General features: G+C 42.5%; 2 protein-coding genes across 3 annotated transcripts; one reads left to right on the top strand and one right to left on the bottom strand.

Annotated features, from left to right (window-relative positions):
- The first annotated feature begins 6,045 nt into the window (after nt 1–6,045).
- On the top strand, nt 6,046–40,308 carry LOC122428361 (placenta-specific gene 8 protein-like). Of its 2 annotated transcripts, none has more exons than XM_043448338.1 (5): nt 6,046–6,158; nt 26,552–26,680; nt 29,164–29,288; nt 37,841–37,955; nt 40,097–40,308. In XM_043448338.1, exons 2-4 carry the CDS (start codon nt 26,581–26,583, stop codon nt 37,943–37,945), a joined length of 330 nt encoding a protein of 109 aa, XP_043304273.1. In that variant the 5' UTR covers nt 6,046–6,158; nt 26,552–26,580; the 3' UTR covers nt 37,946–37,955; nt 40,097–40,308. The 2 variants fall into 2 exon arrangements, with proteins under 2 accessions (XP_043304273.1, XP_043304272.1); XM_043448337.1 differs by lacking the exon at nt 6,046–6,158 and adding an exon at nt 9,420–9,560.
- On the bottom strand, nt 34,838–37,298 carry LOC122428360 (pyridine nucleotide-disulfide oxidoreductase domain-containing protein 1-like). The gene is given in 3 exon segments (XM_043448336.1): nt 34,838–36,602; nt 36,604–36,851; nt 36,959–37,298. Coding segments are annotated over 3 exon segments (1,434 nt in total). The 5' UTR covers nt 37,124–37,298; the 3' UTR covers nt 34,838–35,581.
- Nucleotides 40,309–65,065: the final 24,757 nt, after the last annotated feature.

Below are 65,065 nucleotides of genomic sequence, written 5' to 3'. Positions count from 1 at the left end.
TTTAAGGTAATTATTGATAGGTATGGTCCCATTGCCATTTACTTTGTTGTTTTGGGTTTGCATTTATACAACCTTTCTGTGTGTTCTGTCTAGAGAAGATCCTTTAGCATTTGTTAAAGAGCTGGTTTGGTGGTGCTGAATTCTCTCAGCTTTTGCTTGTCTGTAAAGCTTTTGAATTCTCCTTCATATCTGAATGAGATCCTTGCTGGGTACAGTAATCTGGGTTGTAGGTTATTCTCTTTCATTACTTTAAGTATGTCCTGCCATTCCCTTCTGGCCTGAAGAGTTTCTATTGATAGATCAGCTGTTATCCTTATGGGAATCCCTTTGTGTGTTATTTGTTGTTTCTCCCTTGCTGCTTTTAATATTTGTTCTTTGTGTTTGATCTTTGTTAATTTGATTAATATGTGTCTTGGGGTGTTTCACCTTGGGTATCCTGTTTGGGACTCTCTGGGTTTCTTGGACCTGTGTAACTATTTCCTTCCCCATTTAAGGGAAGTTTTCAGCTATTATCTCCTCAAGTATTTTCTCATGGTCTTTCTTTTTGTCTTCTTCTGGGACTCCTATGATTCAGAAGTTGGGGTGTTTCACATTGTCCCAGAGGTCCCTGAGGTTTTCCTCATTTCTTTTGATTATTTTTTCTTTTTTCCTCTCTGCTTCATTTATTTCCACCATTTTATCTTCTACCTCACTTATCCTATCTTCTGCCTCTGTTATTCTACTGTTGGTTCCCTCCAGAGTGTTTTTTATCTCATTTATTGCATTATTCATTTTTAATTGACTCTTTTTTATTTCTTCTAGGTCCTTGTTAAACATTTCTTGCATCTTCTCAGTCCTTGTCTCCAGGCTATTTATCTGTAACTCCATTTTGTTTTCAAGATTTTGGATCATTTTTATTATCATTATTCTAAATTCTTTTTCAGGTAGATTCCCTATCTCCTCCTCTTTTGTTTGACTTGGTGGGCATTTTTCATGTTCCTTTACCTGTTGGGTATTTCTTTGCCTTTTCATCTTGTTTAGATTGCTGTGTCTGGAGTGGGCTTTCTGTATTCTGGAGGTCTGTGGTTCCTTTTTGTTGTGGAGGTTTCACCCAGTGGGTGGGGTTGGACGATTGGCTTGTCAGGGTTTCCTGGTTAGGGAAGCTTGCGTCAGTGTTCTGGTGCGTGGAATTTGATTTCTTCTCTTTGGAGAGCAATGGAGTGCCCAGTAATGAGTTTTGAGATGGGTCTATGTGTTAGGTGTGACCTTGGGCAGCCTGTATGTTGATGTTCAGGGCTATGTTCCTGCGTTGCTGGAGAATTTGCGTGGTATGTCTTGCTCTAAAACTTATTGGCTCTTGGGTGGTGGTTGGTTTCAGTGTAGGTATGGAGGCTTTTGGACGGTCTCTTATTACTTAATGTTCCATGTAGTCAGGAGTTTTCTGGTGTTCTCAGGTTTTGGGCTTAAGTCTCCTGCCTCTGGATTTCAGTTTTATTCTTCCAGTAGTCTCAAGACTTATCCAACTATACAGCACTGATAATAAAACTTCTAGGTTAATGGTGAAAAGATTCTCCCCCGTTAGGGACACCCAGAGAGGTTCACAGAGTTACATGAAAAAGAGGAGAGGGAGGAGGGAGATAGAGATGAGCAGGAGGAGAAAAAACGGGGACTCAAGAGGAGAGAGACAGATCTATGCAGCTGTCTGTTCCCAGAGTGTTCTCCGTAGCCCAGACACCCACAGAGATTCACAGAACTGGATTGGGAAGAGAAGGGGAAAGGAGGAAATAGAGGTGTTCTGAGGTAGAAAACAGAGAGTCAAAAGTGGGAGAGAGTAATCAACACACTCCTGAGTGAAAATGGGAACTGAATATTGGATTCTTAAATGTCCAAAATTTATATCACATACTGAAAAACAAAGATTAAAAATCTAGAGTAGAGGTTAGACTCTTAAAAATACAATATTAAAAACAAAAACACAAAAAATTTTAGAAATATATATGAAGTTCGGTTTAAAAATAGGGCTTCTCTCTTTTTTTTTTTTTGCAAGGTTATAGTGAAATGAAAATGAAAATTAAGGAGTAGTAGAGGAGTAATAGAGGACTTTAAAAGGGAATAAGAGAAAAAGAAAAAAAAGAAAAAAAAAAGAGAAAAAAATTTTTTCCTAATTAAAAAAATTGTAAAAATCTATGAAAATGAAAGTTAAGGAGTAATGGGGGAGTAATAGGGAATTTTAAAAGAAAATAAAAGAGAAAGAATAAAAAAATAAAAGAAAAGGAAAAAAATTTTTTAATTAAAAAAAAAGTAAAAATATATCTAGGAATTTCTCTGGAGCTGCTGTGGTCAGTGTGGGTTCGGTTCAGTTTCAGATAGCTCCTCGTTCCAGCTTACACTTCTCGATATCTACAGCCTCCTTCCAGTGTAGTCGGTGTTACCTACAGGGATTTTAATCTGTTGCACCAGTCACTTCTGAAGCGGTTCCCTTTGTTTATTTGGCTTCTGTTTGCCAGTCTCTTCAGTGCCTAATTTCTGCCCTGACACAGGCGGGCAGAGGTGGTCTCTTATTCAGGTTGCTAGTTCTGTTGCGCTGCGGGGAGGGGCTGGCACTGCTTTCCCCGTCTACGCTGCTCAGGCTCCCGGCTGCTCTATATGGAGCGTGCCCTGCGCTGCGCGCGGTTCCAGCCCTCGGGTGTTCCACAAAAGCGCGGAACAAAAAGCTGTGCCTCAGTTTTGTGCCTTCCCCGTCCGGGCAGCTCAGGCAGCCAGGAGCTTGACGGGCGCACTCTCCCCGGCTGTGGCAGGCCCACTCCCTTCCGCGGTCCCAGCCTCAGTTTCCGCCCGCTCCAGTCAGGTGCGTGCGCCTTCTCCCCTCCGCGTCCCCAGCCTCAGTCCCCGCCCACGCCGGTCGGGTGCCTGCGCCCTGTGTCTCGCGGCGACCCTCCCGGCGGATGTCGACCATCCAGAATCTCAGGAGGTCTTTGGTTAGAAACTGGAGGCCTGTTTGCAGTGCGGTAGGGGATGCGGTCCTTGGGGCCGAGCCTGCCCCTTTCGCCTCCCCCCTGCCTCCAGCCTCCGGTGGGGCTGGGTCGGTCCACAGCCTGCGAGCTCTTCTCTGGACTTGCTCGGTCCCTTTGTTCTGCGAGCGGCCGGCAGTGTGTTCGGGCCAGTTAATTTTCTCTCTCTCTCTCTCTTGCTATCCCACAGTTTAAGTTGGTAACTCACAAAAGCTCCCTCCGATTGTCCTCAGGGCACTCAGGCCCGGTCCTTACCCTAAGCAATGCCGCCCGCTCCTCTCCGTTCCACCCCCACTTGCTGGTGGCGGATGCGGGCGTCTGGGATACTTTTCTGCTGGGAGTTGCTTTTAGGCACGTAATCTGTGGGTTTTATTTGTATTTCCCCTCCCAGTTAGGTTGCCCTCCGAGATTTAAAAACTTCCCCCAGACCCAACAGTGCGAGGGTTTCCTGGTGTTTGGAAACTTCCTCTATTAAGACTCCTTTCCCGGGACGGGTCTCCGTCCCTAGCTCTTTTGTCTCTCTTTTTATCTTTTATATTTTGTCCTACCTCCTTTCGAAGACAATGGGCTGCTTTTCTGGGTGCCTGATGACCTCAGCTAGCGATCAGAAGTTGTTTTGTGAAGTTTGCTCAGCGTAAAGTTGTTCTTCCGATGAATTTGTAGGGGAGAAAGTGGCCTCCCCGTCCTATTCCTCCGCCATCTTGGCTCCTCCCCCAAAAGTGAATTCTTTTTCACTGGCTTCTAGAGAGTTTTTCCTACCTACATCATTCTTGTGAAAATTACAATTGTCAATATATGTAAAAAGAGTAGTTGCCCTACTCTTTTTCGTATAAGCAAATGTGGGTGTTAACTACTGTTATTATTTACCTATTTATTATAGACGATGTGAGAGGACAAGCCTGGAGCTATTGATGGCTCCTGTACCTTCATGTGAAGTTTGAGAAGGAATGAAGTTGGCCTGAAGCAGAGCAGAACTAAGACCGCTGGGCCCCAATCACAGGGTTGGACCTGGAGCAAGCTGGTCCCAAAACCAGTTGCACCGAAGATTTTTCAGATATGAGGCAATAAATTTCCTTTTTTGCTTAATGTGGTCTTCTCTGGTAGCTCGGGCAGTAAAGAATCCACCTGCAATTCAGGAGACCCCAGTTTAATCCCTGGGTCATGAAGATCCCCTGGAGAAGGGACAGGCTACCCACTCCAGGATTCCTGGGCTCCCTGTGGCTCAGACACTAAAGAATCCGCCTCATGTTCGACTTTTGCAACTCCATGAACTATAGTCTGCCAGGCTCCTCTGTCCATGGAATTCTCCAGGCAAGAATACTGGAGTGGGTAGCCATTTCCTTCTCCAGGGGATCTTCCTGACCCAGAAATAGAACCCAGGTCTCCTGCATTGCAAGCAGATTCTTTACCAACTGAGCTATGAGAGAAGGCCATGACTAACACTTAATATTTACTGTTAATATTCTGTGACTGGAGTCAGAAAGAGTCTTAAACAATACAACTGCCAAGCGGTGCCCCAGGATAGAAACTTGAGATCCATTTCAATTTTGCTGTCTCACTGTCCACATTCCATATAGCAAGTCTGCGGATTCTACTTCTTAAATTTCTTTTCATTATTCCTTTTCCCCAGTTCCTTAATTCAAGGGAGAGGGGGCAAAAAAGCAGTATTTGCTGAATACTTATAGACTGCTAGGTAGTGGTGTTATGACCACATGACTTTAGTCACGAAGTCAAGTCTGACCCTTGTGACCCTTCAGACTGTAGCCCACCAGGCTCCTCTGTCCATAGGATTTCCCAGCAAGAATACTGGAGTGGGTTGCCATTTCCTTCTTCAGGGATCTGACTCAGGGATCGAACCCAAGTCTCCTGCATTGGCAGGCGGATTCTTTACCACTGAGCCACCAGGGAAGCTCAGACGGTTAGGACATGTTCACTATTTAATCCCAACAGTGACCCTATGAAGAATTTGAAGCACAGAGATGGCGACTAACTAGACCAAGGTCACACAGTGAGCCAGCAGCGATTCTCACTCCAGAGGCCATACTGGGCACCCCTGTGCCAGACTGTCTTGATAAACATTTACTCAGTGGCTAACCTCAGAAGCAATAGTTATAGAACTCCACCCCAGGCAGTGCCCATATGACACAGGCCAGTGGCTCCTTAGTCCTTTTGGAAAATGGCAATGACTCTCCAAAGCAGTCTAGTCAATACCCAACCTGATCACTTTTCGCAGAGAATTTGTCATCAACCACTAAGTCTCCACGTTCTCAGCCCCAAAGCTTGTGGAACCTGTTTGCAAAGAGAAGAGCAACACCAGCCAGGTTGGAGCCATGCTACATCTTTTGTTTAAAGAAAAGACAAAAAAAAAAAAAAATGGCCTGGTGATTTTCTCAGCAGGAGTTCACACACACACACACACACACACACACACACACACACACACCTGTTCACATGTCTGTCTCCTTGAAAATATAGTTCCTGGACTTCCCTGGTGGTCTAGTTCTTAAGAAGCTTTCTGCCAATGCAGGGGACAGGGGTTCAAGTCCTGGTCCGGGAAGATTCCACATGCTGCAGGTCAACTAGGCCTGTACACTGCAAATGCTGAAGCCCAAGCACCCTAGGTCCCGTGCTGTGCAACAAGAAAAGCCACTGCAATGAGAAGCCCATGCACCACAGCTAGGGAGTAGCCCCTGCTTGCTGTAGCTAGAGAAAGGCTACACAGTAATGAAGACCCAGCACAGTCATAAATAAATAAACAAATTTTAATATATATATAGTTCTTCACGGAGTCTTTCCTGTTGTTTTTGTTTTTAATTTTTTAAATGTTTGGCCACACAGCACATAGGATCCCTGACCAGGGATCGAATCCACACCCCCTGCAGTGGGAACTCGGCATCTTAACCACTGGACCATCACAGAAGTCCCTGTGGAGTCTTTCCTGAATAGTCCTATAAACCTCTGTCTGCCGCCATTCCAGGACTCCTCACATAGACCATCTGAACACTTCCTACTTCTTCAGATGCTCCTTTCACTTCCTCAAATCCACTGAGCTCACGCCGGGACTTTGGCCCTCTCTTGGGATGCTCCTCCCACCCATCCACACAGCCACCTCCTCATCCTCCTCGGGTGTCTGCTCCAGGGAGGCCTCCCCTGCCCATCCTGTCTGAGGTAGGTCTTGCCTTCCCCGACTCCCTCTTTCAGAACCACAGCCCCTTGATGACTGTCTTTGCAACCCTTAGAACAATACACAGCAGTTTTATTCACTTGGATGCTGACTTGGGGTTTATTTGTGTTTGCGTGTGTTTTTCTTTCCTCTTTCTTGTTTACTAGGATAAAACTAAATGGGCATCTTGAGAGCAGGAAACCTGTTTGTTGCTCTTATATCGCTGGTACCTCACACAGCCCTGTTGTATAGCAAGGACTCAGTATATATGTATATGTTTGTTGAGTGAACGAATAAAAGGATCAGAGACTAGAATATAGAACCTGGGGGGCCTGATTTAACCCCAATCACAGATGACCTGGTGGGTCCCTTTTAAAAATGCTCAGTTGGTATAAATGGGCAGAATGCGTGAAGTTCCCAAATCCTGGCTCCTTCCCTACTTGATGGAATTCAATTAATCTCTGGGTGATTCTTTTCCTATTTCTGTGTGACTGGCTCAGTGAGTGAGTGAGTGAGTGCTCAGTCATGTCCAACTCTGTGATCCCATGGACTATAGCCCACCAGGATCCTCTGTCCCTGGGATTTTCCAGGCAAGAATGATAGAGTGGGTTGCCATCTCCTCCACCAGGGGATCTTCCTGACCCAGGGATTGAACCCACGTTCTCCTGAATTGGCAGGTGGATTCTTTACTACTGTGACTCCTGTGGCTGGCTCAGACCATAACTCTAAAGATATTTTAATGTGATCCCACAGGTCCCTGAGTTTCACTCATGCCAGTGACAGAGGCCTCCCCCTGTCCTTCAAAGGGCTCAGCGTCCAGCTGGGGAATGGGGCAGGTGAGATATCCTACAGTGGAGGAGAGGGGTACACAGAGGGCTTTGAAAGAACCTTAAAAAAGGGGCTTCATCCTGAGAAAGAGAAGGGGTGACAGGGGAGGGGAACGCGACTCTATTGCATATCGTCCATGTATCTAGGCTCTCCCATATTATCTTATTTAATCCTCCCCAGGGCCCTGTGATGTGGATGTTTTCACCACTGTTTTACAGTTGAGAGTCATAGTGGAAAAATACAGACTTTTATGTCAGATAAGCCTGAATTCACGTTCCACCCTTTCAGAGTAGCTGCTGTAGGGCCCTTGGAAACTACTTGACTTCTCTGGACTCAGTTTCCTTATTTTTATTATTGTAGTAACAATGACAGTTGCTATGAATGTCAAATGATGAAGATATATGACACATTAGTTGAAATGATTTTGTGCTTTAAGCACATGCTGATTTAATACATTACAGCCCTTTTTTATTAAGAGATTTGCCCAAGATCCACAGAATAAGTGGCCTAGAACTTGATGACCTGTTGCTTTGACTCTTGGGAGTCCCTTGGACAGCATGGAGATCAAATCAGTCAATTCTAAAGGAAATCAACTCTGAATATTCATTGGAAGGAGTGATGCTGAAGCTGAAATTCTACTACTTAGGCCACCTGATGTGAAGAGTCAACTCATTGGGAAAGACCCTGATGCTGGGAAAGATTGAAGGTAGGAGGAGAAGGGGGTGATGGAGGACAAGATGGTTGGATGGCATCACCAACTCAATGGACATGAGTTTGAGCAAACTCTGGGAGATAGTGAAGAACAGGGAAGCCTGGCGTGTTGCAGTCCATGGGGTCCCAAAGAGTTGGACACAACTGATCGTCTGAACTGAACTGAACTAAAGAAACAACAAAAGGATATTTTCTTTCTTTTTTCTTTTTTCTTTCTTTTTTTTTTTTGATACTGGAGTGGGTTGCCATTTCCTTCTCCATGGGATCTTCCTGACCCAGGGTCGGACCTGCGTCTCCTGCACAGGCAGGCAGATTCTTTACCACTGAGCCACCAGGGAAGGATATTTTCTATATGGGCCATACGGTGTGTCTCACTTCCCAGATCATAAACTCTCCTAGGACAGGAATGATGTCACCGCCCGTTTTGGCTGAGTGCCATGGTTTTGGCTCACACTCTAGTCTTCTACAATAAGATCATATCGATTGTGCTGATACCTGGGTTTTCTATTCAGTGGTATGTATGAATATCAGTAGACTTGCTGAAGGTCTCCCTAAAATCAGTGAGCGCCCAGATACTCCTTTCCCCTTATCTTCCACCTCCAAGAACAACTTCTTCTGTACACACAACTAACCAAGGAGAACGTAAAGTAGTTTCAGTGATATGACTCATTCAAGTTTTATATTCAAACACCACGGGAAAAACTCTACAAGTTAAGAGTTACATCGAAAAGGATTATGTTTTAACCTCCGCTAAATGAACACACTTTAAATCAGCAACCAGGAAACAATTGAAGTTTTCGTATTCAGTATTGCGTATCTGTGTACCTATCTACTGATTCACGAAGTGATTCAGCTCCTCTCTCATCGCTGTTCCCGTTCTCTAAGAACTGCCCATTCCTGTTGTGATTAAACAATAGGAATGGTGGTTTCCGTTAAAGCTACACTTCTGTTTTCCATCCTTGCTTTGGTCCTCTGCATCCTTCATTGTTGTTGTTGTTTAGTCACTAAGTCGTGTCCAACTCTTTGTGACCCCGTGGATTATAGCCCACCAGGGTCCTCTGTCCATGACATTTTGCAGGCAAGAATACTCGAGTGGGTAGCCATGCTGTTCTCCAGGGGATCTTCCTGACCCATGGATGGAACCTGAGTCTCCTGCTTTGCAGGCAGAGTCTTTACTGCTGAGCCACCAGGGCAACCCTGCACCTTCTCTTTGTATGAAATTGTCCCTGCAGTGATCTCCATGATGACAGTCTTGCCTTCTAGACTCCAGGCTCCACACCAGCACCAGACGGGTGGCTCCAAAATTGCCCCTGTCCCTCTCTGCACCCCTAACCTTCAATATCTTCTCTAGTCTCTCATTGGCCATACAGCACTTTAGCTTAGAAAACAACCTGACAAGAAGGAAATCTAATATGTCTTTAGCATTTTTGAATCATAAGGCCAGCTGCTCAATTCTCACTTTTAAACATGTGTCAAGACACTTAAATGCCTTGGGAAATAGATGAATTCTAGAAATTCTGAATAAATAAAACTTGGACCTTCATAAGATGTGCTGTTGCCCAATCATAGATAAATCTTGCTGTCTAAGGAAGCAGTATTATCAGGCAAATGTCACATAAAATAAATGGAATCAGATGAAACGGAGTGTCCGCTTTCTTAAGCGGAGAAACACTGACCACCCTACCCCACCCCAAGCAGTAAAGACAGGCTTGCTTTCTTTCCTCCAGTCCCACCTCCTAACTTTCCACACCCCCCCTCCAACCCCGCCTTAACTGATGACAGCCCTGGGCTGCACAACAAAACGGTCGTGTTCCAGAGGTTTTTCCTGCTTATCTGAGCTGCTGTCCTCTGTAGTCAGCCTGTGTGTGGTGAGTATTTTTGCAATAACTTTAATGTTGCCAATTTCTTGTCTTTCTCTTTCATCCTCTTTCAAAAGAAAATTATTTTAAAAATAATCAATTATTGAGCCAGTAAATTCTCATCATATAACTAATATACGATAAGGCAGAATTGAATAATAGGTGAATTTTTGTTAAAACCTACATGTCTGCAACATGTAATTGTCTTTTAAATTAAATTTGACAGGGGCAATTCATAAGATCCTGTGTATAGACTGTTTCTTAAAAATGAAAAGACATTTTTTAAGTGAAAAACTACTCTTAGTTATAAAGAAGAAATTAAGACTCTTGTGTTTAAGCAGATTATTCTAAATTCCTTCTAGAAACTTTGTTATTTTATAATTAGTTTCAAGATTTGCTGTGGAAATTACCATTGCTAGATTTTGCGGTTTATTACTACTTTGCGATCTGAAGTTAATTCTCTCTGTTTTTATATAACAAAAACAAATTTTTGAGATCATCACAGTCTGGCCATTTGTCACCTTCCCTGATTTGCATTGTTGTTATTATGGGCAATATTACCAAGGCAGATCTTAGTGTTTTCACTGTTGAGGGAATGATTAACTCTTCTCACGTGTATGATTTAAAGAAAGGGGTCAGGGAGAAAAGTTTTGTTTTCTTTTTTATTTCTTAAAGATGGTTGATAAAAGGCATGACATCTAGATGGATGTCTGGTCTAGAGACTTTGGAATTGTGTGTATGAGACTTACTGTTTCTGTATTTGTACATTTGTTCATTGAGCCTATACTCTGTTCCAGGCATCATGTTAGGAGAAAAAGATGAGGGGCCAGAATTCATAGAGCTCAGACTCCAGTAGAGGCGAGGGACCTGAAAACAGCTGATCTTAAAGTATCAGGTCAGATGCTCATACTCAGCCACACAGTCATGTCTGAATCTTTGTGACCCCATGGACTGTAGCCCACCAGACCCCTCTGTCCATGGAATTCTACAGGCAAGAATACTGGAGCAGGTTACCATTTCCTTTTTCTGGGCATCTTCCCAGCCCAGGAATCAAAACTGCATCTCCTGCTTCTCTTGCATTGGCAGGCAGATTCTTTACCATTTGAGTCACCTGGGAAGCCTTGAGAGGCCTTGTGTGTGTGTGTCTTAGTCACACAGTCGTGTCTGACTGTTTGTGACCTCATGGACTATAGCCCGCCAGGCTCCTCTGTCGATAGAATTCTCCAGGCAAGAATACTGGAGTGGGTTGCCATTCCCTTCTCCAGGGGATCTTCCCAAACCAGGGATTGAGCCCAGGTCTCCTGCATTGCAGGCAGATTCTTTACTGTCTGAGCCACCAGGCCCTCAGAGAGGCCTTTTGTTGTTCAGCCACTCAGTCATGTCTGACTCTGCAACCCCCTGGACTGCAGCCCACCTAAACCGAAGGCTTCTCTGTCCTTCACCATCTCCCAGGGTTTACTCAGACTCATGCCCATTGAGTCAATGATGAGGTCTTAAACACGCTGAAAAAAGTGTGATATGCTGTTCATCTACATTCCTCCATATGTAAAGAAGTCCAGCATAATTGTGATTATTTCCCTCAAAGATTACCTTTATTTGAGGAAGGAGAATAAATATTTCTCCTGTATTTTATTTCACTTTATCACCCCAACTTTATTGCTGCCCTGAGGATATGCTTGCTTTAGCTCTTTCGAAGCCATCCAAAGCAATCCATCGGAAGAACCGCCCCAGTGCACTTCCATGTATTAGCAAAATGCAGAGGAAGCCAAGAAGAGTACTGAGCAAGCATCATTGTTTAGCCATCAGCTTTATTGAGAAATTAGCACTTAAAATTACTCTTAAACTCTTAAACTTCTCTAGGGGATCTTCCCAACCCAGGGATCGAACCTGTGTCTCCTGCATTGGCAGGTAGATTCTTTACCACTGAGCCACCAGGGAAGCCCTTGGATTAATGGACACCACCCAAATTCACCATTCTGTAATTTTGACCTTTGATTTTATGGCTAATGACCAGCACTATCTTAACCCTCTTTTCTTCCATCACCAATGCAATTTGTGGGCACTGAGTGGGGTGAAGGGCTCTTCCCACCGCTGCCCCCCCCCACAACCCCATCCCTTGCTAATAGCACAAAATCTAAAATTATTTAGCAAAGGTGACTGTTGACCAAAAAAGACTTTTTAAAAAATCAGCTAGGTCGCTTCAAGATGTTTGTGCTGAAGTGAATGGAGCTATTAGCTATAAGTGATCTTCAACCCACGTGACTCAAAGGACAGATGATTCCGGTTCTAATTTAAGTTGCAACAAGTTTTAAATTACAGTCCTGTACTTCTTAGGTCTTCTGGTTCTTTTAGCCAAGTTACAGGTTTGCTATGCTGATAAGACCAGATAATAGATATTCCAAACATGGGTGGAGACAAGCCCTCTGCAAGTCCAGGAGCTGGTGACCCCCTCTTCTCTTTCTGGGATTCTCTCCTGCTGAGTTCCTACTGGAGACAAAGATTTCCAAGAAAGAGGTGAAGAGACAACAGATAGAATAAAAGCAAGACATGAGTCTGGGAAAATAATTGCCTAAGGGAGGAATCTGAGTTTAGTTGAGTTTTCATAGCTGCATATGACTTAAAACTTCTAACTCAAGGATTCATTCACTGAACCAATAATATTTCAGCCTTTAATTCTGCAGACAGAAATAAATTGGGGGATGAGCTGGAAGAACTCAAACTCTTTCTTGGAAAGACTCTTTCTGTTCCTTTATATCAACTCAAGAGTCACGTAGAAGTTTTAACTAATTAGATAATAATTCTGAGCTAAAGCCCAATGATTGGATCCCAATTTTAAAAGAGATAAATGCTCACTCCCCAGTTATAACAAAAAAGAAAACAGCCTTCTTTTCCCTGTAGGAAAAATGTTTTACTGCCACATTTGGGAGTAAACTCATTCAAATGTGTTCCTACACACACAAAACAAATTTTTATTGGATTAAATGGAAGGACAGACATCACAGATGTCAACAGTAGTTAATCTTTGGACTTCCCTGGCAGTCCAGTGGTTAAGACTCCCTGCTTTCACTGCCAGGGTACAGGTTTGATCCTGGTCAGGGAACTAAATATCCCTCATGCTGTGTGCCCCCCTAAAAAAAATAGTGGTTAGCCTTGTATGCTGGATTTAAAAGAAATATTTTCTTTTGACATTTTTGTCAAAAATTTAGATTTTTGACATTCAGATTTATCTTCATTGATTGTACTATTTGAACTAAGTTTTTAAAATTATACATATTTTGGGTGAAAAATTAAGTGGGAGGGGACATTTGAAATTAGAGGGGAAATGTGTGTTTTATCTTTGTGTAAAAAGACTTACGTTCCATTCCTTCAGTACTCAAATCATCGTTTTGGATAGACATCCTTTAATAATCATGATAATTCAATTCTCAGCCCACCCTGTATGCTGGAATCACCTAGGAAGCTTTAAAAATATCAACTCCAAAGCCTCCTTCACTTAGACCAATGGGACCAGAATCAGAATGAAGCCAAGTGGTCAACTTATTATATAATCTAAGGGTCCATATTGTAATTTCTGTCTTCGTAGCATTGACCAGGAAGTTTGCTGTTGTTGTTTAGTCGCTAAATCATGTTGACTCTTCTGAGACCCCATAGACTGTAGCCTGCCAGGCTCCTCTGTCTGTGGGATTTCTCAAGCAAGTATACTGGAGTGGGTTGTCATTTCCTTCTCCAGGCGATCTTCCCAAATCAGGGATCGAATCTGTGTCTCCGGCATTGGCCGTTGGATTCTTTACCACTGAGCCACCAGGGAAGCCCAACCAGGAAGTCACATTACCTAAAATGAGACTCCATGAGCACTTTACTGCTTTCTTCTATCATCACAATGGGTGGGTTTTGGTAACACCCGGTGTAAAAGTTTTCCAGTTCTCTGCTGTAGAACTTGGACTTTGATCAGTTGTACAGCCAGATGTGATTCATTGGTGTGTGCTCAAGATGTACTGCTCAATAAAACACCAGCTTGTTTTAAATGGATATTTAAATACCAGTCGTAGCCCGTGTTGGCCAAGTCTCCTTTCTAAGCTTCCCCACTGGTCACTTGCTAAAGTAGTTTTATCAATAGAATGGATTTCTAAGGGAAACACAGACTTTCCTGCAGGTATGCCTTTAGCTTATCTCCATGTTGAATTAGGATGGCCATCAACTCACCTCCACACTTCTATTCAGGTGCATGTCCTGTTTGCATTTTTTAGTTTTTATAACACTACATTTGCTTTATATGCCTTTTCCTCACACCTGTTGCTGTGTAATAGGCAGCCCTCACTGGGTATCTGAACTCAGATTCATGCCAAAGACTTCTAATTCAGCCTCAGTGCAGCACAAGTCTTATCGAACCCCAGGTGGTGAAAATACTGTCCATGGAGGAATATTCAAGAATATCCATCCATGTTTTTCACTGAACAATCTAAAAAAATCTGATTTTTAATCTTGAATCATCCCAGATTATCAGAGAGGTAGATACTCAGATGAGATCATTTTAGCGTCTTGCTTTTACTGATTCTACCCCAGAATTGTGCTATGACCTTGTATGAGGGAATAGGTTCAGGAAAGTCACTGCTCTTTCTATTGTAGAGCTATTGAGATAGGCTTTGGCCACCGCATTTTATGTATCATCTCCTTTTTGAGGAAATTGAGAAATCTGTCTAGGTCTCAATGTCTTTTTATTTTATGGACGTGATCAATCTCCTAAATGTTTGTATTCCCTCTTTGCTTTGCCTAGTGGGAAGCTCAGAGACTAATTTTCAGCCCATACCAAGCACTGGACAGGAACCTTAGAACTGGTGCCAAATTTACTCCAGGCTTTATTTTCCCTGATCTCTTTATTTTTGAGTCTTGTTTTGTATGTAATTTAGTAGATGGTTCAAATCTTTTTAAAAACAGGGCAAGACTATGAATCAAAATTTCTCAGCCTTGACGCTAGTGAGCCAAATTTCTTGTTTGTGGGAATGGGTACGAAGTGGAAGAGAAGGGAAGGGACAGAGACAGAAGAGCCTTCCTGGCCTCTACCTACCAGGTGCCAATAAGCCGTTGTCCCCCTACCCTGAGCTGTGACAACCAAAATGACATTGCCAAATGTCCCCTGATTGAAACTCACTGGTATAAATGAATCAATAAACTTAATACTGAATATGTAGGGGAAGAAAAGCTCTCCTCAACCCTCTTAGGGTCCCTGGCTGGGTCTGAAAATTAAACTAAGTTTGATAGGGGAAATGCAGGCAAATGTTATTAAATGTACATGGGAACTTCTGCAAGAAAATTAAAGACTCAAGGAAGTGACCATAGCAGGAAACGTTTATACTTTTAGACAAAGAAACCATAAATTTGTGGAGTCAACAAGATAAGGGGGTTTGCCTGAGGGGTACTAAATGGTGAAAAAGTCACAAGGTTTGCTTATTCTAAGCCCTAAATTCCATCTCTGGTGCTAAGGATGTCTGCCTTCCTTCCGGCTCAGGGAGGGTACCTTTCTCCTGAGAGACTTACCTCTTGCTTTCTGGGAAGACAGGTGAAGGGAGAGACCTTCCTGCTTTTGCTATTTTCTCAAACCCCTTCAGGGGCGTCCCCGAAGGTGGTGCTAGTGGTAAAGAACCCGCCTGCCAATGCAGGAGACTCAGGAGACCCAGGTTCAATCCCTGGGTTGGGAAGATGCCCTGGAGAAGGAAATGGCTACCCACTCTAGTATTCTTGCCTGGAGAATCCCATGGACTGAGGAGCCTGGCGAGCTATGGTCCATGAGGTCTCAAAGAGTCGGACACAACTGAAGCGACTTAACACGCCTGCAAACTCCTTCAGCTTCAGTATGCCAAGGTGTCATATTTTAGGGTATTGGGTCCTGAACCCCACCAAAAACTTAGTAATTTCTAAGCTACGTGGAGGCCACTGTCTTTGAGGGACACAAAGATCATTGAAACCCACTGACCACGCTCAGAAAAGCCAAAAATTAGCCAAAAAAGAAAAAGAAAGTTTTCAGAATATGCATAATTAGATATAGCTCATATCTGAAGTTATTATAGCCACTGTAGTTCTCCTAATGACTCTGGGGAGAAGGAAGTGAAGGTACTATCATCGTCATTTAGAGAAAAGGCGCAGAGGTAGCCAAGTATCGGTGGTTAGAGCTATGGTTAGAGCCCAGCATCCTGACCCCCAAGTCCAGGGGGCTCTTCAACACACCACCAAAGTGTTGTTGAGCAAGTTCAAAGGAGGGAGCGAGGCAAACCCAACTTGGAGGATTTGGAGTGGCTTCCTGGAGGAGGTAGTGTTTGAGATGAGATGTTGACTGGTCAATAGAGAAAGTGGAGGCATGAACTCACAGCAGAAATGGAACAGATGGAAAGCTTGCAGAGTGGTGAGGAAGCTGACCAGATACGGGAAGGAAAGGGTCAGGGAAGGACTAGGAAAACAGGGTGTGTTGTGCTGTAAAGAGCTTCTGAGGGCAGGCTTACGGGGTTTGGCTGTGAAAAGGCAATCATTCCCTAGAACCATGTATGCCTGACAGCCTTTCATAACTTATAAGATAAAAGTAGAGAAGAAGCTTAATGAATTAGGTCACCAAAGAGATTAATAGTGGTAAGATGACAGCAGGGGGCATGGATCACTTTATCAAGTGATCATTATTCTCTACCCTGTCCCCAAATTAAAGGCTTCAGTGAGCCAAGTCCCCTTCACCATCTGGATGAAAGGAGGGTAACTGAACTTTCCTGGTGTCCAAAAATTTCCCAGTCTTGCACTATCAAGAACACAAGAGGTGGGTGGGACAGAGAGGGGAGTTGAGGGAAGCTCAAGAGGAAGGGGACATATTTGTACTTAAGGCTGATCCACGTTGTTGTAAGGCAGAAACCAACACATTGTAAAGCAATTATCCTCCAATTAAAAAAAAAATACAAGAGGGCTCCTCATTTAAGCATTAGCAGGCATGAGCACCACTTTAACCATGAGGAGAAATGTTTTTGAGTGACCTTTTAAAAATAAAAAGATTTAGCTTCCATTAGAAAATGCCATACCATCAACTACGCATAATCATTTTAAAATTTCCTTATGACTAAGAGTTCTCATTGTTCTGGCTAAGATTTCAGAAATTACATAATAGGTGGGACATTAGGCAGCATCCTACTAGGATACAACAACAGGGAATTATGAGATCCAGATAATTGGCTCCAGATGCAGACTCAGGCCTGCCGTGGAGGGCTGGGTGCTGGAAAAGATCAAGAAAGGAGATGTCTTCCTAGGTGCAGGGGTTGATGGTTTCTGGAGCCAGCTACAGGGAGTTGGAGGTCAGAAAGTGATGTGAGACTAATCATCTCTCTTCACTCCCAGTCTATAAACCAAAAGGGACCATTTCCTCCTCTGTCTCCTAACTCTTAACACAGTCCAGTGGTTAAGACTCTGCTTCTGATGCAGGGGGCATAGGTTCAATCCTTGGTCAGGGAACTAGAATTCCACATGCCATGCAGCACAGCCAAAAAATTTTTTAAAGAAAAGAAATGACACTGTAGGGGGAGAAGAATAATTTTCCCTCTAACCATCTATCTCCTCAGCTGGGGCCCTGTAACAAAAGATAAAGAGAAAAGGCAGAAGTTGATTAACACCTATATCTCACATACATGGGAGAAAAGAAGGAAAACTGTAACTGTCAGCAGTGGCTTAGACTTCAGGCTTAAATATAATCTTCTGCTAAAAGCAAAAGAGAAGCTGGGAATGGACCAGTTATGGGGAGGAGGCCAAGTCAACAAAAATAAGATTTGTTGTGCAGAAAAGGGCCTGGTCCATCCAAGAGTTTCTTATGATTTCTTTCTTATTAGAGTCATTCTTCTTTTCTTGGTAGGACAGGGAGACCACCTTACAAATGGTGATCTTCTTTCTAAATATACATTTCCCTTAAAGCATGACTTCTACTGGGTTTCCTATCTTCTCCCGAGTCTGCTGTTTCTCAAAATAATCAGCTCAAAATAACTTCCCTGGTGGCTCAGGCAGTAAAGAATCTGCCTGCAATGTGGGAGACCCAGGCTCAAGCCCTGGGTCAGGGAAGATCCCCTGGAGAAAGAACTGGCAACCCACTCCAGTATTCTTGCCTGGAGAATCCCATGGACAGAGGAGCCTGGTGGGATACAGTCCATAGGGTCACAAAGAGTCGGACACGACTGAGCAACTAATACACACACACAACTGTAATCCTAATAAGGCCAAACTGGCATTTGGGGATGCCATTTTCTGGTTAACAGTATAACTGGTCCAGTGTGACGTGGAGGCTGCAGAATTCTGCTTAAGACGCATTGGAGCTGGGGGGATGGAGTGGGACGTAGACTTAGACCAGGGACTAGAAGACAGGCGTGCTGTGGGTTGCTAAATGCTGCAAAATCTCAAAGTGATCAAAAGCAAGGCGTTCTCAACTGCCTTTATATAACTTCCTTGTTCCAGAAATGGGCGGCATAGAACCCATGGAATGATCTGGTAGGAAGTTGAAAGCCAGAAGGAGGTAGACAGAGGAGAAAAGAGGGGAAATCAAGGGACTGACAAGCCCTGGGAAGCCCTAGTGAATGAATGATAAGCAACAATCTCACCTGACCCCATCAAGATAGATCAGACTGGCTGAGAGAAATAGAGCCCATGTGAGACTCAGGCAAGTCAATGAAACTCCTTCCATGAGACAGAGGGCTTGGTGGAATAGAAGAACTCTGACTTTGGCTTTAGCTTGCCTGGCATTGAACCAGGCTGAGCCGCTTAACTTCTCCAAGTATCAGATTTCAACACAGGAAGCAAGATTGCTGCAAGGCTAGAATCCAATATCACACATCAGATTGCCAAACATGGAAACTGGCAATAGAAACAGCTCAAGAAATTTCAGTTTTCCTTCCTCTATCCATGAATAAACAATTATACATTCCCAGAGGAAATGCTCTTAAATAATCAAGCTAGAAATCAAATAAACCACTGTCCTTTGGGACACTATGGCAGGGGTGGTGGGGGTAGGGGAGGATGCTAGTGGAGAAAAGGGCCTACTACACAACCTAGAAAAGCCCACTATTTTCACCTCCCCTCCATCACTTCCCATTCCTGTAAGTGTGGGGAGCAGTAACTGCCCCTACACTGGTATTACCTCATACCAAAATCCTTCTCCAACCCTCCAACCCTGTAAAATATAGGATGCCCAGTTAAATTTGAATTTCAAATAAATATTTTTTTTTTTAGTATAGCTCAAATATTGCTTGGGACATAATTTTCAAATTTAACTGAATAATCTGTATTTTTTTCATAAATGTGATGACTCTATTTAATCATTTAACCATAGTTTCTGTTTTTCTCAATTTTAAACCTAGGTGCCTGCTTCCCAGATTCTTTAGAAGTCTATGAGTAAAAAGAAAGATAGCAGCATTTCCCGATATGGGCTAGGATGTGGAGCAACTGGAACTCTCATACATTACTGATAGAGGTGTACATTAGTGCCACTACTTTGGAATACTGTTTGGCACTATTTACAAACCTTGGGACCCAACAATTCCACTCCTAGATATAGATATAACAGAGATGCATACACAGTTCACCTAAAGATATGTACAAGAATGTTCATAGTAGTATCATATTATTGGTAACAGTCCAGACTGCAAACAATACAATGGAAGCATGGATCAAGAAATTGTGGTATATCTATAAAATGGAATATTATACAGCAATGAGCAAAAGAAGCAAGAACTAGAAGAATAAATAATGTTTATAATTCAATGAATATAAGGCTCAGACACAGGTAAAATGAGTTTCTGATGTTAGAAGAAAGGATAGAGGTTGCCTCTGGGTGGAGGGTTAGAGCCCCTATGAGAGTAAGGAGGGCTTCTGGGGTTCTATGATGTCCTAGTTCTCGATTCAGGTTGTGGTTTCAAGAATTCACTTGATGAAAATTCATCAATCATGTTTACAATTTCTATCCTTTACTGTATACACCCTAGAGAAGGGAACGGCTACCTACTCCAGTATTCTGGCCTGGAGAATTTCATGGACAGAGGAGCCTGGCAGGCTACAGTCCATGTGGTCGCAAAGATTAGGACACAACTGAGCAACTTTAAATTGCATTTCAATTAAAGGGATATTTAAAGAAAAAAAAAAAACAGTAGAACTGGAGAGGTTAAACTGTCAACTAGGAACAATAAGGAGAAGGAAGAGACAAGAGGCAGGTTTGGAGGCAAGTCCCAATAGGACTTGCCACACAGAAGAAGCATTACAGAATAGGATGTGAACAAACCTGTGAGGGGACTGGGATCCTGGCCTGATCCTGAGCATTTTGAACATTTTTAAAAAATATTTATTTATTTGGCTGCACAGGGTCTTAGTTGCGGCTTATGGGATCTAGCTCCCAGACCAGGGATGGAACCCAGGGGAGTCCCCACTTTGAACATTTTTGAACTCAGAAGCAATGAGTAAGGTTTCATTCCTCACAAGGACTGCTCATCCATGTCTGCTAGGAGACTGCATTCAACAGGCTTCAGGCTCATGTTTCTGCCCCAGGCTCATGTTTCATGATGCTGATGATATTTTCTAAACCACTTTCTCACCTCAGCCCAATTCACATTTGGTGATGGAAAGTTCTTTTCTTTAAAAAAATAAATGTGCTTTCAGGATGTTTAGAAATATCCTTGGCCTCTACACACTTGTCCCCAAGTTGGGACAACCCCAAATGTCTCCAGACGTTGCCCAATGTCCTCCAGCAGTTGAAATCATCTCTGGTTGAGAACCAGTTCTCTACACATGTACTGCGTACTCTAGGTCAAGTTTTCAGTGACTGGTTTCAAGATATTAAAAATACATACATATGTACATGTGTACATTAGGAAAAAAAAGTAGTCACAAACTGTCTAGCTTCTTGAGGTCCCAAAATTCACCTGAGAAGGGACCCTCTAGGAAAAAACTGAACAGGGTTTGTTCATTTCAACTGGTCCCTGACTGATAGAGGTCAGTGGGAAGAAGAATGAAGTTTCTGGAATCCCTTAGAACTGAATTCAAATCCCAGCCCTGCCAGTCTGTCACTTTGGACATGTGGCTTCTTTCCCTTTTTAAGACCAATTTTTAAAAATATTTATTTATTCATTTGGCTGTGCCGGGTCTTAGTTGAGGGTCATGAGATCTTTTTAGTTGCAGCATGTGGGATCTAGTTCCCTGACCGGGGATCAAACCTGGGCCCCTTACTTAGGGAGCATGTGCTTTTAGCCACTGGACCACCAGGGCTTATTTTCTGTTTCCTCTATCAGTGCTCTTTCTTCTGTAGCCTTGTGGGAGAACTACACACACTTTACAATTCCTACAAGTATAAAAGAAGTATGGGACGGGGGAAGTATTGTTTCCTCCAGGGCCAAGTACCACTGTTTTTATTTAACTAACATTCATGGAGTATTTACTCTGCCAATATTCCTTCAAAGGACTTTTCAAACATCAACTCATTTAATCTTCATGACAACTTTGTAACTGGGGTACTATTGATATCCCCATTTCACAGATGAGGAAACTGAGGCACAGAGAGGTGAAGTAATTCACCCAAGGTCATGTAGCTAGTCACTGGGAGAGATGGAGCCTAGGGCCAGAGTCCACGACCTGGTTAAGGTCATGCTTCTTCATGCTTCTCGGTCCATTTTCTCATCTTTTGGTTCCTATAACATTTCCCATAAGATGCTCCCCATATCTTTTCCCTGAAGAGACTAAGAAGAGGAGGTAGAGCCAACATGCAATCTTTGAGACAAGCTACATTTTCTCATCTATAAATTAAAGAAATTCAACTAGCGATCATGATTTTTCCTTGGCCTTGGCGCTTACACTCTTCGCTTCAGTATTCTTGTCTGCAGTGAAAAGAGTCTTAACAGCCTAATCCCCTGAGTGCTCTGACCTGCTGTGAATATTAAATAGAGACAAGTGTTAAGTAGGAACCAAACATGGGAAGCATAGCACTGTCTATAAGCATAAGCTATGGTCGTACTGGCAACATATCACATTCAGATTTTTTCCATCAATGTTCGCTGGCACTTAGACGCTCTCCCATCATATGGTGATTTGCAGGTTTCAAAATGTCTTCACGTATGTATTCTTATTTGAGCTTCCCTAACACTAGCAATGACTAAAATCCAAGCTTTCTGACTTCGAACCCATTGATCCCAGGTGCTTTTCTGTATCAATAAGTCATGCATAGACACTGCTACTTGGCCGCATTTAGTGTAAAACAGACAATGTCAGGTCACTGACACACATGGAACACGGGGCTTAATAGACATAGTCTCATCACATTAACACCACAAAGAAGAAAGTCAGATTATACTCATTTTAAAGGTGCTAAAACTGAAGCTCAGAGAATTTAGTTTAATTGTCTGAGAACACAGAGAGGGTGGAAAATAGATTTGAATCCAGGTTCATTTGTCTCCACTGGTTCCTAACCATGATCTAGGCCTGGGCTAGTCAAAGTGTGGGCCAGATGCCAATAGCATTGACACCAGCCATGAGCTTGTTAAAAAGGCAAATGTTGGGTCTTACTCTGGATCTACTGAATAAGGATCTGCTTTCTAAAAGGACACCTTGGTGAGTCCTGAGCACATCATAATTTAAGAATCACTGATCTCTATTGCCCCTCAGTGAAGGTCTATCTCTGATATTCAGAAGTGCAAAATCTGTAAATAAGCACATATATGCACACATACACATCCATACACACATATATTGTAGGGTGTTTTTAAAATATACCTCTTCCCTGGTAGCTCATACTGTAAAGAATCTGCCTGCAATACAGGAGACCCAGGTTCGATTCCTGGGTTGGGAAAATCCCCTGGAAAAGGGTATGGCAACCCACTCCAGTATTCTTGCCTAGAGAATTCTATGGACAGAGGAGCCTGGTGGGCTACAGTCCATGGGGTCGCAAAGAGTTGGACATGACTGAGAAGCTAATACTTTCACTTTTTCTAAAAATTTTACTTTAAGAAAGGGAATTTAGGGATTTTAAAGCAAGTGGCATGAGTCCCTGTGTTAGACTGGGAATTGAATTAATAGATACACAATACATGAAGGAGTCTTTTGGGCCTAGAAAAGAGAACAACAGTCTCAAAGGCCCCTTGCTGAATCATCTGACTTCGGAGAAAACAAAGCATAATTTTAGTTCCATCCTGATGCTCCAGGCCAGTTGCATCTATCTGGGACTTATCACCCCCTGTCTGGAAACCTACCACCCCCTACACCCGCCCAGAAGACTTATCACCCCCTGCCCAACTACGAGTGTCATCTCAACAAAAGAATATTCAAAATATCCCGCCTGATTGACGTTTCCCTTATCGCTTACACAAACCTCCCTCTAAGTATGAAGCCTCCCTGATCCCTTTGGGCGCTCAGCCTGGTCGTTAGGCCGACTGTTGCCCCTCCTTGCCTGAATAAAGGTAACCTACTTCTGTTGAGGTCGTCTTTCCTTTTCTGCCTCACCGGAACTGTACCTTACAATACATACCAGGACAGATGTTTTCATATATAGCAATGGTAGCATTTGCCCATTCCAGGTTTGTTTGTTTTTTTTTTTATCAATATTTCTAATTTAGGAAATTATTCGCTCCTTTTTTTAAAAAATCAAACACAGCTGTAAAGTAATTAGCCTCCAACTAATGAAAATAAATGGGGAAAAAAATCAAACACAGCAAATTTTATCCTTACTCTAAACGACTCAACACAACAAATATATGAAGCACTAGAAGAATATTTTAGATACAGTTTTTGCCCTGGAGTAATTTTTAGCTTTGGGGTCTCTAGAGAAGTACTTAAGGACAGTTTTCCTTTTTGATATATTGGCTAGACTGATTTTGGTTACCTATACTGATAACCAAAACATTGTTTTTTATTATAAAGCAGTTTCTGTCAAGAACATAGTCTTACTGGTACATTGCTCTTTCTTTAATGGTATACACACACCCAATAGCAGAAGCAGCTTTCTGTATATGTTAACTATACTGATTTTCCCAGTAAATAATTTTTAAAGTAATGGATAATTCTTTCTTGAGGTCAGGGGTATATCTGTAACATTCAGAGCTGAACCACACATTACCTATACAACTTACTCTTACTTGTAACTATTTCTTAAGTATCATGTGCCATCTCTGATCAAACAGTAGGAGCCTCTGATACCCTGTCTTGTGAAGATACGTCCAACAGGAACATTCCAGGATTGATTAGCAGTGTCTGCTTCGAGTATAAGAAAGACCCTGAAGTACACCTGTTGTGCACTCTGACCCTGTTTCCTGCTCCAAAAAGCAAATGTCTTCACTGTTCCTCATGCCTTCCACACTCTTTTTGCCTCCTAGGCGTTTCCTCACATTATTTTCACTGTCTAGAATGTCTACTATCTTGCCTACACAAGAGTCACACGCTCTCCAGTCAGCCTTCCTAAGTTTTTCCGGAACAAATGATTAAAAAAAAACAAAAACAAGAAACCTGTTCCCAGATCATATGTTTGGACTTCAGCTCAGGTCCCTGGGTCAGATGTTTATCTTACACCCCTCGTGGGGTCAAAGAGATCCCCAGAACAGACTTGGTTTTTTGCTTTATTTTTTGGTACACTTTTGTTATGATAGTTTCAGGTGAAGGGAGAAGGGACTCAGCCATACATACACATGTATCCATTCTCCCCCAAACTCCCCTCCGGCCAGGTTGCCATGTAACATTGAGCAGAGTTCCCTGTGCTATACAGGAGGACCTTATTTGTTACCCATTTTAAATATCACTGTGTGTACGTGTCCATCCCCAGCTCCCTAACTGTCCTTTCACCCACCTTTCCTCCTCCCCCCACCCCACCCCCTGGGCAACCATAAGTTCCTTCTCTAATTCTGTGAGCCTCTTTCTAGAACAGACTTGTTTTGATAGAAAATAAATGCCACCACTTCCTCTGTGAATTATTATACCTGTCCTTCCGGGGCTGTGCAAGTGTCTCTGCAGTTTTAGGTCTTCTGTTTCACTACCGGAGAGTCCTACCTGATGAGTTCTCTTCTCCATTTCTCCTCCTTATTCAAAGTTCTGATATCTCCCCTCTGGCTTTGTACCTACACCCAATATCAAAATAAGGCCGGACTTGCTGGATAAAAAGATTTTGAAAGAATTATTCCTTTCTCTTCTTATCCTCTGTTTGATTTGGTTCTCAGAAGAATCAGTGGTTGGGAAAGCAGTCAAACAAATATGATGTAGATTTAAAAGCAGTCAGATTAGGCACCAAAACAGCTGGTCCCCTTCACCACTCTTACATCTTTTTATCAGCCTTTCTCCCTTAAGAAGCACTTTGGTACTTATTGAATACATAGATTCCTCAATCCCTTTCTAGACTTTTTAAATTAAATCCAAATTTCTAGGGATTATAATTTTAAAACCCCCTCAACTGGTTCTTACCCATAGTAAATTTTTTAAAAAATAAAAGAAAACGTTGCCGGTTATAAGTAAGTTTTCTATTGTATTTAAATAAGTTATATCACAAATGTTAGCTAACAAGGTGACAGCGATTTTCTAAGCCTGGTTTGTAAACAAACCCGTGGAAAATAACTTCTGTGTAGAAGATTTTAATTAATAAGACTCCTTTATAATGAGAAATACAAAACACTTCTACATAAAAACTGAAAAGTTTGTGTCTTACCCTTCACGAATTTAAATTCACTCGGTTAGACAAGGGAATACTATCCATCCTCATGACTTTTCACCATCACCTCTCTGCTCATTAGCTCAGCAATATCCTATTGCATATCTACTGCATCTATCTGTATTTTTAACCGAGCACGAGCATGAACGTGGGTGCACAGTCAGGACTGGGAACCACAGCAGTAGAATCTTGGACTGGAGGCTTCCTTAGCAACATAGCGGAGGAAGACTGAAGGGAGTAAAGCGATGGGAAATGTGGGTAGAGGCTGCCCTCCAACTAGTCAAGGGAAGTATTGAAAGTGACCCGGGACCAAACCACAGAGCACGCGGACTTCCCTGGTGATCCTGTGGCTAAAACTCCTCCCTCCCAAGGCAGGGGTCCCAGCTTCGATCGCTGGCCAGGGAACTAGATCCCACATGCTGCAGCTAAAAATTCTGTATGCTGCGACGAAGATCAAAGATCCTGTGGGGCTCAACCCAGCACAGCCAAAGAAATAAATAAATACTAAAAAATAAAATTAAGAAGTACAGAGCACAGCATAGTTAGATTCAATACAAGAAAAGAGAAAGTTTTCGCATTAATCATGAATGAAATCAAAGACATTCTCTCTCTTGAGAGTTCTTACTGGGTAACAGCTCACAAGACTTAACTTGATCACTGGATGAAATGTGAGAAGTATGGGAGGGACACCATTTCCTAGTGGTTTTGCAACCACTGGGTTTTTCTGTGGGACTTAAAGCCTCTTTTTTCGGAGAAACCTTCACAAAGAGAAATTAATCTTTTTCCAGGTAAACTTTGGCTATCAGGATACCACTAGTAATCAGTTTGCTAATGCTGACATTAGCCAGAAACACCTGCTTTCATAACACCAATTTTATGGAGAAGTAAACAACTTTTACTTTTACAGAAGAGCAACTGAGAGAATGCCTGTGAACTTGCTTTGTAAAAACTGATTATAATGACCATTAAATAAAAATACTTCAAATGCAAAATAGTTGTCTTGAAAACAGCACACACAAAAAAATCATCTTGCTGATAAGAGGACTTGGTGAATGGGGAAAACACACAAACACACACACACATACACAACCAGACAACCTGAGAATGGAATCCTCATCCCTTCTCCTTTATGTTGCTTTTCTATCTTTTATATTTTTAATTCTCAAATATCAGCAATAGTCTGGAAACTATTGCTGATGCTAAGTTGGTTGAATGTGACTGACTCCAACCAAAGGAGGTGCAGTGAAATGCTTTCTGAATTGATATCTATGTTATATCCAACCAATACAGTTAGGTGTTAAATAATTTCTTGGTTTTGTTTTCACAGGCAGTACCCTTTTGAACTCAGTCTTGAAAATGAACCCAGTTGTCTCGCAGCCAGGTTATGGCTCGGTGGTCTCGGCGTCTAGTGACTGGCAAACCGGCACCTTTGACTGCTTTGATGACATAGGGATCTGTAAGTAAACGTAGCTGTTGCTTTCTCCTGGGCTACAACCATGCCGTCGCTGCCATAACAAAAACCGCTCACTTATCCTCTCACTGAGATCCATGTGTGATTGTAGAGATCAGAGGTCACAAGGTGGAACGCCTGGGCAGACTTCACTACTGGATGCGTTTCGTTTGTCCTGTACATAATGACCCCTCTTGCTGTATTAACTTTAAAACCATAGAAACCATATAAAAGTCAGATGCCATGGACTTCCTTGGCAGTCCAGTGGTTAGGACTCCTCGCTTCCAGGACAGGGAGCCCGGGTCAGGGAACTAAGATCCTGCATGCCACAAGACCAGGTGCCCACCCCTCTCAGATCAGATTCCACATAAAAAATGTAGCTTTCCAATCTAGATTTCCAGCTTCTCTTGAAAATTTGGAAAATCTGGAAAGAGGAGTCCTCATTCTCAACTGGCAGAAGTCAGCTGCTGCCAAGCTGACTTTTTGTTGTTGTTTAGTCGCCAAGTCATGTCCAACTCTTTGGGACTCCATGGACTGTAGCACACCAGGCTTCCCTGTCCTTCACTATCTCCCGGAGTTTGCTCAAACTCATGTCCATTGAGTTTGTGATGCTATGCAACCATCTCAGCCTCTGCCACCCGCTTCTCCTCCCGCCTTCAATCTTTCCCAGCCTTAGGGTCTTTTCCAATGAGTCAGCTCTTCGCATCAGGTGGCCACAGTTCTGGAGCTTCAGCTTCAGCGTTAGTCCTTCCAATGAATATTCAGGACTGATTTCCTTTAGGATTGAATGGTTTGATCTTGCAGTCCAGGGGACTCTTAAGAGTCTTCTAACCTCATTAGTTAACCCTATTCAAAGGGACCTTCACTCTACAGTTTGCCATATTCATGTCCATCATCCACTGTTGGCTAGTGTTTTTTTCAACCTGTTTTATTCATTCATTTTGTCTGCCTGCCTTGAATTTATTATCCTTATCCAGATGGATCATCTGGCTTTATATTTCCCACCTCATTAGCATCCCTGTGTTCTTGATGTGTTTCTCCAATCTTCTCCTTTCCCTACAGGGCTGAGTCTGTGTTCCCAGTTTTCACTATTCTTATGAATCTTGTGGTCGATCCATTTCAGGAAGCTTTCGGTTTTTAGCTTTCCTAACCTTAAACTCTTTCACAGTACCAAACACGCTTTGGTGTAAGACAATTTCCTTGTTTCCTAGTCTATTGCCCAAAGGGATGTAGACATTCTCTGTGGGGCTAGTCTTTCCACTGTCTTGAGAAAGAGCCTCTTTTATGTGTGTGTATATGATGGAAGTTCCAAGTTCTGTGGAGACAGCCTTTTGCTGAAAACCATCAATCAAAAAATAAGAGTTTTCTTATCTCATCCAGGGTACAGCCATGACAAACCTCCACCCTAAAATAAGTTTTTCAAAATAAGCTTGAACTCAGCACGTTTGAGAACAGTTTCCTGTTTGTCTCTATTTTCTCAGGTCCTTTTTTGTCTCACACAGACTCTTAAAAGTGAAAGTTCAATATGCTTTTTAAGTTTTTATGTCAATATCCCTTAACTTTTACTTGCTTCGATCCTCATAACAATAATAGAACTTTACTCTTAGCCAGAATGACCGTCTAGAATCTGTTTCCTACTGCTTATCTCAGTTTTCCAATGATCTCTTTACTCAATGTTTTCTGATCCTAAGCACCCTCCCACAGTTTTCAGAGGGTTTCTCAGACATTCAGACGCCACAAACTTCCTATGCCAGTGCTCCAAATATAAACAAGGATAAGGAAGAAAGATAATTTGGACATGCTCATATCAACAAGGCAGGAACTTTTTTGGGAGGGGGGTGACTATTTTGATGATTTAATGAGTTAAGATTGTCAGGGGAGAAGTTAGCAATTTTTTTTAAAGCAATGTTTTTTCTAAACTTTTTATTTTGTATTGGGGTATGGCCGATTAACAAACAATGTTGTGATAGTTTCCAGGTGAACAGCGAAGGGACTCAGCCATATGTATACATGCATCCATTCTCCCCCAAACTCCCCTCCCATCCTGGCAAGGCAGGTGTTTTGCAGTTAAATCTGACCTGGCATATGACGAGCAAATTTCCCCAGTGTGTGAGGGATCTAGAAGCAAGACATAAAGAGCCAGGTGACCCCATTGTTTTCACCAAATGTCCATTAAGGCCATTTCCTGAGTATGTATTTTCTTGAAAGTGGTATGCTCAGTTGTGTTGACTCTGCAACTCCATGGACTGTAGCCCGCCAGGCTCCTCCATCCATGGGATTCTCCAGGCAAGAATACTGGAGTGGGTTGCCTTGCCCTCCTCCAGGGGATCTTCCCAACCCAGTGATCGGACCCATATCTCTTATGTCTCCTGCACTGGCAGGCGGGTTCTTTACCACGGAGCCACACGGGAAGCCCTTGGAAGAGGTGTGATTAAGTCAACCTCCTTACAGTCTTGACTGATTCCTCTGTGGTTTCACCCTGCATTCAGGTCTCTGTGGGGCCTTCTGTCCCCTGTGCCTTTCGTGTCAGATCGCCTCTGACATGAACGAATTCTGCCTGTGCGGATCAAGTGTCGCCATGAGGACAATGTATCGGACCCGATACGGCATCCCGGTGAGTCGCCCACGTCCACCATGAAATAGTCACCCAGACAGCCCAACAGCCTTCCTTCAGTCTGACCACATCTCCATGACTGCCCTCCTCATCATCATGACTTGACCCTAGTCTTTTCTCCACTGCCGTCCTAAACATTTTTCCTTTAAACTTTTTATTTTGTATTGGGGTATAGGTGATAAACAATATTGTGACAATTTCAGGTGTCCAGCGAATGGACTCAGCCATACACATAAACGTATCCATTACATCCAGGCTGCCACATAACATTGAGCAGAGTTCCGTGTGCTGTACAGTGGGTCCTTGTTGGTTTTCCATTTTGGATATAGCAGTGTGTACATGACCTTCTCGAACTCCATAACTATCCCTTACCCCCACATCTTACACTTTTCAAATGATTTACAGAGACTATCTATCTATCCCTTGGGATAATTCACAATAAAACTTTTTATTGATGCAATAGATGTGTCTCTGATAAAGCTGCTGGAGATGAGCAGGTGAGGGATGAAGGTCAGCACAGAGTCTCTCCTGGATTTACTCAGAGCCAGACAGTGGACTCTGCAGGGTGGGTGGCTGTTGCTTAGAAAGCCTTAGGTGAAAAATGGGTGTATACAGATCCCCACGGAGCTGGCACATTTTTGAGCCAGTTACTTCACTGATAACTCGTAAAACAGTGTTCATTCACTCAAAAGATATTATTGCGGACCTAGAACCTTGTTAAGTCCTAAGCTATTATTCATTCATTCAACGGGGATTTATTGAATATGCAGAACATACCAAGGACAGATGCTAAAGACACACCAATGAACAAAGGAAATAAAAATTCCTGTCTTCATGGAGCTCACTTCAATTTTTTTGTGATTTTTATTTTAACATAATTTCAGACTTAAAAGTCACAGAAGTGGTACAAAGACTTCCTAAACAATCTTCACCCAGATTCCCCCAATATTTAAAAAGTACCAGATTTGATTGATTTTCTCTCTTTCTTGTCTCTATTTATCTATTCTATTTTTTTTCTGAATCATTTGAGAGTAAATTAAAAACTTGATACCCTATTATCTCTATTTCAGTGTGTATTTCTTAAAAACAAGAACATTCTCTTATTTTATCACAATACTATTATCAAAAGGAATTTAACATTGATACAGTACTATTAACTAATCCATGGGTATTATTTAAACTTTACTAATTATCCCGATAACTTTCTTTAGATGAAAAAAAAAAAATGAGTTGTCTGGACCAGCTTCTGCCAACCCCTGGCCTTTACTTTCTTTCTGGACTATCCAGGGCAACAAAAATGTGAAATTCTGCCCTCAGCTGAGCTGAGTAAGGGCCCCTGGGGGTTGATTGGAGATGTCTGTGGCATCTGTCTGTCCCTAGAACTGCCTCAAGGGAGCGGTGGCAAAGCTGCAGTGATGAGATAGAGATGCTGAGGAGTTAAGCCAACTGTTTGCCCTCTCTTGAAGAAGAAGATAGGGTAACATGGGTGTGTGTGCCCGTATCACTTGAGACACAGAGCACCTGTGGACAGTATTAGAGGGTGTGGGTTGGGAATAATCTGAAGAGAGATCTAACGATGAAAGCAGGCAGAGCCGGGCAAGTGATTCTGTCAATGGAAAATTGCAATCATGCAGGGGCTGGGAGGGTTAAGATGAACTGGGGCCACTGGAACTGAAAGAAGTCATTCAGTTGTCTTCTATAATATGGAAGATTTTCTCAGTCTTTTTTTTTTTTTTTAAATGAAGACAGATCAGTTATTTCATAGACTATCCCTCAATTTGGCTTGTCAAATGTTTCCTTATGATAAGATTTTGGTTGTACACTTTGGGCATCAACTCTATAAAAGTGAGGCTATGTTCGCCTTGCATCACATGACATCAAGTTATCTCATTGTGTGTAATGTTCACTTTGATTCCTTAGTTAAGATAGTGTCTGTCAAGATTCTCCACCACAAAGTTGCTATTTTCCCCTTTATAATGGATACGGATCTTGTAGAGAGATGTAAATCAAACTTTTACCCACTAGTTGTAACATCCGTGATAGATTCTTGCCTCCATCAGTTATTACTGTGATGGTTGTCAATGGGAGAGCTTAGACACTAATGGAAGAAAACTGTTACAATATAACTAAGAATAAGTAAGAATATAATGTATAGGTTGGTGATATGTACAATAGAGGAAAATGAAACAAGGAAGAGGAATTTAGTGTTGAAAGGTTCTAATTTTAAATCGCGTTATCAGGAAAGACTCAGTAAGAAGGTAAAGACCTAGTCTATGCCTGTACCACACTAAATATGCTCAGTCTCTTCTGACCTTGGTAGCTAAGCAGTGTCGGGCCTGGTTAGTACTTGGATGGGGGAGAAAATAAAGACCTAAAAGGATGAGAGGATGGCTCATCTGGGAAAGGTCCAGGCAGAGGAATGAGCTAGAGCCAAGGTCCTGAAGTAGAGCTTACCTGGAATGTCCTAGACATAGCAAGCAGCCAGAGAGGTGGAAAGACTGGAGGTGGGGTGGGAGATGGGGAGTGGTAATAGAAGAAGATGATATCAGAGCATTAGCAAGAGTGAGACCTTCCAGGGCCTTGCAGACCGTATTAGGAAATCTGGCTTTCATTTTAAGTGAGCTGGAAAGCGATTAAAATCCTTTTAAACACAGAAGTGACATGAGGTACTTGTATTCCTGAAAACTTAGCCTCTCACTCATGGTGACTAATAACAATTCACCTCCCTAAGCCTTGGCTCTCTGATAAAATGGTAAGGATGATACCTCCCCTAAGGTGGTGTAGTTAAGAGCCACAGGAGAAAATGCAGGGAAAGGCCTTGGCACAGGGTCTGGCAAGTAATACGTGCTCAGTGAGTAACTATTGTAACTTTCTGTTCTTAGCTCAGCTGTCTCTGGGCAGCCTGCATCCCTCCCGTGGGCTTGCTCAGCTGCCTGACTCTCTCAGCAGTCCCTGTGTTCTCATTTACATCCCTCAGAAGGCAGCAGAACTTAATTCCAGGGTTCTTAACTTCGGGACTGTTCCATAAACTTCCCCAAACCACACGCTGAGTGCTGGGTGTATGTAGTTGTGAACGTAGTTGTGTACCTGGGTGTATGTAGTTGTGTATATGGGAGTGAGATTCTCCAAGTGGTCCCTAAGGGGGCAGAGGAGGGAGTGCTTAGCTGAATTCCGGAGATAAGTTTCTGGAAACGCTCAGGAACTAGCTCACTTTGGGGCTCTCTGACAAGTCATTTGTTAGCATCAGTTTTCTTATCTTTCATGAAAAAGTTGTGCAAGATGATTTCCAAGATCTTCCTAGGGTCTAGGATTCTATAATAAGTTTTCTTGGTGTCTATTATATAAGTGTATTTATAGACAGTGTTATCTCTAGTCTTCTTTCTTAGAACAGACCTCTAAAATGGCTGGTAAACCCTAGGACTGATTTGTGTAGTTCAGGTTCTCTGCTTGTTTCCCCTTTACATCTATGCAAACATTTATAAAGCTGCCCCAACACAGCCTCTCTGACCTGCCCCTCCCTTCATGGACACAGGCAAGAGAGCATCCCCTTGGCTGGGGCCACAACCCGCACAGCAGAGGAGAAACAGAAGAATCAACCACAGGTTGAACTCCTATGTGCTGGAATACTGCTCAGACATATATTTGCTCATATACTACTTACAAATGCTTTGTGGTGCAGGCAGTGATATCTCCACTTCGTGGACATGAAAAGCAGGAATAAGAAAGCCTTAAGGTCATAGAACATGGAAATGCTGAAATCTGGGCTCAAGTTTTTTGGTTTGTTTTTTTTTTTAATTATTACTTTATTTTTTTAAATTGAAATGTAAACAAAATTTACAATGTGGTATTCATTTCTGTACAGCAACGTGAATCAGTTCTATGTATATATATATATAAAATCCCTCCCTCTTGGACCTCCCACCCACCCTGCTTCATCCCACGTCTCTAGGTCATCACAGAGCACTGAGCTGAGCTCCCAGTGTATACAGCAGGTTCCCACTAGCTATTTTATACATGGCAGTGTATATACATCTATGCCACTCTCTCAATTCACCCCACCCCATGGGCTCAAATTTATTCTGACTTACAGTCAGGCCTAGTTTTTTCCCACTTGACCATCTTGTCTTCCCAAGTCCATGTGTATTGAGTCATGTACCACAACCCATTCATTTGCTTAGTGATTCTGTAACCAGTGCTCATGACCAGATTTCTTTTTTTTTTTTTTTAACAGCTTCCAAACAAGTGAAGCGCCAGTCCCCTTTTCCAAACAGAGTGATGAATGCAAAAATCTTTGTTTCTGGTACCATTTCCCAAAAAGCTGTTCTGGTCAAGGCATTTATGTCCCTTGCTAACTTCAGCATGGTGTAAACCTGTAGTTCATGTCCTCTCATTTGAAAAAGGAATGTTTTTTTTCTTCTCAATAGTCTCTATATCTGTATATGAAACAGACTTAGAATTAGGGTGTGTTTTCTAAAGGTTTCCCTAGGTTTCTCAGCAAATAATAGTGGGACTTTTTTCTCCTACAGACTTCCTGAGATAAAGACAAGTATAGACACGCTGGAACAGAAAACTAGTTACATCCTTGTTGAATATTTTCTTTTTTATATTAATAACATATTATGTATATTAAATAAATGTTGGTTTAATGAAGGCTTAAAAGATGAATAAAAATAATGAACTGAAGCATGGGAAAAAAACAAGCACTTTGAGGAAGGGTTAAAGGGTTTGGATGATTTTTCAGGGAAAAAGAAATGGCCAAGGGACCAAATTGTCTTCAAACTGAGTATCTGTTCCTCTATTTGATGAGGGTCACAACACTAGATTTCTAACATGGTTATCTTGTTGTCCAGTCTTTATTCCACACACTTTCTCTGTTAGATGAAAATCAAAATCACTATAGCAATGAAAAAAGTTTATGAAAATTAAATCACTTTTCTCACCACTTAGGAACTCCCAAACTTTATAGGCCAAATCTACTCTCTTTCTCTTTCCTGCTCTCTCTCTCTCTCTCCGTCTCTCTGTTCACACTGGAAATTGGGAATTGTACTAAATTCAACATTTTAAAAAATAAGTGCTATCCAAAAGTGGAGTGCAAAATATTTCAGTCAGTCAAGACACACAGTCACATAACCTGCTCATCAGATTAGACCCCTCGGGTCACCCAGTGCTGACCGTACAGAGCAGGAGTCCCTTGTAAGGCATCTCTACCCACGGGTCATCGAAGACCCAACTGCACCTCCCATGGAGAGGGCCTTCAAAACTCTGCAAAGCAGTTCTTTCTACAGTTTTTCTAGACACTCTTCATTCTCTAATTTCTTCTTTTGCCCATAATGTATATATCCTCTCTTACTGTGGACTGCCTCCCTTGCAGAACATGAGAGATGTCAATGAAAATGATTCGAGGGGTACAGGGTGAGGTGTGATCTAGCACTATACTCACAATCAATTGGAAAAATTGGTGCATTACACAGCTGGCTTTAAAGGGAATCATTCCACATCAGTAAAATTAGTAAGTAAATCAAAAGGTTTTTATTTTTTTTTTTTGTAGTTAACCAGAAGTTTAATTTTAAGACAATTTTATCAATATTTTATACATATGGAGCTACATGTTCAAAATTTATCTCTGAAGTATTGAAAACTTGAGAATTTGAGACATTCTGAGGTCTTGAGATCATGAATTGCATAAATTTACAGTATGAAACAGGAAAAATAAATTAACTATTGTAAAACCCTTTAAATGTGAAATACGTAAGAGATTAAGTTCATGTAACTTTGTTAAGTTCTTTATGTCTTGCCACAACTAGCTGTATTTTTCTTTTCACACAACTGGCTTACAAAGGCTGATCATAGAAAGTGAGTGATTTCATGTAACAACAGTTGTAGAACGCAAATAAGGAAGGAATAAGGTATCGATACAAATAATATAGCAAGTAAGATACTGCTACACATCTGCTTAAGTAGATTACAAGAGTAAGCTTCTTGAAACCACAGCCTGCCTTTGACCTCTCATGGTCAAAGAATGGATCTGGTATGTTAACCAGATACCACACTGTTGGTTAAGTAGATAACAAGCTAATTCGTTTCAAAGCTAAATCACAAATGAATGTCTCTAAGTTTAAAACACAGAAATGGATACTTCAGACTTATCTTTACATAATTAGTGGTCAATTTTTTGTTAGGAAAAAAAAAATCTATAAATTATTTTAACTTCAGCTGGTCATCATTAAATCTGTGTAATCCTCTGACTTTTTAAATCTTATTTGCAATGTGATGTAGCTCTTGAAATGCCATTTCTAGTCAAAATAATCTTCTATATCAATATTTGGATCCAGCAGATCTTCTCCATATGCTGAAAGGTTCATCTGGTTTAAAATTAAATTTTCAAATGTTTCTTCTAAGTCAGTCTCACCAATTAAGACGGCGCCCATCATTTGCCCGTTCTGCAGGACGGCTTTGATGTACTCCTGCCCTTTGGTACACCTCAGCAGTAGTTCATGGTTTGAACCCAAGCCCTGTGCATTGTATTTTCCCAGTAATACAACCTTATAGTTAAAAAATTTTGTTACATGAGCGAAAAGTTCAAAGCTGAAATCCATGTCAATGGACTCTCCCACGCTAGCTGCAGCCATGCACTTTGCCGCATACCAGCCCATCTGCCTAGCCTGGGTCCACAGCCTCATCTGTTGCCACACAGGGCTGGGATGCCAGGAGGCCGTGCAAATATCACCTGCGGCGTAGATGTCAGGAAGGGACGTGTGCATGTGGTCATCCACCTTCAGGCCACCGTCTTCTCCTACATCAAAATTGTTGCCACAGAGAAAAGGTTCTGTATTTGGTGTAACTCCTGTAGCACTGACAATGAAATCGCAGCCAAATATCTTTTCATTGGTCAATTCCACATATACAGGCCATATCTCTTTGTCAGTAGTAACTGACTGATCATGATGGTCTCTTGGAAAAGACAAGGATTTTTTCTCAGAAATTCTAAATTCTTCCTGAAGGTAAATTTTCTTTACTTCACACATGGTTTCAATGTGAATTTTATGAGAAAACTCTTTTGTTCCTTTAAGATCCAGCCCTTCATGCCAGTCGGGTCCCAGGGCGCTGCCTATGTTACCAGCATTAGCTCCGGTTTGTGCTTCCTTTTTCCGTCCTTCAGTTGTGTATCTGGTTCTTTTTCGTGCAATTTTAGCCTCTGGTTTTTCATCAATGAGCTTTGAAGTCAAGAATTCAGCTGCTCCTGCATCGAAGAAAGTATTCCCAATTGCTTTATCTTTAATGACCCAAATTACTTCACAGCCTTCAATTTCATACCTGTGCACTGTCTGTATCACGGATTCCTAACACATAAGGATTTCCTTCACATATCAATTTTGGTTTTGCTCCAGCACACAGACAGAGCTTCTTATAAATATGCTGATTGCCATCTTCAGTTAAAATGCAATGCTCTTTGCTCTTTAGTTGCTTCACTCCAGATTCTATAACCTTAATGTTGGGAAAGCGATTTTCTAACATGGTACTTGGTTGTTCTTCAACATCAAATTCTTCCAATACTTTAGAAACCTCCTCAGGACTCCTTCCTTGTTATATATTCCTTGCTTTCCTTCATCTTCAGGCTTTCCCACTGGTTTGTTAATCTCAACAGGTGAACATGCTCAAGCAATTCCCACCTGCTTGAAATTTGTAACCACTTTAATAACAGGAGAAGCTGTTATCAGGAGAATATCTTCTGATGGAAAATTAATTGCCAACTGCTCCGCACACGTGACACCCGCGATGCCACCGCCGACCACAACGAACTTCCCCGCCGTCGGGGGCGAGCACGGAGCCTCCATAGTCTTAGTGGTTTGAGGACTACAGTGGGGATCAAAAGGTTTTTAAAAAGGAAAAAAAAAAAAACAGAACTCTTGCAGAACAGATAATAGAGAACTGTGGCTATGATTGTAACCTGCAGATCATTTGAAATGGTACGTTATGATGAAAAGGGTACTGGCTTGAGAGGAGAAAGACCAGTCACTGCCACCAGTTTATGTGATTTAGTTAATAAGTCAGTTAACTTCACTTAGTCATCAAAAAAATAGAGATGGGCTTCCCTGATGGCTCAGTGGTAAAGAATCCATATGCCAATGCAGGAGATATGGGTTCTATCCCTGATCTGGAAAGATCCCACATGCCATGGAGCAACTCAGCCAGCGCGTCACAACTATTGAGCCTGTGCTCTAGAGCCCAGGAGCCGAAACTATTGAAGCACACACATCCAGAGCCCATGCTCTGCAACAAGAGAAGCCACTGAAATGAGAAGCCTGCACAACTGGAGAGTAGCCCCCGCTCACCGCAACTAAAGAAAAGCCGGCGCAACGACGAAGACCCAGCACAGCCAAAAATAAATGAATAAATAAATGAATTTTTTATAAAAAGAAAAATAGAGATAACATGATAAACAAGTGACATAAAATGCATGTTTTAAAGAAGTTTGAAAAGTGAAACAAGTGCAGGGAATTGTGTGACTATTCATGGGCTACCTGTTGATCCATTTGTTTGTTTTTTCACAGGGATCCATTTGTAAAGATTTCCTGTGTCTGGCATTTTTACCACACTGTGCCCTTTGCCAACTCAAGCGAGATATTGAAAAGAGAAAAGCAATGAATGCTTTATAAAAGATACTTGGTAAGTTGGCGGGACTTCTTTGATTTGTGAGTAGCAAAAGAAATTCTCAAAGGTATCTTTGATTTCTTTGGTTCTCTATCGCACAGATCCATGAGATGGCCCTTGACAAAGGGAGGGCAGATGATTTTCAATGGCCAGCCTGCACCAATCAGTTGGGACTCAGCTTCCCAGAGAGCCTGGGTAGAGAGGGCTAGCCCTGATTGGATGGGAAAGAATTCTGGGATTTGTTAGGATGTCTGCCACAGGTGGAGTGGCCATATGATGTACCAGATAAACGTGCCGCATATCCTCCATGTGTATCTTCACAGCATCATGATTGAAGGTACCAGAGATATGTGTATGACAGAACATCATTTCCCAAAGCCTACATCTCAGGTCCAGTGCTGTCAACAGCAACCCACTGAGATGTCACACTAACCGTGACGATGTAATGTATCTGGTGATATGTTCTTGTCAACACCACAAAGCTACCTTAGTCTCTATGAATGAAGTGTGGACAATTCAACCAGTTATCCAAAATGCCCAAAGCTCCCGTTTAGGAAGAAGAGTTCTGCCTTTTCGGCGGTGATATTGTCAAAGCTGGGCAACTGCTCATATGCTAGTTTCCTAAGCTCTCCTGGTCACATTTTTAATCTTCTTAGTTCTTCCTATTTTTCTTAGGCAAGAGGATGATGGCTTACTCAGTCCTATCTTTCCGTCTGTTACTGCCAGTCCCATGGAATTCATCATCCAAGTTTTATTTTCACCTGGAAAAGGCTATTCTCTAAAAGTCCATTCTCCTGAGAGGTCTTCGAGAGTGTTTGATCAGGATACTGCATTCATCTGTGCGAACAGTTGACATGGGCACAATCTGTCTCTCTCTCAGCTCTTTTGCCACATGCAGCACAAAATTATGTCCTCTTCATGAACATTTTAGCTCATTTCTTTTAGTGCCATCTTAGTATCTTAGTATTTGTCTTCTGACTGCTTTCCTCAATGACTGATGTGCTTAACCCATTTACAAGCAGAGTCAACACGGTGAGTTTTCTTCTTCTTTTACCACCTTGTACCCCTGCCTCCTGAGACTCAACTATTGTTTCTCTTCCAAAGCAGTGGTGTTTCTTTAAAGCCATTTGTTACCAATGCGATTCAGAATTTTGCCAAAGTAACCCTAGTCCCCTACTTCAGTTCAGTTTAGTCACTCAGTCGTGTCTGACTCTGCGACCCCATGGACTGCAGCACACCAGGCCTCCCTGTCCATCACCAACTCCTGGAGCTTGCTCAAACCCATGTCCATCAAGTCGGTGATGTCATCCAACCGTGTCATCCTCTGTCGTCCCCTTCTCCTCCTGCCTTCAATCTTGCCCCAGAATCAAGGTCTTTTCTAGTGAGTCAGTTCTTCGCAGAAGGTGGCCAAATTATTAGAGCTTCAGCTCCAGCATCAGTCCTTCCAATGAATATGTATGTAGTCCCCTACATAGAATGTGGCAATTTACTGGTCCAGTCATCCAGTTAATGAAAAAGATTGTCCTGGGATCTCTGCCTTTTAGAGTCTCTTGCCTTAGTGTAAATAATGATTCACTGACATTTGATAAGAGAAATTATCTCTGGCAATCTGCAAAACATTCTGTTGGTTTACCTAATGACATAGCAATGGTACCTGACATAGTAGTCACTTAATAACTATTGTGGATGAATAAATAGATACAACTTTCAAGCAAGGAAGCATAGTAAGCTCTAACCTAGGAGACTCATTGAATCTTAGCTAGTGGCTGTGACTCATTCAAATATTGGGTTGACCAAAATGTTCATAAAATCTTATGGAAAAACCTGAATGAATTTCTTGACCAACTGAGTAAATTGTACTGAACCAGGGGTCATGATTTGATATAAATTTTAAATATGTAGCAATTTGGGGGCTTCCCTGGAGGTCCAGTGGTTAAGACTCTGCACTTCCATTGCAGAGGGTGTGGGTTCAATCCCTGCTCGAGGAACCAAGATTCCATATGCCATGTGGCCAAATAAATACATATTTAGAAATAAATATGTAGCAATTTGGCAGTAAGATAGCAGTAGAATGAAAGTTTTGATACTTGCAACAAGGATAATGTAAAGATGGAATTCTTTCATTGATTTGGTCTTTCTTTTTCTGATTTCTACAGGTCAAATTCACATGGTAGTGAAAGAAAATGCTGCAATGAAATACTGCATCTATTCAGTGCTATCTCATCCTAAATCTTAGAAACTAATTCAGCTAATCATATGGCTTCAAATGGCTTCAAAACATTTTTAATTTTTGATTTGCTTTGAAAGAAATACGTTTCCAGTGCTCTTCTCTAAGATGACTGCCATTAAAAATTAATTTCCTCAACAATTTCTGTGTCTTTAAATACTTCATCATGGAAATTAACATTCCCATATGCTTCTGTTTTTGTTGTTGTCATTGTTTGTATTAGGGTATAGCCAATTAGGGGCTCCCCAGGTGACATGAGTTTGATCCCCGGGTTGGAAAGGTCCCCTGGAGGAGGGCACAGCAACCCACTCCTGTACTTTTGCCTAGAGAATCCCATGGAGAGAGGAGCCTAGCAGGCTACAGTCCTTAGAATTGCAAAGACTCAGACACAACTGGAGTGACTTAGCATGCACGCAGGTGACTCAATGGTAAAGAATCCACCTGCCAGTTTGGGAGATACAAGAGACACAGGTTTGATCCCTGGAATGGGAAGATCCTCTGGAGGAGAAGATGGCAACCCACTCCAGTATTCTTGCTGTGATAATCCCATGGACAGTGTAGCCTGGTGGGCTACAGTCCATGGGTCTCAGAGTCAGACACGACTGAGCAACTGAGCCTGTCCTAGCTGATTGACAATGTTGTGATGGTACCAGGGGAAAGGCAAAAGGACTTAGCCACACATGTACATGTACCTATTCTCCCCCAAACTGCCCTCTTATCCAGGCTGCCACATAGCATACAATAGGTTACTTTTAAAAAATGAGCCAAGTTTGTCAAAATGTCAAAGTTGAATGATGAGTATGTAGAGATGCTTCATTCTACTTTTCTACCTTTACATAAGTTTGAAAATTTTCCAGTATAAAAAGTGTTTTAAATGTTGTCAAAAGGCTTCTGTTATTTTGGATTTTCCTTGCACCAGGAGACCAGGTGTTACCCTGCAAGGCCCCTCACCCCAGGAAAGTGTGGTTTCCTCCCCCAGGGCGTTTCATCCGCCTTTGGCAGGCCTTCACAGTAAACCATTTCCAGGAATTAATTGCCTAGCAATTCAGAGTTTACTGTAGATTTTATACACACAGGGAGGATTTCTACCATGAACCACACAACAAACCACCTAATTAAAATTCCCATTGCATGTCTCTGTCCTCTCCCAAGTCGTCTCTGGTAGCAAGCCAGCCACAAGGACTCCACTTAATTTTTCTTTTCTTTTTTTTCCAAGTTAACTTGGCATTTTATTTCATTTTGTAATTGACATAGAGCTGACATATAACATTGCATTAGGGGTGTGTATGTATGTGTGTGCACTCAGTCACTCAGTCATGTCCAACTCCTTGCAACACCATGGACTGTAGCCTGCCAGGCTCCTCTGTCCTTGGATATGCAACATAAAAACGTGACACATGTATATATTGCAAAATGGTCACCACAGTCATTCTAGTTCACATCCGTCACCACACAGTTACAAGATTTTTTTCTTGTGATGAGAACTTTCAAAATCTACTCTCTCAGCAACTTTCAAATATGCAGTAAAGAAAAGTGAAATGGCATTTACAAGGTCACCAATATATACAGAATGGCAGTGCTGGGTCCAAATAGCAGAACTTTGAGTCTTATTTTGTTCATGACAGTACACAAAAGTCTTGTTTTTTTCCTTATAAAAATTAACCCTAGGACTTTCCTAGTGGCCCAGTAGCTAAGAATCCGCCTGCTATGCAAGGAACACAGGTTCTATCCCCGGTCAGGGAACTAAGATTCCACAGGCCACGGGGCAAGGAAGCTCATTCACAGTAGCTGTACTGAGCCTGCGCGAAATGGACCCTGTGTTCTGCAACAAGAGGAGCCACTTCAGTAAGAAGCCCACGCATCACAACTAGAGAGTAGTCCCTGCTCGCCACAGCTAGAGAAAACCCACACGCAGAAACAACGACCCAGTGCAGCCAAAAATTAATAAATAAAACTTTAAAAATTGGCCCTAGTGTTCAGGCTTCTGAGGATTGCTACTATAAACTTATACAATACCCTGTCTTTTGCCTTCCTAGCACTCTTCATCTTTCTGTGTTTTGGTTTAACACCTGCATCGATGGTAATTGATAAGCATCATGAAAACAGAGACAGATCATATTTGTCCTAATTTCCTTCTTACTCACCCAACACATGGAAAATATTGTGTCAAGAAGTCACTAGATTAGGTTCAAAGGTATAAAAAGTGGCAAGAATTGTAATCAGATAAGACATTTATGCAAAATGAAACTATTTGGAGTTTTTTCCTAGTCATTTTCCTTACGAAAATATGGGGTGGTGTGCATACTATTTTATAAATTGTTTTGTTTTATGGCTTAACCACAAATTATGAAAGATTTCTCATATTAGTAAATATCAAAAATAGGCAGTACAATGTCATTGACTATAGTCAGCATGTTGTACTTTGTATCCCCATGACTTATTCACTAGAAGTTTGTATCTTAGGACCACCCTCATTTGCCCACCTCCCACCTCTGGCAACCACAAATCTGTTCTCTATATCTATGAATTTGGGTGTTTTGGGTTTTGATTTGGTTTGGTTTTTTAGATTCCACAAGTATGTGAGATCATATGATATTTGTCTTTCTCTGTCTGACTTATTTCACTAAGCATAATGCCTTTAAGTGTACATGTTTACACACACACACACACACAGATTCTCTTTATCCATTTATCTGTCTTGTTGTTTCCATGTATTGGCTACTGTAAATATGCTGCAGTGACCATGGGGGTGAAGCCCACATACCTTTCTGATGCAGAGCAATTTAGTTCCCTCTCAGCTTTCTAGTCCCGGAAACCACAGCCCCAGAGATGCAGAATGGGTCTTGCTGTTGTTCAGTCGCTTAGCTGTGTTCAATTCTTTGTGACCCCATGGACTGCAGCACACCAGGCTTCCCTGTCCTTCACTATCTTCCTGGAGATTTCTCAAACTCATGTCCATTGAGTCAGTGATGCCATCCAACCATCTCATCTTCTGTCACCCCCTTCTCCTCCTGCCTTCAATCTTTTCCAGCATCAGAGTCTTTTCCAATGACCTGACTCTTTGCATCAGGTGGCCAAAGTATTGGAGCCTCAGCATCAGTCCTTCCAATAACACTCAGGGTTGATTGGCATGGGTGTGGAATTCTGCTATTGAGCAAAATAATGTGCTTCCCATGTAGCTTATTTTAAAATTACTTTAAAATTATGATAGATTAAAATGTTTTTTAAAAATCTTTGATGTAGCTGATGACAGTTTTTAGTAGTCTCAGTTCCCCACTCTTGATATTATGCTGTCTCCCATACATTCCCAGTGGCTAAGGCTCCCTCATACCAGGCCAGTTCCTGTGTGTGTTAGTTGCTCAGTCGTGGCTGACTCTTTGTGACCACCATGGACTGTAACCCACCAGGCTCCTCTGTCCCCGGGACTAGAATACTAGAGTGGGTAGCCATCGACTTCTCCAAGGAATCTTCCCGACCCAGGAATCAAACCCTGGTCTTCTGCATTGCAAGCAGATTACCATCTGAGTCACCAGGGAAACCTCCTTAAATCAAAAACTCCTTAAATGCTACATCATGCTAGAAGCAAATTGCTAGAGACAAGAAAGAGCAACTCCTCAGAGGAGGTTGAGGTTGGGGAGAAGACAAGTGTTAATAGAAGATTTAAAAATTGACAAAGCCAAAGACAGCAGAAGAGAATTCATTTCGCTTTTCCAGGGTATGTAATGATTATCCACACATTCTATCTGCCATGGTTGCTCTATCAGAGTCAGCTGTTGCTGCTCAGTGGCTTAAACAACAGCCATTTCTTCTACTCAAGAGTCAACAATTTGTGGGACTTCCCTGGTGGTGCAGTGGATAGGAATTCGCCTGCCAATGCAGAGCACACAGGTTCAACTCTTGGTCTGGGAGGATCCCACATGCCACAAGGCTACTGAGCCTGTGCTCCGCAAGAGAAGTCACCACCACAAGAAGCCTGCACACAGCGACAAGAGAGCAGCCCTTGCTAGCCGCATCTAGAGAAAACCCACGTGCAACAACCAAGACCCAATGCAGCCAAAAATAAATTAATTAATTTTTTTTGAAGTTTATACTTTGGTGTTTCCCTGGTGGCTCAGATTGTAAAGAATTCACCTGCCAATGCAGGAGACTTGGGTTCAATCCCTGGGTCGGGAAGATCCCCTGGAGAAGGAAATGGCTACTCACTCCGGTATTCTTGCCTAGAGAATTCTGTAGACAGAGGCGCCTGGTGGGCTACAGTCCAGAGAGTCGAAAAGAGTCAGACACGACTGAGTGACTTTCATACTTTGGGTAGGATACTTGGCTTCTGCTCATGCAGTGTGAACTGGGGAAGCTCAACCAGGGCTGGGAAACAGTGTTGCCTCTTGGCTGTGGTTCAGCTTGAGTCTAAGGGCTTGGGTTCCTCTCCACGTTAGCCACACCACCGGCTGCTCGGATTGTCTCACCGTGGGGCTGTTGGGTGTCCAGGGCAAGCATCTTGAGAAAACCATACGGAAGTGAGTGACATTTTTATGATCTAGTTTAAGGAGTCACACAGCTTCACTTCTGCTGAACTCTCTTTATTGAGGAAGTGGCAAAGGTCCTCCTGGTTTCAAGAGAAAGGGGACACAGATTCTTACTTTTTTTTTTTAAAGAAAGTTTATTGCATCCAGGGAAAACAAGAACAACTTCTTATTGAAAGAACCCCAGACCCTAACTCGGCGGACCCAACCTTTTTGGTACCAGGGACTGGTTTTGTGAGAGACAGCAGGGGCTTCCTTGGTGGTTCAGTTGGTAAAGAACCTGCCTGCTAATGGAGAAGACATAAAGAGACGTGGGTTCAATCCCTGGGTCAGGAAGATCCCCTGGAGGAGGGAATTGCTACCCACTCCAGTATTCTTGCCTGGAAAAATCCCATGGATGGAGGAGCCTGGTGGTCTACAGTCCATGGGGTGGCCAAGAGTTGGACACAACTGAGCGACCAACACTAATTTTTCCATGGATGGAGGTGGGGGGATGGTTTGGGGATGATTCAGTGCATTAGTTAGCGTGCACTTTGTTTCTATTATTATTACATCAGTTCCACCTCTTCTCATCAGGCATTAGATCCTGGAGGTTGGGAACTCTTCCTCTAACTCTTAACGGAGTGTGGCAAAGTGCTTGAAGAACGTAGGAGACAGAGCTACTATTGCAGCCATTTGGGAAAATGCAATCTGCCACAGATGCCTTGAAGTGCTCCGTGTCGTGTGTCTTGGATTAGAGCTGCCGTCCATCTGTTCTCAGTAAAGTTCCTCTTGGAGGGCTGAGGCAAAGCGATGGCATGCTGCCCAGCCCGGGTTGTCAGTTATGATGGCATAAATTCCATAGTACCGGCTAAGTCTTCCTGGTGACATTGAAAAGACTTCAGAGCATAAATGTGGTTGAAGCTTACAACAATGACCTATTCTTCCAGAGATTCTCATTCAGATCTACGGTAGGATCCAGGAGTCTGAATTTTTTAAAGGATGACAAGTTTTCTTTTTCTTTAATTTTTATTGGAATATAGTTGCTTTATAGTTAGTTTCTACTATACACCAAAATGAATCAGCCATATTGTATATATATATATATCCCCTCTGTTTTGGATTTCCTTCCCATTCCAGTCACCACAGAGCATTAAGGACAATTCCTTAATGCTGTCCAATATTGTGCTGTCCAATAGGTTCTTCTCAGTTATCTGCTTTATACACGGTGTTATGTCAATCCCAATCTCCCAATTTCTCCCACCCACTCCCTTTCCCCTTGGTGTCCATACATTTGTTTTCTGCATCTGTGTCTCTATTTCTCCTTTGCAAATAGGCTCATCTGTACCCTTTTTCTAGATTCCAGATATATGTGTTAATATGCCATATCAGTTTTTCTCTTTCTGACTTACCTCACTCTGTATGACGGTCTCTAGGAAAAAGGACCGAAAGTTTTTCTGACGCAGGTTGTCCCTCTGCTGTGAGACCAGTGTGCTTGCCAGTCAACAGTCATTGAAGGAGCCCAAATGTGGTAACTCAGGTACAGACCATGCTTACAGCGCTGGGGTTGAAGTTCTGAGCTGGGGTACGCTGTTTTACCCTCTGCTTCCTTCCTCAGTCCTCTCCACTTTACTTTTCTTTTCCATTTCTGCTCTGAGTCCTGTGTCCTGGCAATCTGGTTCTCTCTGTAGGGACAAAACCTCTATTCTATTCTATTCTATTCTATTCTATTCTATTCTATTCTTCTATTCTATTCTACTCCTATTCTATTCTACTCCTATTCTATCCTATTCTATTCTATCCTATTCTAGTCTATTCTATCCTATCCTATCCTATCCTATCCTAGAAACAGGGCATAACACAATATTGTTCCTCAGTGGCTGAACGTGTCCGCCACTCTGCGATCCCATGGACTGCAGCACGTCAGGCTTCCCTGTCCTTCTATAACAAGTCATTTTCTGCATTTCCCACAATCTCATCCTCCCGTTAATCAGTCTAATTTTCTCCACCCTCTCCAGAATGTCTAGGTTTTAATTTTACAGCGGCTGATTTCTGCTCCAAATTGTTGGGGGTCTTCTTCTGGAGGAGGTATTTTTGCAGTACTCTCTTAGTACAGAATACCCCTAAAAACTTCTGAACTGGAGCCTGGTCCAGATACTCTTAGAACCTGATGCCGGTGATCCCCAAGTTTTGTCCTCACTCAGTTTCTTCTGCCTCAGGCTTTCATAGAACTTCTGCTTCATAGCTAGAAGTTCAGTTCCATTCTGCCGCAAATTTCCACATGGCAGCAGGTTCCACTCTGCCACAAATTTCCACGTGGCAGCAGGTTCTAACGGAGAAGGCAATGGCACCCCACTCCAGTACTCTTGCCTGGAAAATCCCATGGATGGAGGAGCCTGGTGGGCTGCAGTCCACGGGGTCACTAAAAGCCGGACACAACTGAGCGACTTCACTTTCACTTTTCACTTCCACGCATTGGAGAAGGAAATGGCAACCCACTCCAGTGTTCTTGCCTGGAGAATCCCAGGGATGGGAGATCCTGGTGGGCTGCCATCCATGGGGTCACACAGAGTCAGACACGACTGACGTGACTTAGCAGAGCAGAGCAGAGCAGGTTCTAAATCTGTTACCAGTCATTTTTTCCCATATTTTTTACTGAGGTAAAACACACAACATAAAATTTACCGTTTTAAAGTGCACAGTTCAGTGGTATTAAGTGCATTCACATCGTGCTGCAGCCTTCACAATCGCCCACCTCCAGGACTCTTTCCATCCTGTAAAACTGAAACTATACCCAAGTTACAGTCCCACCAACTGTGCATGAAGGTTTTCTTTTCCCCACATCCTCACCCAAACTTATTGTTTCCTATCTTTTTGACTGTTCTGATGGGTGTGAGGTGATGTCTCATCGTGGTTTTGCTTCAGATGTCCCTGATGATTAATGATGTGGAGCATCTCCTCACGTGCCTGTGGGCCATCTGTGTGTCTTCTCTGGGAAAAAAAAAAAAAGTCTATTCAAGTTCTCTGCCCATTTTTTAACTGAATTGTTTTTCTCCTTCCAGATACAATGAGTACAGAATCTTTCAGTCTGGCCTAGGACAACCCAGGAATGGCGGGTGGGGTAGCACTCCCTATTTGGTGGGTGAGCCACGTCCTATTTGGCATGTTCAGTTTCAGATAATACTGTTTGGTTGTTGCTGTTCGGTCGCCCAGTCATGTGAGATGCTTTGAGGCCCCATGGACCGCAGCATGCCAGGCCTCCCTGTCCCTCACCATCACCTAAAGTTTGCCCAAGTTCAGGTCCACTGCATCGGTGGTGCCATCCAGCCATCTCATCCTCGGACACCCTCTTCTCCTTCTGCCCTCAATCTTTCCCAGCATCAGGGTCTCTTCCTACGAGTCGGCTCTTCTCATCAGGTGGTTGAAGAACTGGAGCTTCAGCTTCAGCATCAGTCCTTCCAATGAATATTCAGGGTTGATTTCCCTAAAGATTGACTTGTTTGATCAACTGCTTGGTTACTTACATTTAAAACCAAACCACTTATCTTCTTCTCATTCCTCTAGATGTGTCTGATGAAGATACATTAATACTTTTAAAACCTCTGATGATTTGTTCAAACCAAGAAATGATTTTCTTTCCCCTAAAACTGAAAACAGAAGTATTTCTTCCAGGACAAAAGAGGACCCTTTCCCATAAATTTGCAATTTTTACTGACAGCAAAAATACAAATTTCTGGCAGCTAAAAGACAGCCATTTTTCAAGGTTTCCAGCTTTCAAAAGCATGTAGTTCCGAACTCTGAAAGGCACAATCGAGAAAAGCTAAACGCTAATGGATTTAACTGAGGGATGTGAAAAAAGGGAAGAAATTCAGGATAATTTGTTTTCCAGCATAAGCAGCCACTAAGCAAAATGGAAGAGACTGGAGTAGGGTGGGAAAAGAGTTTCAAGAACAAGAACACTGCAAGCTCTTTGGGGACTTGTTAAGTTTGAAGTGAAACATCCAAGGGGGGCCAAGAGAGTAGATGTCAAGAATTTGTCAGTCAAAGGAGAGACTCAGAGGAGAAACACAAATTTAGGATTCCATGACACTTGAATCCATGGGGATGAATGAGATCAGCAAGAAATCAAAAAGAGAAGAAGAGGGTTGAGGGCCAGCACTGAAGAACTCCAAGATTGGAAATCAGTTGGAAAAGGAAAGGTTAGGGACTTCCTTGGCAGACTTCACCTTCCAATGTAGGGGGTGTGGGCTTGATCCCTGGTCAGGGAACTCAGATCCCACACACCTGGAGGCCAAGAAGCCAAAATATAAAACAGAAGCAATATTGTGATAAATTCAATAAAGACTTTTAAAATGGTCCACATTAAAAAAAAAATCTAAAAACAAAAGGAAAGGTTAGCAAAACTCAGAAGGAACAGCTTGTGTAAAGAGAGTAAAACCAAGGAAGACAGAAAAGGAGAGTGTTTCAAAAGTGAGAGACCAAATAATATGCAGACACTCAGATTGAGCAGGTAGTGCCAGTGGTAAAGAATATGCCTGCCAACCCAGAAGACATAAAGAGACATGGGTTCAATCCCTGGGTCGGGAAGATCCCCTGGCGAAGGAAATGGCAACCCACTCTGGTATTCTTGCCTAGAGAATCCCCTGGGCAGAGGAGCCTGGAGGGCTACAGCCCTAGGGTTGCAAAGAGTCGGACACCACTGAAGCAACATAGCACGCACACAGAGACCTTTTGGAGAGTTTCTCTCATTTTGAAGGAGGCTGGGAAAGGACAACAAATGATTTCCCCTGGAGCTGACTATGGAAGGGTAAACATCTTAGGGGAATGAAAGTGCTGGATCATTCCTCTCTACATGTTGAGGGTGATAAAGCCCAGAAAAATGAATGGAGCAAGGGGAGAAGGTAGGAGGGAGACAACGAGAGGACTAAACCAAAGAAAATGTCCCTTGGGTCCCTAAAATGAACTCAGCTTTAGAGGCGTGGCTCACTGTCAAGTCCCAAGGGCCCACTCTACTGAACAATCACTTGCAAAAGATTGATTGTTTAGTTATCTGCATTTCCTTAGAAATAAACTATCATCATTCTGGCATTTTATAGGATATGGCTGTCATCTCAACCTTGGGTCATTTTTTAAAGACGTGCTGACCTGCATTGCTTTCTCAGAGTTTCAGCCAAGAATATCATTCATGGCAGGGTGGGAGGCGGAGGATGGAGGGAGGCAGGTTCTGTCCACCTTCCCAGCAGTGTGATCAGGAATCTCACAGAAAGGATCCTGTCTTCTTCATTTCTTTACCCTCTTTAGAGCTTCACAGATAGCTTGGCATGCAGGAAGCACTCCACAGATAATTCATGCAGCAAGTCTTTGCAGAGTGCCTATGACGTGCCTCTCTGTGCCTCAGTTTTTGAACTTACAAAATGAGGATAATATTAGTACCTACTTCACAGGGCTGATGTAAAGATATAATGAGAAAATATATATAAAGTGCTTAAAAGAGTATCTAACATGTGGTTGTTGTTCAGTTGCTAAGTCGTGTCCGACTCTTTGCAATCCCGTGAACTGCAGCACACCAGGCTTTCCTGTCCTTCATTATCTCCCAAAGCTTGCTCTAACTCATGTTCATTGGTAATGCCATCCAACCATCTCATCCTCTGTCGCCCCCTTCTCCTCCTGCCTTCCATCTTTCCCAGCATTAGGGTCTTTTCCAGTAAAAGCTAGGATTAGAGCTAGTCAGCTCTTGGCATCAGGTGGCAAAAGTACTGGAGCTTCAGCTTCAGCATCAGAGCTTCCAGTGAATATTCAGTGTTGATTTCCTGGCGCCCAAGAAAAGTTAATTTCCTTTGTTATCATTCTTATCATTTGCCAAGCATTATTTGAAGCTCTAGGGACACAGTAGGTTAAAAAAAAAAAGAAGAAGAAGAAGAAGACTCTATTATCATGGAGCTTAAACGCAAATCTGGTATTATAGAATGAGTAAATAACTTCTAGAACAATTTCTGTACAGAAATGTTTCCCTTTGTACTTTCTCTAGATCTCTGCTCACTGGTTCAGACAGTAAAGAGTCTGCCTGCAATGCTGGAGACCCGGGTTCAATGCCTGGGTGGGGAAGACGCCCTGAAGAAGGAAATTGCAATCTACTCCAGTATTCCTGCCTGGAAAATCCCATGGACAGAGGAGCCTGGCAAGCTACAGTCCATGGGGTCACAAAGAGTTGGACACGACTGAGCGACTAACACACACGCACTGCTCACTCCCTGTAAGTTCTCCCATCTCTATTCATTAAAAACAAAAGAAAACAAAGCAGAAATGTCTTGTGAGACTCTCAAATGAGTGGTTTCTCTGGAATGGAAGGATTTGCTTTGGCAGCACAGGCAAGGGGCCAGTCACTCTATGAAACTGGAGGGAATGCCCCACTCTAGGAGCGCCCACAGTGATGGGCTCCTCTCTGCTCAGCCAATGTCCCCTGAGTGTGTTCTGTGGACAGGGGGCATGGCATCTGCTCTCAAGGGCTCAGACAGGAGCCCAGCCTGGTCACAGCTGCCTCAGCCTAAGCTATCTGCACTGCCAGAATTCAAACAGGTTTTCCAATATAGGATGAAGTTGCGCTGTCTGTAGTTAACCTGCATGAAGACTGCAGAAATCCTGATTTCCCAAACCTCACCTCGCAAGAAAATACTCAGAGGGGTAAGCAGGGCGGGTGGGGGTGGGGAGAGGGAAGCTGCGCTTCCAGCACACTTACTGGTCACCCAGAGACACGCCAAAGTGTGAATATTGCTGCTTATTGGGTCAATGGAAGCTTGGCTCTGCTCTGTGGTTAGTCTCATATTATCTGTAGGCTTTGCAGGCTAAGTCCCTTTAGTCATGTCTGACTCTTCATGACCCCATGGACTATAGCTCACCAGGCTTCTCTGTTCATGAGATTCTCCAGGCAAGAATATTGGAGTCAGTGCCATGCCCCCCCTCCAGGGGATCTTTGCGACCCAGGGATTGAACCCAGTCTTTTACATCTCCTGCATTGGCAGGCAAGTTCTTCACCACTAGTGTCACCTGTGAAGCCATTCTGTAGGCTTTAACATCCCAGTTTACTCCAATTTCTGAGCTCTTAAGTCTTGGGTATATTACATGAGTGTTCAGTTCAGTTCAGTCACTCAGTCACGTCCAACTCTTTGCAACCCCATGGACTGCAGCAGTCCAGGCCTCCCTGTCCATCACCAACTCCCAGAGCTTACTCAAACTCATGTCCATTGAGTCAGTGATGCCATCAACCATCTCATCCTCTGTCGTCCCCTTCTCCTCCCTCCTTCAATATTTCCCAACATCAGGGTCTTTTCAAATGAGTCCATTCTTCGCATCAGGTGGCCAAAGTATTGGAGTTTCAGCTTCAACATCAGTCTTTCCAATGAATATTTCGGACCAATTTCCTTTAGGATGGGCTGGTTGGATCTCCTTGCTGTCCATGAGTGTTAGTTATGTTTATGACAGCTACTCTGCTTTTGGTTTTTTAAAGCACCTTACTAGATGATAATTTTAAAATGTCACTCCATTCATCAACATCCAAAAAAAGTATTGAGATTTCATTTTTTTACAGATCATAAATATGACTATATTCATCATCATTCCAACTTCTCACATCTTTCTACAAAAAGGAAAAAATCCTCATAAACAGCTTTGTGCATTGTATTAGTTACCTATTCATGCACAAAATTTTCTTATACTTACTGGTTTAAAACAACAATCATCATGTATTCTACCTCGTGGTTTCTATGAGTCAGGAATTCAGGCAGAATCAACATGAACAGTTTATCTTTGCTCCATCATATCTGATCTTTAGTTGAAAGACTCTAAGGCCAAGATTTGGGACCATTTGAAGTTCATGTATTCACATATCTGGTGGTTGATGCTGGCTTGTTGACTGAGGGCCTTGTGAGTGTTGCCTAGAGCACCCACATGTGGCCTCTCTTGGTCTTCATCAAAATATGGTGGGGCTTTCCTGATAGCTCAGATGATAAAGAATCCTCCTTCAATGCAGGAGACCTGGATTCGATCCCTGAGTTGGGAAGATTCCCTGGAGAAGGGAATGGCTACCCACTCCAGTATTCTTGCTGGGAGAATCCCATGGATAGAGGAGCCTGGCGGGCTACGGGCCATGGGATTGCAGAGAGTTGGAGACGACTTAGTGACTGAACAACAACAACAACATATCTAGTATTATTACCTCTATTTGAAACTAAAGCACAGATAAGAGAATCAACTTCTCTGTCCTAGATTATGCAGTTAGTGAGTAAAGGGTATTTTGGGGTACTCATTCAGGTGTGCAGACATGATTTCATCCAGGCTCGGACTTCAGTTCCGTTAGCTCTAGTCAATCCTCTCCCATTGGTTCGGTTTTCTCTCTGCATCTCAGAAAAACTGACAGAGTTGTGTGCTGAAGAGTCAACAAACAAGCATTTAAAAGATATTCCTGGAGGTTTGATGCATGAGACAGGGTGCTCAGGGCTGGTGCACTGGGATGACCCTGAGGGATGGGATGGGGAGGGAGGGGGGAGGGAGGTTCAGGATGGGGAACACATGTACACCCCTGGCTGATTCATGTCAAGGTATGGCAAAAACCACTACAATATTGTAAAGTAATTAGCCTCCAATTAAAATAAATTAATTAATTTAAAAAAATTCCTGGAGACTTACAGTTAAAAACGAAGAAACTGGGAAGAGTGTCATCATAAAAAAGAAGAGAGTTCAATGAATTTCTAGATGTAGAGTAGATGAGAAAATGGTAGTTGAAGAAAAACTAGAGGAAGCTATATTCTAGAATGCTTGTCTTCTAAGAAGCTAGAGTGGTGGGAAATGCTCTTTCCTATAAAATCCTGAAGACTGTGTCAGAAATATTGAAAACAATGGGAGATGGAATTAAGACATGCACTGCCATCAGAAGCAATAGCTGAATGAAATAACATGAGATTTTCCTAGTGCTGAAGGAATGAGTTTTTAGAGTGAAAGGACCCCACGCAGGACCCAGCACAATGAAAGGGGGAATAGCTATGGCTAGACACCTGAAGTTATAAAACTTCAGAAACATAAGCGTAAAAAAGAAAATTCTAAGTTTCCAAAGACACATTGCTTCCAAAGAATAAGTACTAGCTTGACATCTCAGTCACATCAAATAGTAGAAGACCATGGAGCAATGCCTTCAAAATTCCAAAGGATATTTATAGACAAGAGTGCATATAACATACAAACTTGGCTTTAAAATAATAATAAATGAACACTCACGAATCTTCCACTTCACTGAAGACACTATAAACCAGTCCTTGGGGCACACCTGCCAGCCCCACCATGGTCCTGCTCTTTCTTTCCCCACCAGAGGCAATCTGAATTTTGCATTAATCATTTTCTTGATTTCTATTATAATTTCACCACGTATGTGAGTTGGACCATAAGGAAAACTGAGCACCAAAGAATTGATACTTTTGAACTGTGGTGTTGGAAAAGACTCTTGAGAGTCCCTTGGAAAGCAGTTCTAGGAAGCACGGAAGGACTGATGTTGAAGCTGAAGCTCCAATATTTTGGAGCTGAAGTGAAGATGCACCACCTGATGAGAAGAACTGACTCACTGGAAAAGCCCCTGATGCTGGGAAAGATTGAAGGCCGGATGAGAAGGGGACGACAGAGGATGAGATGGTCGGTTGGCATCACCGACTCAGTGGACATGAGTTTGAGCAAGCTCCGGGAGTTGGTGACGGACAGGGAAGCCTGGTGTGCTGCAGCCCACGGGGTCACAAAGAATCAGACACGACTGAGCGACTGAATTGAACTGATGTGTATTTTGGTGACCAATATAAATTTTGGTTTGGAAATATGTACTATAAAACACACATTCATTATGTGAAATTTCTATAAATATCTTCCTACCATGTGTATCCTTTTGACGTGCTTTTTCCATGTGTTTTTGAGCTCACCCATGTGGGTGCTGACCTCTGAGGTTTACCTACTTTCACTGCATTATAATATTATTTGTCTCATAGTACTAAAATGATACTATCTTGCTTTTGGCTAGTTGCCTGGTAGATTTTTATCTATCACTTGACTTTTAAACTCTCTGTGTATTATGTTCCTGCAAATCTTGATGAGAATGTGTGGCTAGGTTTATCTGTTTACTTTAAACATCTGATCTCATCTTTTTCTGTTCTAATTGAGGTATTTAAAGTGAGTAATACAACTGAGGGAGGGGGGAATCTGCCATCTTATTTTCTGCTTTCTGTTTCTCTCTTTCTTTTCCTTCTTCTTTCTTGCCTCCTTTGGCTTCTGTCTCTCCTTGCATCTCATTCCTCCTTCCCATATAGGAATTTTCTTTTAATTTATAATGTGATAATTTATTGCATGTCTTTTCCAGTATTCTGGCCTAGAGAAGTCCACGGAGTGTATAGTCCATGGGGTCCAAGAGTCGGACATGACTGTGACTTTCACTTTCACTTCACTTTTTCCCATAAATAGCTCAGTTACATTCTCCATGTATTTAACAGTTCCATTTTGGGCAGCTCGTACCATACAGGGCAAAGCTGCAGTTTCTATTTTTCATTTGTGACTTGTTCCCATTAGAGGAGGTGTTTTCTCTTTTGCTCCATCTCTGGCTTCTTCAACTCACCATGACAAGGCACAGATAGCTCAGATGTGTCCATACTGTTTTAAGTATGGACAGAGATATAAAGAAATAAAGGATCTGGTCCCTACCCTCGAGGGGCTTAGTATTTAGTTTGGGAAGAGAAGACAAAGATGGATAGAGCAAATGGAAAACAGCCCAGGAGACAAACTAATGAAGTGCTGGCGCAGATGCTGTCAAGTATCCATGCTGGGGGGGAGGGGATGGAGCTGTGCATTAGTGGGGTGAGGTTATATGAGGGGGTCCTCTCCTGGCTCACCCACTCATTGACTTGCACCTTCAAGAGGACTATTCTTCATCTTTTATCCTCAGAGCTCCTGCAGCTTCGATTTCTAAGGGAAATTTATTTCAAATGTAGTTATAAGTCTAATTGAACTATGAGGTATGAAGGAAGAAAAAAAAATTCCAGATGTAGAAAGACTCAAAAAATGAACTTCCCATACTTCTTGTCTTAGGAATTCCCATTCAGTGTGATCAAGCTAAATGAGAGCGTGAACCATGAAAAAGGATGACTTAGAATCTGGAACCTCCTTAGAAGAAATAAAGGAAAGATTCGAGTAAATAAAAACACACCGAAGAACTGATGCTTTCGAACTGTGGTGCTGGAAAAGACTCTTGAGAGTTCCTTGGACTGCAAAGAGACTGAACCTATCAATTCTAAAGGAAATCAACCTTGACTATTCATTGTAAGGACTGATGCTGAAGCTGAAGCTCCAATACTTTGGCCACTTGACTGAAAGAGCCGACTCACTAGAAAAGACCCTGATGCTGGGAAAGATTGAAGGCAGGAGGAGAAGGGGGCGACAGAGGATGAGATGGTTGGATGGCATCACTGACTCAATCGACATGAGTTTGAACAAACTCTGGGAGATGGTGAAGGACAGGGAAGCCTGGCAAGCTGCAGTCCATGGGGTCACAAAGAGTCAGCATGACTTAGCAACTGAACAACAAGAACAAAAGAGAACAACTGGTCCAAATTGGAACAAGAAGATGGAGGGTTTTAGGAAGGAGCCTTCCAGGTCCAACAGAATTCCCAAGATTTGAAACTGGCATTGAGATGGTGATTAAAGTGCATAAGAAATACAGGAATAGAAACTTCAGAGGAAAAAAAATCCTGACTCTTCAGTTAACTGACTCTGTGACTTTTTGCTAGTTGCTTAACTTTTCTGCCTGGCAGTTTCAAAACTCATAATATGAGGTTAATTATAGTCTGTCTTTATAGAACTGTCATGAGAACTAAGTAATTGCACAGCAACTACAAAAGAGTCCAGCAATTAATAAGGGTGCATTAAATGTGTAAAGGAAAATGAAGTTTGGCTCTGCCCTTCAAAAAGTCATATAGTCATAATAATATTAATATTGCTTTAAAAAAACTATTTAGATACAACAGTTGGGCAATATACACATTTCTTAATTATGGGCACAAAATGGGATGTAAGTTGTATCAGTTTCAAAAATGGAAAAGTAAAAACAGAAAGGACAGAAGCTGGGGAGCAGGAATGGGAAGGAAGGCAAGATGGCATGGTCGTGGCATGACTCATCTCACAAAAGGCAAAATTGGGAAATACGGTCACAAGTAGAGAAAACCAAAAACAAAGGTCTATATACAGCATTTAAAGTCATGAAGGAAGGACTTTCTTGGTGGTCCAGAGGTTGAGAATCTGCCTGCTGATGCAGGGGTCACAGTTTCAATCCCTGGTCCAGGAAGATTTCACATGCCAAGGGGCAACTAAGCCTGTGTGCCACAACTACTGAGCCCATGTGCCACAACTGCTGAAGTCCATGCACCCTAGAGCCCGTGCTCCACAAGAGGAGCCACCACGATGCCCATGTACCACAAGAGAAGAGCCCCCACTTGCTGCAACTAGAAAAAACCCACATGCAGCAAAGAAGACCCACCACATCATCATCATCATCATCAGCTCGGCCGCTCAGTCGTGTCCTACTCTTTGTGACCCCATGGACTGCAGCACGCCAGGCTTCCCTGTCTCTCAATATCTCCCAGAGTTTGCCCAAGTTCATGTCCATTGAGTCGGTGATGCCATTCAACCATCTCATCCTCTGTCATCCCCTTCTCCTCCCGTCCTCAATCTTTCCCAGCATCAGGGTCTTTTGAAATGAGTCAGTTCTTTGCATCAGGTGGCCAAAGTATTGGAGTTTCAGCTTCAACATCAGTTCTTCCAGTGAATATTCAGGACTGATTTCCTTTAGGATGGACTGGTTGGATCTCCTTGCAGTCCAAAGGACTCTCAGGAGTCTTCTCCAATGCCACAGTTCAACCACAGCCATTAATAAATAATTTTAAAATAAAGTTATGAAGGAATTAACGAAGAAATTTAAAATAGTACCAGTGCTATATCAAGAGTGGAGAGAAGAGGGAAACTGAGAATGTGTAATCCTCTATCATGCAGCAAGCCAGAGATAATGTCTAAAATTATTAACTAATAAAGAGTAGTATATTTATGAGAGATATGAAGATAAGCCCCAGAAAACTAAAAACAGAAACAAAAAATGATTGAGTTAACATGATTTTGCTCTATGGGACAAGATCGCATCAACTGAAGGATGGAACAGAAAACTGCTACTTCTCTGGTTATGAAAACCTTCTGTATTATTTGAAAAAGTTCAGTTATTTGTATGATCTTCACTAGTGATTCAGTGGTAAAGAATCCACCTGCCAATGCAGGAGATGCAGTTTTTTTGTTTTTTTTTTTTTTTTTTAGGAGATGCAGTTTTAATCCCTGGGTCAGGAAGATCCCCTGGAGAAGGAAATGGTGCCCCACTCCAGTATTCCTGCATGGAAAATTCCATGGACAGAGGAACCTGGCAGGCTACAGTCCATGGAGTCGCAAAAGATTTGGACACAACTTAGCCACTGAATAAAAAAAAAGTTCACTTTGAAGAAAAATGAAAATGTTTTTGAAAGTATACATTTACAATTTTTCTTGCGACAATTTTGCAGTTGTCAGGTTCTTAAGTGGTTACTATAATTTGCTATCATTAGCATCTGAAATTGTTCTCAAATTCCTTCTTTTTTTCCTTTGGAAAGAAATAGGGAATTTGGATATATGTATATGTATAGCTGAGTCCTTTTGCTGTTCATGTGACACTATCACATTGTTAATTGGCTATATCCCAATACAAAATAAAAAGATCAAAAGAAAAAAAGATAGAGAATTTTATTCAAGCCAACCTGAGGGTTATAACCCAGATAGTCTTTCTTTCTTTGTTTTCAATACAGTTCCAATACAGTTTCAATACAGTATGGGGGAGGTTTTGTTTTTGTTTTTGTTTTTGGTTGGTTTTTGCTTTTTTTTATGACTCCTTGAAGATTAAATTTCTCTCTGATGCTGGAAGGAGGTTTTGATGTTGAACAAATATTGATAAGTTTGAAGGGGTACAAATTACTAGTTTTCCCAGTGAGTCCTCAAGCTGCAGTCTCTCCAGTTTAATTATTTATTCCTTTGGTCTCTTGATCAAGAACTGGCAGGTTTACACAAAAATTAAAGCTTTCTAAAGCCTCTAGAAGCTTCCACCACAGCTGTCATTTCTCTTATATGCGTCAGTTTTCTTTCTTGGTTGAGATGGAGAGGAAGTTAAGAAGAATCAAAGAATCAAGGTTTCCTTGATACTAGGAAGGAGGTTCAAGATCTCGCAAGGGTCCTCGGACTCAGTAACACAGCTGGGTCTTAGCACATCTGGGCGCAAAGGGACGCCAGTGAAACCAATCACACGGCTCAGTTCCCGGGTTCCTCCTGAACCATCACAGAGGCCAAGGACGCACCGGGGCAGTTGTGCCTCCTCTCCAGTGTGCTTCTCCCAAGGGCCAGGCAAGCCTGTGATAAAAGACAGTTTCACCTATTGAGATAGAGCGAAGTCATTCTGGCTTATGCAGGAGTTAACTTGAATTTTATGCTAACTGAGGTACCCTCTTTGTGGCCTATCAAGGATACACTGTACATCTGTTTTAATTATTATGGAAAAGGGCACAGTGGCCAGAAGAAAAGAATGTCCATGTGAAAAATATAGATTAAAACGCCTCTCTTTCTGGAATGCCAGTGCCGGTCCTGCTTTGAGGATAAGATTTCCTTCCCAGGTGGCAAGGCCACACCAACTGGCTGTATATGTACTGATCAATGTGGGATGATTTTTCTTGGAAATCTGGAAGATATGTATGGGTTTCCCTGGTGGCTCAGATGGTAAAGAATCTGCCTGCAGTATGGGTGACCTGGGCTCTATCCCTGCATTGGGAAGATCCCCTGGAGGAGGGCATGGCAACCCACTCCAGTATTCTCACCTGGAGAATCCCCATGGACAGAGGAGCCTGGTGGGCTATGGTCCACAGGGTCACAAAGAGTCGGACACAACCGGGTGCCTAAGCACAGCACAGATGGGTATCCCTAAGATGGTTTGTTTTTGTTTGTTTGTTTGTTTTCTTTGTTTTTGTTTTGCTTGTCTGAGCTGAGTCTTCTTTGTTACACAAGGGCTTTCTTTAGTTGTGGTGACTGGGGTGGGGGCTACTCTCTAGTTGCAGTGGTCGGGCTTCTCATTGCAGTGACTTCTCTTGTTTCAGAGTATGGGCTTTAGGGCACATGGGCTCAGTAATTTGGCTCACAGGCTTACTTGCCCTGCTGCATGTGGGATCTTCTTGGACCAGGGATTGAACCTGTGTCCCCTGCACTAGTGGGCGGATTATTAACCACTGGCCCACCAAGGGAAGTCCCATTTAATGTTCTTTGTTCTGAGAAGATGCAAAACTGTGCTAGAAACCACGTTTTTCTGGAGCAGCGTCTCAAGAGTTCTCTGAGAAACTGACTTCTGGGCTAGTCTGTAGTTGGGCTCAAATAACACTCTTTAGGGATTGTTCATTGATTATTTTCATTGACACTGTCCTACCACAGGTCGAATCTTTGCAGCTTCCACTCCAGCGTGTCTGGAGGAATCCCATCATTTGATATGATTTCTGTCTACCCTGAACCACACACCCACTTCCTATTTCAAACAAGGCCAGAACACAGTTTAAAAAAAGAACAAAGATGAAACGAAAAGAGATCACAACATTATCCAAGTCCCTGGTTCTAGACATTTGGAAGGGCTGTTAAAATCCCTGTCTCAGGCTCTTGTTTCTTATGTTCTGCTTGGGGAAAGGGGGTAAGTAAGTGGGTTCTGTTATCTGCAGCCTATATACGGCCTCTCCCTAAGGAGAGTTGCTACCTTTCATGAAGAAAGTTGGGCCTGTCTACAAGTCTGCAGCCATTGAGTATGGAGACCAGATTCCCCCAAGAAAGGGAGAGTCATCTTCTAGCTATAGGACAGGCATTTAACCTGCAGTTAGAAGCCCCTCAATAAGATACAGGGAAACAAACGTCACAACCTCTTCTATAGTACCTCCTCATTTATCATAAAATGATATTCTCAATTGCAACCTTCTGGAAATGTATGTCCACCAGATATAAACTGACAGATTGCTGGCATGAGCTAGGGTGAATGTGCATCTAAGCACAGAAATATATTTCCACAGAAACTGAGTTTGTAATATTGATCTTCTCCTCATTGGTACATATATACAATGGAATATTATTCAGTCATTAAAAAGAATAAAATAATGCCTTTAGCATGAGCTTCCCTGGAAGCTCAGCTGGTAAAGAATCTGCCAGCAATGCCGGAGACCCTGGTTAAATTCCTGGGTCGGGAAAATCCGCTGAAGAAGGAATAGGCTACCCACTTCAGTATTCTTGGGTTTCCCTGGTGGCTCAGCTGGTAAAGAATCCATCTGCAATGTGGGAGACCTGGGCTCAATCCCTGGGTTGGGAAGATCCCCCGGAGAAGGGAAAGGCTACCCACTCCAGTATTCTGGCCTGGAGAATTCCATGAACTGTATCGTCCATGGGGTCGCAAAGAATCTGACACGACTGAGCAACTTTCACTAATGCCATTAGCACCAACACGGATGAACCTAGAGAGTGTCATACTGACACTGTCTGAAGTAAGTCAGACAGAGAAGGTGAAATATCATATGACCTCCCTTAAATGAGACATCTAAAAAGAAATGATACAAATGAACTTACTTACAAAACAGAAAGAGACTCACAGACTTAGAAAACGAACTTATGGTTGCCAGAGGGACAGGAGAGGTTAGGGGCTTTGGGAAGGTCATGTACACATCGCTGTATTTGAAATGGATAACCAACAAGACCTATTGTATAGCACGAGAAACTGTGCTCATTGTTATGTGCCAGCCTGGATGGGAGGGAGGTTTGGGGGAGAATGGATACGTGTATATATATGGCTGGGCCCCTTTGCTCTTCACTTGAAACTACCACAACAGTGTTAATTGGCTATGCTGCTGCTGCTAAGTCAGGTCAGTCAGTCATGTCCGACTCTGTGCGACCCCATAGACGGCAGCCCACCAGGCTCCCCCATCCCTGGGATTCTCCAGGCAAGAACACTGGAGTGGGTTGCCATTTCCCTCTCCAATGCATGAAAGTGAGAAGTGAAAGTGAAGTCACTCAGTTGTGTCCAACTCTTAGCAATCCCATGGACTGTAGCCCACCAGGCTCCCCCATCCATGGGATTTTCCAGGCAAGAGTACTGGAGTGGGGTGCCATTGCCTTCTCCGTTAATTGGCTATATCCCAATACAAAATTGTTTTTGGTGTTAAAAAAATTAAAATTAAAAAAGTTTTAAATAATAAAAACCTGTTTTGATTTTTTAAAATATACTGTTCTTTTCCTTGAAGTGTGTTGTAAATCATCTGGTCTTTGCTCGTTCATTGTCCTTCCCCAGGAAAGAGATAATTATGTGAGCTGGACCCCGCCCTGTGCTGCACTAACTGTGCCGGCCAGTTCCTCCTCAGTCCGAGGTCACAGACTCTTAGTCTTCTCTCCACAGGAAGCTTAATCATTTGTATACTATAGCAAAAAAAAAAGAATTCGTAAACCGAAAAAATCTTTGGCAGTCGTCTTCCTAGGACAAGATATGACTGCTCCTGGAGAGCTGCCATGATTTCTAACAATGTCTGTAACAACGAGGCCAGAGCAAAGCAAAGGAAGCCAGGACTCATTTACACAGGCCCTGAGAAAACCCTGAGAAAGAGAAATGCTTTGCCCTCATTCACATCGGAAACTGCTCAATTTTTCTACGAAAATTTTTGTACAGTAGCCAATTTTCTGGCTAGAAGAATATGAATTACAGTTTCAAAAGAAACTGGCCCTCTGTTTGCTATGAATAATCGCTCCAATTATTCCAGATGCTGACTAGAAAACGGCATTCCGTACAGAACATAGCTCCAACTGTTTTCTTTTTAAGAACGAAAAAGATTTCTAACTCACAGCTTTTTAAAATTTGACAGACGACTCACATGTAAAATTCACCCTTTTAGAGTACAGTTCAGCAGTTTTGGGACTATTCACAAAATTGTTCAAAGTTGTAGCTATGTGCTAGATGTCAGTTCCTCTCCACATGAGTACAACATAGATAAAAGAAGATAAACCAGAAACTAAAGAGACTGGTTACCTACAGCGGATGGGTAGGAAAAGAAGGTGGGAGGAGGATGGGAATAGGACAGCAGAGATGAAGAGGGAATAACCGTTTTCTGAGTAACCACATCAAAGTGGACAGGAAAGAAAAGAAATAACCTAAGTAACTTTGGAAAACAGTACTTTGACCTGATCCTGTAAAGCTAAAAACAAAAGAACTGTACACAACTGTAGTCTAGTTGGTACATTGGTTGCTCACAGAAGTATGGGTTAGCAATTCTGAAAGCATCCTGTGTACATACTAGGAGTGAACAAATAAGTAAATAAATACATTGTAGAAAACGGGAGCTCACTTTTTCATTGTCTGAAAAATAACTTAAAATAAGACAAGGAGGAAAGCTAGAATTAAACCTCATGGAATTGGATTAGAATTAGAAGTATCAGTATGAAGTCATGGTTTTGATCAATAGTGATGGATGTATGTACATGTATACATATTCATTCATGTGTATAAGTAAATATACATATGTCTCTTCTCTTTACTAAAGGACCCTAAAAGCAATGAGAATCCAACACTCATGAGCTTGCCTAAAACAGATCTTTTTGAAATACCATTCTCCGGTGAAAGAACCTAGGGCTCCTTGAAGAAGAGGTTAATTCCGCATAGATACTCTTCAAACAAGTCAAAGTCATGAAAAACAAGGGAAAGCTGGGGCACTTCTCCAGTTAGTCAACCCAACAGTTGAGACGTTCGCTACAGAGTTTGCTGTATGTGGCTTTGTCAAACAAGACTGGGTTATTGAGCTTGTCACGAACTCTGCCTTCAGACCACTTCTTCTTCTTGGTCTGGCCCCTGGATTTGTTCACTGGGTCTTTGTCTTTCTTGGCCGACTTTCCAGCATCTTTCTTCTTGTTGTCATCCTTGAGGGGCACAGTGAAGCTGAAAGAGCAGACGCTACCTCTGCCACCTTGCTAAGATGTTGGTCAAAAAGGCTAGTCTTCTAATTTTAGAGGTAAGGAAACCAAAGTTTACATTCTGAGTTGACTTCCAGAGGCCTCACAGCTATCAAGGTGCACAACCAGGATTTTATTCCGCATTAGCTCAGCTACAAACTGTTATGCCCGATGTCCGAATCCCCGGGCAGGAACAGAGAAGGCCTCCAAGACAATGCAACTCGCAAGAAGGGAAGTTTATTACTGACTCGAGCCAGGACTCTCTGCCGCAACCAACGCAGTGGTGCGGATCAGAGAGCCCCGAGCCCAAGCTGTTACACAAATTTATAGGGTGAGAGGCGGATTGGTTACACGTTTGCAAAGCAATTTCATTGGTCAAAACTTTCGCGTGCGCGGGACTTTCCTGGGGGTTTCCGCCCCATTCCTAATTTCCTAATTGGCAAACAGCAGTCAGTATTAAGTGAAAGCTAATTGGTCCTAATTGGCAAACAGCGGTCAGTGTTAAGCGAAAGCTAATTGGTTGTATCCAGGTGGCCTGATAATCTGACCAAGTAGGAAGGCCTGCTCTCGCCTCACACAAATGATGGCTCCTTTTACTACATCACATCCAACTTCCATATAATTTTTTTACACTTGAACTTCTTCTTTTTGAAATAACTTCATAACATTTTGATGTCTGATTCATAATTTAAGTCTTTCAGAAATGAGAGTGGCCAGTCTTTTCATTCCCTCTGAGGTTGTATGGAATGGCAGATCTTTCTCTCTAGAGCAGACTGTAAGGGGAGGGATGCGGTGTAGACCTCAGCAAAGACTAGAGTTCCGTGTCAGCCAGTTCCTAGCTGCCACCTTCTAGCCACTTAACACTGCTGTGACTCAGTTTCCTTGCCAGTTAAATGGAGGTGACAATCATACCTACCCTACAGAATTGTGTGTGTTTGTTCAGCCGCTCAGCCATGTCCAACTCTTTGAGACCCCATGGATGGTAGCCCACCAGGGTCCTCTGTTTATGGGATTCTCCAGGCAAGAATACCGGAGTGGGCTGCCATTTCCTCCTCCGGGGGTTCTTCCCAAGCCAGGGATTGAACCCGCATCTCCTACATCTCCTGCATTGCAGGTGGATTCTTCACCACTGAGCTGCCACACAATTTTACATACAGAATTGTGAGGAAAATTCAATAAATCAACACATGAAAAGCATTTAGAGGACCTCCCTGGAGGTCCAGTGGCCAAGACTCTGTGCTCTCAATGCCGGGGACCCAGGTTTGATCCCTAATCAGGGAACTAGATCCACATGCTGCAACTGAAAGTTCACA

Source organism: Cervus canadensis, chromosome 26 (genome assembly GCF_019320065.1).
Source record: "Cervus canadensis isolate Bull #8, Minnesota chromosome 26, ASM1932006v1, whole genome shotgun sequence".
Classification (NCBI taxonomy): domain Eukaryota; kingdom Metazoa; phylum Chordata; class Mammalia; order Artiodactyla; family Cervidae; genus Cervus; species Cervus canadensis.
The sequence above is the reverse complement of the archived record's forward strand: the minus strand, read 5'-3'. Positions and strand labels throughout refer to the sequence as shown.

Coding starts and splice junctions, on each gene's coding strand:
- LOC122428361 (XM_043448338.1), top strand. CDS start 26,581: ATGAACCCAGTTGTCTCGCAGCCAGGTTATGGCTCGGTGGTCTCGGCG. Junction 26,681..29,163: donor CTTTGATGACATAGGGATCT/GTAAGTAAACGT, acceptor CCCTGCATTCAG/GTCTCTGTGGGGCCTTCTGT. Junction 29,289..37,840: donor GGACCCGATACGGCATCCCG/GTGAGTCGCCCA, acceptor GTTTTTTCACAG/GGATCCATTTGTAAAGATTT.